Genomic DNA, 72,089 nt, shown 5'->3' on the forward strand with positions numbered 1-72,089 from the left:
AACCCGTTAAACACTATTAATGCAGTCATTGTACAATAGTCTAAATACAATTTTATAGTAAGAGATTATACATATCAATTGTTTGAAAAAAAATAGGAAATAAATATTAAATTAACAAATTTTGAAGCATAAGTTATAAGAATGGTAACTATTATTTTACTATTATAAATTTGTTAAAAAAAGTGAGGTTTGATGTGAGAGTGACAAGTGACAAAACTTGTAGCTTTTTATTAGAGAGTATAGATATAGATTCAACTTGACGTAAATATGTCTTAATTCTTTTTTTCAGTTCGGTTCAATTAATGTTCGATTATGAGACACCCTTAAGGCCTTAACCATAATCTTATATGATTTCAAATTAACAATTGAGTGGACTCAAAATCAAGTAAACGATGGTCGAGTCCGATTAACTATTTAGAGAATTAAGAAGAAGAACAGATTCTTGAGATGTAAATAGGGTTGAATTGAGAGAATGAACAAGAGGGAAACTATGATTATTTCTTCACTAACTATTACAATTGATTCGCTATTGCTTTTATACACAATTAACAACTCTTAACAACTATGATGTTACTTCTAACGTGTTGTTAACTCTTTATTTGACTTTTGTTATCTTTGACTTTGACTTGCTTATTAGTACATATCATAAGTTCATAACCATAGGCGATAAATCGGTTAATCAAATAACCTTAACTATAACTGTCGGTTAATCTTGGTTATCAGTTAATTTTGGTTAACGGTTAAAGTATACTCACCCCTATAAGGTTGTTAAAAACACTTGAAACGAACCAAATTGTCTAAACCAAAACTGTTAACATTTTGATCCTGTTTGAGACTTGGAACTAACTGTTGCATGCCACTCGTGGGACCGGAGGGCTAGCAGTTTCTTAAAATTACTCAGATTAATTCAAACTCAAGTGTTGTTAATGGGTTGATAACTAATTGGGTGATTAAATTGTTGATGATGTTGGAATTGGAATTGGAATTGGAAGTAAACGTTGGATGTTAAAGCTTGTGGGCTACTTCAGAGTGGGCTTATACAGTCAATGTAGCCAATATACCACCGATATATCAGTGATATCTCGGTTATCGGTCCCTTGGCGATATATAAATCAGAATATCGGTTCAAAATATCGACACAGATAGTATCGATGATATTGACTGATATTGGACTAATATTTGACCGATATATCACTGATATTCCCGATATCAGTGTTTTAAGTCTTAATTATCAACTTTTAGTGTTCAATGTTAGTGTTCTAAGTCTTAATTAATTCTTACTTGCTAGATAATGGTAGCATACTGAATTATTAGTGTTAAATTGCTATATATATATATATATGAATTTTACATGATATTAAAATAACCGATATCTCAAATATCAGTCCTTGACCGATATCCGATATTTTTCCGCATCAACTGCATAGCTTCTGCTATTAAAAAGAAAACTATAAAAGTTTAGATAGAAAAATTGTTTAAATTACAAGGACATTTTCGATTTAAATAACGCAGTGAAGATACACACCCGACTTATTATTTTATTTAATTGTTTTTAGTTTTGGCATACAATACCCCACTCAATTTTCGTTAGCACGTATAAAAAACGAGTCAACTTTTTGTAGCTAAATATGTTCTCTACTTGTTTAACTAAGCGTGTTTATGGATTCACCCTTAAACTAACCCAAATTTTTGTAGACTACACTCTAAGCACGGTATCGTACCGGTACCGAAAATACCGATCCCGAAAAACACTAATTCTTGGTACCGGTTCGAAATATTCGGTTCGGTATCGGTACGGTACCGGGATTACTGGTACAGAATGTAAAAAATCGGGAAATACCGGTATCGATACCGTACCATAAACTTAAACCTTTGGTACCGATTTCGGTACCGACGGTACCAAATCGGTACCGATTACGGTACTGGTACCGATTTTGCTCACCCCCACACTCAAACGACAAGTTTCTTCTTAGACTTTAGTAATATTATCATGGTAAAACTTAGTTCGAGTAATACTTCCATTTCGTATAAAGCCCTAGTTATTATTCTTTACGCGGAGTCAATTATACACATTTGTTAAATCTAAAGATAGATTTCCATTCGGGAGTTAGTCCATCCATAGGTAACTGTCCCTAGATAGAATATCGGTTACACTTTTATATCTTTTACTTCCTTTAAAAAAAATTCATGTAAGACTATGTGGTAATTAGCTCACGCCCACTCATCACATAATTACCCTAGGGAGTGGAGCACTACCCTTCTAGGTCATGGTGGGTACGGCCGGTCATGAGCCTGAGGCAAGTTTTTTTGTATGAAAAGTGAATCCCTTTCTAATTACTTGACGTACCGGTAACCATCACCATTTACACGCCCGATGAATTTAAGTCTCAATATAATTAAACATTTTCCTCACCTTTTACTAACACCATTACACACCCGATGAATTCAATCAATACAAATGTGCATGAAATTGAACATCTTTTTTTATCCCCACCTTTTAGTAACACCATTACACACCCGATGAATTCAGTTCTCAACAAAATTTGGTCCTATCGGTTTGTGAAAATCCAAAAATAAAAATTAAACATGTAGGGATCATATATACGCAAGCTAAAATATTAAGGGTACATTTTAAAATAATAATAATAATAATAATAATAATAATAATAATAATAATGGGAATGTTCATGTACATTTTAATGTTAACACGAGAACGTAGAATATAATACTAATTTATAAAAAAAGAATAAGAACGTAAGAAACAATACCAATCTACGGAATCAATGATTTGAAATAACAAAGAAAAAAACCTAAATATTACAACAAAAAAGTCAAAATCAAGAGCAAGATAATAACAACAAATACCAGTAAATACTTATAACAGTAAAATAAAAAAATATAATAATTACAACAAAATATAAATCAACAAATACTTATAACGTCTCATAATTAAAAATTAGCAATTACGAAAAAAAATACCAGCAAACACATATAAAAATAAAATATATTTGATTTTGTTTAATAATAATAATAATCCGTAGCGAACTACCTTTGTCAACGCTATAATAATAATAACACATTGCTCTGTTCTCAATTGTCATCGTTTCTTCCGCATACAAATAAATCCCTAATTCTCATTACAGATCTAATAATAATAATAATAATGGATGCTTTAGATTCAGTGTTCGAGCCACTGAGAGAGTTCTCAAAGGACAGTTATCGTCTAGTCAAGCGATGCCACAAGCCTGATCGCAAAGGTAAACCCTAATTTTCAACTTTTAATTGATTCATCTGACTCAATTCTGATTCACAATTTCTTTCTACAGAATTCTCCAAGGTAGCTGTTCGTACGGCCATTGGATTCGTTGTCATGGGATTCGTAGGCTTCTTCGTTAAGCTTATCTTCATTCCGATTAATAACATCATCGTCGGATCTGTTTAGAGGTGAATTCAGTATCTTATATGTGCTCGGTCCCTTGGTAAAATATCAGTCAGAGTATCGGTACCAATAATATCAGCGATATTGACTAATATTTGACTGATATTCGCGATATCAGTGTTTTAACTTTTAAGTCATAATAATTAACTTTTAGTTTTTAGTGTAAGTGTTAAATAGTAAGTGTTTCATGTCTTAATCAGTTCCTACTTGCTATGATTGTTAGTGTTTTGCGAGTTGCAAAAGTTTAGTTTGTTAATGGTAGGAGAATATACTGAATTATTAGTGTTAAAATTACCTATATCCGACCGAGATATCTTGAATGTCGGTTCTTGACTGATATCCGATATTTTGCCGCATTAATTGCTTAGCTTTTTGCATTTAGTAATGATTGATTGTCACCTAATTGCTGTTGAGTGTGGATTTTGATGTACGCGTTTGAAGTGGTTTGTGTTAATTACTTTGCTTGTTTTTTTAGCATTGAATATTGCATACTTTAAATTTGATATAATGCTTAAGTAGTTGACTAGTTTCTACCATGAGATTAATAGCACAATTCATCTGTGTCAAGAACTCAAGACAGAGATCTACATGGTATAGTAGAATTTGAGCTTAATAACTCAAGGTTAGAATAATTGAGAATGTGAATTATGTTTTTGAAAAAATTAAATCCTTGGTTTTAAAAAGCGTGAGCAACACATCTCAAACAACACTGCGCAGCACAAAAGCGCATGTTTTCCGTACGTGAGACCATGGTTGTAATCCCCGAGTAATACCCGCCTAGGCCGAGTTCTCGGTGAGCCATCCCCGAGTACTCTCCGACTAAGGCCGAGTACTCACCGACTAAGGCCGAGTACTCCCAACTCCCCAGTCGACCGCCTAGGGTCCGCCTAGCGACTTTAGCAACCATGCGTGAGACACAAGGTTTTTATATATATTTCATAGGTTTTAGCATAATTTAGCTATAACTAAGCATTATATATGATTTAATGTATAAATTATCTACATGTACCCGTCATCCGTGTACGAAAGGCAAATAGCACAATTCATCTGTGTCAAGAGAGAGAGGTACATGGTATTGTAGAATTTGAGCTTAATAACTCGAGCTAGAATAATTGAGAATGTGAGTTATGTTTTTGGGAAGATTAAATCTTTGGTTTTAAAAAAGCGAGAGCACAGGTCTCAAACTAACTCGCGTGCATTTTGTACCTGAAGCGCAAGGTTTTTATTTGTATCATAGGTTTTTAGTATTCTCTACCCAAATTTTAGCTATAACTAAGCATTCTATATGATTTAATGTATAAATTGTACAACTTAAAAGGCATGTTGTACGGCATTTTGATGCATAAAAAGTACCCGTACGAAAGGCGCTCTCCTCACCTGTGGGTTTTGAACTTTCACATCAATTGGCCAAAAGCGATGAGGGTTGGCTTTAGGTTGCACTTTTTAAACCAAGAATTTAAATCATGTTTTTTGTCTTTTACCATGTATGTCTTCATTGTTCATTATATGAATAGACCATATAGAATTAGTATGTAGAATCTCATGATGAGAATGATAGCGTGGAGCCGTGGACAACTGTGTTTACCTGATTGGTTAGCATGATGTCATTGATTAGAAGGGTATTAATGGGTCCTGTGAGTTTTTCAGTTCACTGGTTCTCATGGTTATACATAGAATGTGATAGATCGTGCTCGATAACGTGATTTGAAGTTTTATGTTGAGGATATTTGGAGTTTATTTATGTTAAGACCAACTGTGTATCTTTTCGTAGTTTGGTCGATGACTGTTCATTTGTTTGCGGCTAAAGAAGTCTACATGCTGAACTTGTCTTACAATTCTGATTAACATTTCCTTTATTTGCTTCTTTGTCAGATCATACAATCGGCGAGGAATGGATGAGGGACACTAACTAGCTGCGTGCAAAATGGAATGGTTTAGAAACATAAGTATGATGTATTAAGGGAACTTATTTTGGTTTTCTGTTTATGTAGAATGGGATTTTTTTTATTTGATGCTTAAATGTTGAACTTATGTTAGTTTTTACTTCCTCTGTTTTTTTTTACTGAATTGTTTAAAATTTGGTTCGTTTGCTGAGTGCTTTACATGCTTCTTTTCAATCACAGTTTGATTGCATTATTTCTCTCTTTTAAGTCGCTAGTTGTAAAAAGCGCATGTGATGCAGGTGTCCGAATGCAACATTTCTTGCATATGTATGCCAAAATTTTGACTGTTCTACAATTTTGGAAAATATTCGACTTCTGGGATGTTGGTATGTAAAACCAACCACAAAGATGAGTAGAATATGATAGTTTGGGGAATATTTCGTTTTATGTATGCGTAGTTTGGGATGTAAAGGAACTTGGTTTGTCAAGTTATTCAAACTTACTTCTTTACTAGAAGCTGTTAAATAGATTGGATCCAGTTCTCGAATTGAGTTTAAATTGAACAACAATCTTAAAAACATTATCAAGTCCCTGAGTCATTCTCAAACTTCATGATTTACAAACGAGAACGGTATAAAGAAACAAACTTAAAACTAGTTAAGCATGAATTTGTTTTGACTAAAAGTGTAAACAAGTTGAGCTCAAGCTCGTTTAAGGTCTGTAGATTGAGCTTTTTGCAAGCTGATCTAAAAACTAAAAAGAGCTCATGAGCAACTTGTCTTGTTACATGGTTACAACTTACAACTCTGACCTTTACTACTGACTAGTCTTCAATGCAATTTTATAGAACCTTAAATAAAATGGTAATAATGAATGGTAAAATAAAAACAATTGGACAAGACAATTAAGTTAAAAAAAAAGTAATTGTCGAGAGTGGGATTTGAACCCACGCCCTTTCGGACCAGAACCTTAATCTGGCGCCTTAGACCAACTCGGCCATCTCGACTTTATACTATACCAGTTCAAAGAATCTTATTAAATAAAAGAAACAAATTTATAAAATGACCATCTAATCTGAATTCTAACGTGACGCTGAAACTACATAACAGCCACTCATCTCACCATTCATTTTATTAATAAAAAAAAGTTATGTGGTCCAATGAGTATAGTGAGTTACACAATAATGAATAACCTGTCGTCGTAACACGTAAAAGATACTTCACCCAGTTTGTTTGTTTTTTTGTGTTCATCATCACTTCATTGCCATCTTCACCATCCTGATCTTATCAGTTATCACACACACACAGAATAATAATAATAATAATAATCCAATCGAGTGAAGCAAAGCTTCAAAAATGCCAGGAATAAGAGCACCGTCTAATTATTCAGAAGAACCTTCTCGTCATCCTTCTCTCAAAATCAACTCCAAGGCAAGAAGCTGCTATTTCATTTACAAAATATCATAATCAGTTGCTTTGATTGCTCATAGTTATGTAATTGATCACCCTACTAGTTATCAGTATCGAAATCTGTTAAAGAATCTTATCACGAACTGTTAAAAACATTCCTCATAGTTATCGTATGGCTTCCCAAGCCTTAGTGGGTGCTCTGGGTAAGGTGGCGGCTATGCCAGAGTCTGTTGAGGCGTGGGTGAAACTGTTGTTGTTACCACGTTGCACCTTACGAGTTTTCAGACCTTCTGATCGTCAGCAACGCAGGTCTGGCAATAGAAAGTCTGAGCAATGCCGAATTTTTCAACGGTCGCTATCCGCTTGGGGTGACCGTGACGGTTTCTTTGAGCTCCTTATATCGCTTTTTAACCAACCCCTAGGAGATGCCCCAGGTGGTGATGCGTTTGTACCCGAGTCTGACAACGCCGGGTTGGGCTCCAATGTTAAACAATGTTTGCGAAAAGTTGCGGATGGGCATTCTGCGGTCAAGGTATTATGCTCTTCAGGGGTTGCACCTTTCGGTAAGGATACTTTGAACGCTTTGTTGTCTAAGCATCCCATCATGGCACCTCCGATTATGCCTGCTTCCTTGCTTTCTGAGTCTCCCCTTGTCGTGGACGTTGATAGTGTGCTTGGGTGCATTAAGTCTTTCCCTAAAGGGACTTCGTGTGGGCGGGACGGTTTGCGAGCCCAACACATTTTAGATGCGTTGTGCGGAGAGGGGTCTCTGATTGCGGATGGTTTGCTCAAGGCTATCTCAGCGGTGGTTAATTTATTTTTGGGGGGAAGGTGTCCTGAGGTGTTGGCAGAGTTTGTTGCGTCTGCCCCACTTACGTCGTTGCTTAAACCGGACAATGGGATTAGACCTATTGCCGTTGGGGCCATTTGGAGGCGGTTGGTCTCTAAGGTGGCTATGAGGGGTGTCGAGAAGGAGATGGCTAAATACCTCGGTGACTTTCAATTTGGGGTGGGAGTCCCCAGTGGGGCAGAGGCCGTGCTTCATAGCGCGAACAGGTTTCTAAATCAGTTTCATTCGGATGGGTCATTGGCTATGCTTACTGTTGATTTCTCCAATGCCTTCAACTTAGTAGATAGGACGACCCTTCTACATGAGGTCCGGAGTCGATGTCCTTCCATTTCTCTTTGGGTGGATTTTTTATATGGGCAGTCGGCTAGGTTATATGTGGGTGATACTTTCATTAAATCCACCACTGGGGTTCAACAGGGGGACCTTCTTGGGCCTCTCCTTTTTGCCTTAGCTTTGCACCCACTTGTTCACCAAATCAGAGATCGATGCAAGCTTCTCTTTCATGCTTGGTACTTGGATGATGGCACGATTATCGGGGATACTAGAGAGGTAGCCAAAGCATTAGATATTATCAGGTCTGAGGGGCCTCGTTTGGGTCTTGAATTAAACGTTAAGAAAACAGAGTTATTTTGGCCAACATGCAATGTGGTGAAGGCACAGGAGGGGTTGTTCCCTTGCAGGATTGGAAGGCCGGTGCTTGGCGTGAAACTCCTTGGTGGTGCTGTAAGCCAGGATGCGGGGTTTATCAGCAGTTTGGCTATGAAAAGGGCATCTAGCGCTGTGGAACTGATGAGCTGTCTCCCAAGACTTCGGGATCCTCAATGCGAGCTTCTTTTGCTTCGCTCATGTATGGGAGTCGCCAAGCTTTTGTTCGGTTTGAGAACGTGCCAACCTATGTATGTGGGGGAAGCTGTTTCTATATTTGACAATGGTCTTCGAAGGGCGATTGAGGACATCATGGTTTGTGGAGGTCCGTTCTTTGGGGATCTCCAATGGAGGTTGGCATCACTTCCGACCCGTTATGGGGGGTTGGGTCTCTGTTCGGCCGAGGATGTATCTACATATGCTTCTGTGGTTTCGAGAGCACAGTCGTGGTGTTTGCAAGACCATATTCTTCGGGGTTGTGATATTTATGGGTTGGACTTTGATTATGGGTGTGCGATGGATCGTTTACGTTCTTCACTTCCAGATTTTGATCTTAGCGGGTTCTCTAATAAGGACACCGCCCCCCCTAAAGCCCAACATGTTGTGGCGAGTGCCTTATTTAATGGAATCGTCAAGAGTTTAGAAGTGAAGTTTGATCTATCCCTTCGCCAAAAGGCGGTGTTTGAATGCCTTCGGGCTCCTCGGGCTCAGGATTTTCTAACGGCCATACCCATTGAAGGATTAGGCCAACGTATGTCGGGTTTGGAGTATCGGGCTATCCTTAAGTACCGGTTAATGATCCCTATGTTCCCGACGGATGAACCTTGCCCAATTTGTCGCAATGTCTGTTTGGATTCTTTTGGTGACCATGCGGTGCATTGCAAAGAATTGCCTGGCTTTAATACAGACATGATTTGGTTAGGGATGTTCTGTGTGATGTTCTTAAACGGGCAGGGATTTCTGCTAAAAAGGAGGCGCCTGTCAACTTTCTCACGGATCCTCTTGAAGGGAGGTCTACTTTACGACCGGCTGATATTCTTGTGTTTGGGTGGGCAGGGGGGAAACACGCCGGTGTGGATCTTACAGGAGTGTCTCCTCTTGTTGGGCTCAGGGACCGTGGGTTTGTTATGGGTCAGGCTGCGTTGAAGGCTGAATCGGGCAAAGTTGTTAAACACGAGAAAGCTTGTTTAGATAATCAACATGTCTTTCTACCATTTGCCTTTGATACATTTGGTTTTCTGGCTCCAGAGGCTGTGAAATTTTTTAGTAGGGTTCAGCGCGTCGTACACGGAACCTCTTCAGCTTCTAGGTCCCAAAGCTTCGTTTTTAGCAGGATTGGCTTTGCTATTCAAAAGGGGGTTGCGGCGCAGCTTGTTGCCCGTTTGCCTGCCACTTTATTGTAATCGTTTTATAGTAAATTATATAAAATAGTCGGTTTTGGGTTTTTTTTTAAAAAAAAATCTGTTGCTTATATATGCCCTAACTGTATCTATACTAAATAACTAACTGTCTAACTGTCTAGTGATAAAACATAAATAATATATTATTAATTTAAACATAACATATGCAGTGTTGTAGAACTCGCTAGGTGCGGCGGTGTGGTACAAACTAGTGATTAATCGGATTGTATTTTTATACGTAATTTTTCAAACTTATTAGTCGGATTGGATTAATGAGTATATCTATTTTGACCTAAGTTTGACTGAAATGAGCCAATTTTTTACTGGATTTGACTGATGACCGATTTTTAGCTTCGATTACCTAATATCGTGTCGGTTGATCACTAATTTCCGATTAATTGGCGCCTAATACTGATTTTGTTAGCATTTATGTTAGATGTTTGACTTCAAATATATTAAATTATTAGTATAGTCAATTATGGTTTTATAATTCAAAAATCTTCATTACTAGCTTTTTAATTTTTTTATACAACCGTGTAAATGTAATAAACGGATTTCTAACTTAGTATTAATATATATAAGTTTTAAAAAGCTCAAATTTTGATATATATATATAAATTATGAATTCTGTAGTTGATAAATATTATTTGGCACAGGAGCCCTTCAACGCCGAGCCACCACGTCAAGCGTTGGTTTCTTCGTATGTGACACCTACGCATTTCTTCTACAAAAGAAGCCATGGACCCTGTTGTTGATGATATAGAAAGGTCCTGAGTCCTGACTCCTAAAACATGTTTCTTGATCTTTATATGTAAATTGTTTATATTAACCGACTGCTATTATATGGTTTTAATAAACAGATATTGTGTGTCTGTTAAGGGACTAATCGAGAAACCCAAAGAGCTTTTCATGAAAGACATTCTGTGAGTAATAAATAGTTAAACACTCTCTGTTCTATTTGAAATTTTCATGACAAATTTTAATTTTTTAAATGTTCATTTTGTTTTTTTATTAATTGCAGGAGTCTGCCTAAATATAATGTAACTGCAACTTTACAGTGTGCTGGTAATAGGCGAACCGCAATGAGCAATGAGTAAAACCCGAACTGTAAGAGGAGTTGGTTGGGATGTTGCTGCTTTAGGAAATGGTTTGTTTTCTTTAATCATTATCCACTAATTCATTAACCTATTTGGCAATGAAATAATAATACCCTTTTTGCCCTTTGTTGTGCACATGTCAGCAATTTGGGGTGGAGCAAAACTTGCTGATGTTCTTGAACTTGTCGGTATACCTAATTATACCAACACGACACCGACAGGTGGAAAATTTGTTGAGTTTGTGAGCGTTGACAGGTGTAAGGTTTGTACTTTGTTATCTATTAAGGATTTTTGTTAACAATTTATACTTTTTTTTAATGTTTCTTGCTTGATTACAGGAGGAGAAAGGAGGTCCTTATAAGGCTTCAATCCCACTAATTCAGGCAACAAATCCGGAAGCTGATGTGTTGCTTGCTTATGAGATGAATGGAGAGGTATAATTGAGAGATTTTACGTAAATTTAAAGTAGCAAAATTGTTATTAATACAAACTTTATGTATATGTACTTGATCATGTTCCTGTTAGGGGTGTGCATGAGTCAGTTTTGGGATCAAGCTAACCAAAAAACCTGAAAATTCAGTTTTCGGGTTCTGAAACCCGTTCAGTTTCATCGTTTTATGGCTTTCGGTTTTTTACAATGGGTTTGATTTGTTTTTTCGGTTGTGCCATTTGGGATTGAAATTTTTGGGCCGAAACAAAAATGTCTGAAAACAATGAAATTGGACTAGTCCTAAATTTTTTTGTAAATTAAGGAGTAGTTAATTATTCACATTTGGACGTTTTGAGTTAGACCAATTATTAATTACTTAACATTAAAAAAAAGTTATAATCCATATTCAATAACAAAAAGGCGGGTTTTTCGTTTTTTACGGGTTCGGTGCAGTTAAAAAGTCGGTTTGGTTTTATGGGTCCATTCTTGTTTTATGTTACATGCGAAACCTAAACCAAAACGTAAATTTGATTTTTGAAAAAACCTTAAAGCCAAACCATCGTTTTTGGGTTGGGTCAGGTTATTTTGATAGCTTACTGCTGGGAGTGACATTACAATGGGTACTTTTGTTTGTGCTAGTTATTTCGGTTTTATGCAAACCCCTATCATTCCATTTCCTTCAATTCTCTCTTCAGTATTAACATGTAATCACAACTTTACAATCTTTCTTCCTGCTTAGCAGTTGATTTCACTTTTGCTTATTGGTTTGTGAAACTGTTAAAAGATTCTCAACAGGGATCACAGGTATCCACTGAGAGTAGTTGTCCCGGGAGTTATTGGTGCCCGTTCTGTGAAGTGGCTTGATAGCATCAACATAGACTCCCAAGACTGCAAGGTGAGATCTTCAATATTATTATTAATCTGTAAAATTTACATGTTCGAGTTCCTGTTTCTAAGGCTGCAGTGTATTGATACTTATCAGGGATTCTTTGTGCAAAAAGACTACAAAATGTTTCCACCGACAGTAAATTGGGATAATATTGACTGGTCTACAAGAAGGCCACAAATGGATTTCCCTGTTCAGGTACTTGTTTCTCATTTTCTAGGTTAACAGGAATTTATTTGACTGGGCTTGAATATAATTATTATGTTAAATTGTTAGTTAATATCGACTTCATTTGCGGGTTGGTTATTGGCAGAGTGCAATATGCTCCTTGGAGGATGTGAATGTGGGGCGAAATGGAAAGGTTAGTAGGTTTTGTCTATTTAAAGTACCCGCGTGTTTTGGATTCTGTGAATCTAGTTACATTTCATAATACATTTATTTATAACTCTTCTAGGCAAAAATTTGCAATGATTTTTGTAATTTTATGATTTTAGTGATGAGATGTTCGGATTTGAATTGATTTGGTTTTCTTCTTAACTGAAATTTGACCCTTCATATCAAGTATGTTGTCACGAATACGTCCATGTAAATGAGTATGTGTGAGTATATGTTGTGATCAGGGGCGGACCCACATAGTGTGGATCGGGGTCCCGGGACACCAATGTTTTTTAAAAATTTATTAGAAGCGGTATATTAAATTTTTTGAGGACCCCATAAGATTTAATACTTGGAACCCATACTATTAATGTTGATGTGGTCTGGTGGAAAGTCCCTTGTTTTATCTTTAAAAGGTCATGGGTTCAAGTCTTACAAGGCTCAGTTTTTGGTTTTTTGTGTTAATTTTTAGTGTTAATCAATCATTTGATTGCTAATGTTGCAATAATAACTTTGGAAACATTCAAACACCTCTAAAATACATATCATTGTTTTCAACTTTATGCATGGTTTTCTTTAGAAACATTCAAACACTTTAAAATATCAGTTTTATTTTTCACTAGTTTAAGTTAATGGTTTTCAACACATGCTTATGAAAGGGTGGATCTAGGTTCTATCTCAAAAATGTTTAAGAAAGGGAAAACAAAGTGTTTATGTGTCAACCCGACCCATTTTGACCCGTTCAGGTAGTGATGATTGAAAAGAAAGTTTTATTATGATATTGTTTTTTATTATGTTCTTCGCCTCGACCCGACCTGAACAACGATCGACCCGAAAAATTTGAACACCGAAAATATGGGACCCCATTGGCAAAAAATCCTGGGTCCGCCACTGGTTGTGATATTAATCCATGTTCTTACAAGCTGGTCAGTTCAAGGTTTTTGTTTTTTTTTTAAATCTTTAACGAGTGAAGTCAACAAAAACTTGGCTAAAAGGAAACCGGTGAACGTGTTTGAAGTTGTCAATTTTTGAAGCACATTTTAACTAGAATATTATTGTAATAATGTCCTTTGTTACGGGAGTGCATGGGTCAGTTTATGCTTAGATTGGTCGGTGTTCACGATGGGTTTTGTTTTAATTTATTGGGTTTTGCCAGTTGGGCTTGAATTTTTTGAGCAGAAAAAATGGCCCAAAATAATGAATTGGGCCTGAAACTTTGGGCCTAAATTTTATATTCTTAATTAATGATTAATTGATTATTATACATTTGGGTCTAAAACTTTTTGGACTACCCATTTACTATGGGTTCGAGTCGGTTTTTTCGGGAACAGGTACATGCAAAACCGGAAATTTGTATTTTTGAGAAAGCATATAACAAAACAGATAGGTTTGAGTTCAGTTGGGATCGGTTCGGTAATGTTGGTAATTTCAGTTATGGGTCGGTTATTTTGGTTTCATGCGGCCCCTAGCTTTTTGATCATGTTTACAACACATATTATTAATGATTCTTTAAAACATTTTGTGCAGATAACTGTAAAAGGATACGCTGTTTCAGGAGGTGGACGTGGAATCGAGCGAGTTGATATATCCACTGATGGGGGCAAAACCTGGAAGGAGGCATTTAGATACCTAAAACCGGGCATTCAATACATTGCAGATGATGAAAAAAGTGATAAATGGGCATGGGTACTATTTGAAGCTGAGGTGGATGTACACACAAATACAGAGATAATTGCCAAAGCTGTATGTCATCCATGTTTATAACTCTATAATTATGGTTGACTTATTAACTCATTTATTTGCATGTCGACCTACAGGTGGACATAGCTGCAAATGTACAACCCGAAAAGGTTGAAGACATTTGGAACTTGAGAGGAATTTTGAACACATCGTGGCATCGTGTTCATGTGCAAGCTAGGCATTCGAATATGTAAGCTATACATATATGGGAGCATGCAATAATACGAGCAGGATGATAAATTGTATGATAATCCCTGCAACTTTTTCTGCATTTACGTACTTTTGGATTTAATTTTTTTTTTCTTTTGCTTATTGTTGAGTCTTGACGTCTTGTAACATAAATTATTTGAAAGGTTCCATGGTAATGTATCATTTCAGTTTTCCGTAAGTTGCATGCTCTTATTTCATTTTTAATGAGTAATAATATGTCGACCTAAAAATCAATCAGACGACACATGACATTGATGCATGAGGTTGTATATGGGTCAGTATCAGGCTGCCTTTTAATGTGCTACTTTACAAGTTATGATAATTTAATAAAATAATATAGTTTTGATGGTTACATTCAGCACATTAACCCATTATATAAAACAAGTATAAAGCATGTAAGAAAACATTTTGAGTCAACCCGACCCAAACCTATTACATATGTTACCTTACCAGTCATGTTCCATTACTTTGAAGTTTTCATATGAATTTTAAAAGGATAACATACAATACGATTCTGAGCCACAGGCTGTCAAAATCATGATTGTGGCTTTCAAGTACCAAATCAATCACTTAGGCTACATCGATAGGCTCCCAAATTGATTATTCCAAACTTCATACGTCCCAAGTTCGTTAACAGAAACAGAAGGTCTCACTTCTTGCAGTGCATTCTCAAAGTCCTACAAAATAACATGTCAGTTGACTTTTATAGGTCAAACTCGATAACATCTTTCAAATACTTTTAATTCAAAATAAAATGCAGTAATCTGCCATTAAATTATAAAATCCTATTATAATGAAAGTACCTTTAGAGTAACTGGTCTCATATCATCCTTTTTAAGTTCAGTAATATTTGCATCTCTCATAGCTTCTCTCAATGGACCCATGGAAGCATCTTTAACTAGATTCTTCATGTCAGATCCTGAATAGCCTAAAAACCCCCCAAAATACAAACTAACATAAGCCACGATATGTAACACGTCATAATTTGTAAAATATAAAATATAAGTTACCTTCAGTCCATTTGCATATGCTATCGATCTCCTCTGTCGAAAGATTGAAAAGCCCATCCTTCATCAAAAGATTACGTACTATCCAGGCTCTCGCTTCTTCACCCCCCGATACATTTAATACAAATTTGAATCCCATTATTAGTGTCATATAATTTTGGCATAAAGAATTGTAGAACTATTTTAGAAACAGGTGTATGTCAGGTCGATTTGATTAGCTACCTTTCATTTCCTTTATAAATTTTTCTTTATAGGTTCATAATAACCAAAAAACTATATGTAACATTATTTTCTGTTAATATTAAAAGTAAAAAAGTATAACATGCTAAACTACTGTTGCACCTGAAGAAGGAAGTGGAATATAGAGTCGTTTTGTAAGACGCCTTCTAGCAGCCTCGTCTAGTTCTTGTGGTCTATTTGTTGCTCCTGCCAGATATTTGACCGGGCGATGGTAAATTTAGTAAAAAGCAGATAAAACTTTAAAAGGGAGTTTTCACTAAAAGGATGAGTAATAATATTTTTTAACCTATGAGTAGAACTTGTTCATTCCCATTGTCAAATCCTTCCATTTCTATAAGAAACTGTGTCTTCATTCGCCTGCTTGATTCATGCTCACCATCTGACTTGCGCTGCAAGGTATTATACATTAGTAGATTGTCTTTCAAGCAATCAAAGAACAACAAAGTTGCAAAAGACATTGAAACTTTTATGTTATTCAGAGTGCTTGAAAGGAACATCACTTTCTTGTTCATGGATCGGAATCTAACATACCTGGGACAACAGTGAATCTATTTCATCCACAAATATTACAGCTGGCTGGCGACAGCTGGCAACTCCAAAAAGAGCCCTCACTAGCTTTTCACCTTCTCCAATCTACAGTAACCGTTTAACCTTTTTACTTGTATATAATAGAAAAAAATCAGCAGGATAGGCGGTTTGACTAAAGTTTCAGAAAAAATGATTCTGTTATGGGTAAGTTTGACCCGAGACACTCTTGTTCGGTTGTTCCTATTTTTATTTTTTTTTTTTTTGTAATTTTTTGTTCTAATTTATGTCAGACGTGAACACCAACATATTTTACTTCAATAATATCTCTAACTTCTAAATTAGTGACTTATGATGCTTTATGCCTAAACTACGCTTTGAGAGTTTGAGGTTTGAACGACTTTCACCTGTTCAAGCCATATACTTTAAAATTAATTTGTGTTCACCCGTTTGACCTATTAGAGATGAAACAATATCCAGATTGGCACATTCATAAGCAACTTGTTCAAAACTGCCACCTCTAGGTTTCAGTTATTAAAATACCCACCTTGCACAATGCCAAAAAAGTTGCATATAAGAGTTTTCTTTCCAAATCCTCAAAAATTTAAGTTTAACAACATTGAAGTTACAATTCCTAAATATATTAAGTCAAAATTTTCAGAAATATATAATTACAGTTTATCTATAGTGCTAAAAACTATCTGTATAAAGGAATCTATGCATACCCATTTACTGGTTAGTGAACTTGCGGATATGTAGAAAAATGTTGCCTTAGCCTCTCCAGCAATTGCTTTACCTATCATTGTTTTACCTGTTCCCTAAAACATAAAAAAGATGCAAACAAATAAAAAAATGGCGAAACAGCAAACAGGCTGCGTTGACCGTTGAAGCTACTTGTCAGTTTTTTCAAATTTCTATCATATATAATGTACTAAACATACTATAACTAGATTATTGGAATAAAATGCAACCTAAATCAACCCGTTTTCATATAAATAGATCATAATTCCCGCATCTACAATATATTAACATGTGTTGCACTTACTGGGGGACCAAATAAAAGAAGCCCTCGTCCTGGAGCACGAACACCTTTAAATAAATCAGGCCGCATCAAAGGCCATATGACCATCTCAGTTACACATTTTTTTGCATGATGTAATCCAGCTGTTAAGAAGCAACATATAAAAATCTTATTAGAGTTAACTACAGATTTATAAAAACATGAAAAATCTCTAAGATCACTAATGTCTAATACCAATATCATCCCAACGAACATTAGGATCTCGATCCATTATCTCATTACTAATGTGCTCAATAAGGCGAGGCTCTAAATTCCTTAACTTCTCTGGAAGTTCACCATCAGGACCACATAGCATATCCATGCTGCAATCATATAGTGAACTAAGTTAAGAATATCATTTTCCAAAAGTTAAAGTGAACTAGATGCTTGATGTTGATTTATGATGTTATAAACAAGTACTAAACTTACCATCTTTTTGTTGAATCATCTAATGCATCTTCGCCTTTCGATGCGCGTGACGTTACATTACCAGTATTACCACCGTTGGATCTAATCGGTGGTACAAAACCACGCAGTCCACGACGTGATCCATAGGATTTGATGCCATACCCTCTGTTAGATCCATCACTTTGTGGAGATACTGAGGGATTTGGTGATGCAGTCAACCCTCTCTTTTGTCTAACATCCATTTCCTGTGGTATAAATGAGAGAAATCATATTGAGTTATCCAAAAAATCCTGTAAATAAACTTATAAGAAGATATTTCAACATTAAAAATGGATACCAATTTTTTTTTGGCGGTAACAAAACCGTTGCCTGTAGCTTCACTGTTACTTGATGGAGACGTGACCTTTTCAATCTTTGGGCTACTGATTTCCACATGAGCTCGCTTTGATCTCAAGTTGTTTCCATTTGTTCTTTCTTCATCGGCATTAATATACGTAAACGAACCACGGCCCTCAACAGAATTATTATACATACCATTATTTTTCCCTAATATGCCCCCATACAAGCTTGCTGGTTTTACAGGTAAATGACCTTTTGAAGTCTTGCCAGTGATATCTTCCTGCTTTCCAGGTTCATCATCCTATCATAGATTGTTGTCATTAGCCAATGATATTTATAACATCTCATGTTATTGCAATCTAACAAGTATACTCATCCCTTTACTATATTATAACTGGTAATTAGAATCTTCACAGCGATGCATACATGAGTTCATGGAAAGGCTTAAGTATGTGAAGAAAAAAAACCACTAATACCAGATAACTAAGCATCCACAACCATAGGGTACCTCATTTAGAGTGTTTACTTTAGAATGCTGAAGAAGAGCTTTAAAATACTTTGATTGCTTGATTTTCTCAATGCTGATATCCCCTTGCTTATGGAAAACATACCCTGGATCTCTACCAGCTTGCTCAAAAGCTTGACTACAGTGAAGAGAGTGCAAAAACCATGGATAAACATCAACAACTAATAAACTTTGATAGCCATAAAACTAAATGAAACACAACTCAGCTAGTTAAGCTAGAATATTAACCTAGCTTATAACTTTTGAACAACATCTGTAATCTATTTATAGTCCATAGATTAAACCTTGCACTCCCTACTGCTATAAATCGAAGGCATAAAAATGAACAACATAACTATAGAAAAGCCAAAATGTAAAGAGCCTTCGGAATCTCATGATATACGTTTCAAATTGACTTAAAATTCTATGGCAATGCAACATTATAACAGGATGAACATAAACAAGTTAGAACATCAGTACAGATTACTAGCTATCTAGAAGCTGCAGCTTGGTGGTAACAACAAAGCTAGGGCACACAATTTGATTGCAAAAACAACTTCAGTAAATAAGTGTTGAAATAACTGTTGGGAATTTCGGTTTAAGAACGTTACTTGGCGTGCAAGGTTAAGTAACAAGATTTAAGGAGTGGATAATTATAAACAAATAAATGTGCTTAGATTTAATTGTTAGTATAATTATTATGTCATATTATTTAGCAATCCTAGTTGTAGTCTAAACGTGATAGGTTAGATTATAAATATGCTTTGGGGTATAGAGATTGTAATTGGGTAATTGAGTTTTGTGAAGTTTCTCAATAATAATATTCGTGTTTGGGTGTTTGCCAAATTAACGTTCGTGTTCAATACCTGGTATCAATTCCATTAATAACTACCAATCCGAGTCAGAAACGAGCTATTCAGCAACAAATTCGAGTTTTCATAAACAAATTAGAAGATCATTACAGATTATCAGCTATCAAGGAGTTATAATTTGGCAGTAACAAGTGTTAAAACAACTCACGGTCTGAGTCAGTGACGAATGACTGAGTCGCAGACTCAAGTTTCAAATTAACCTAAAACTTTACAACAATTGTAACAGCATTATCAACATAAACAAATAAGACGAACAATACATATTATCAGCTATCCAAAAGTTGCAATTTACCGGTAACAACAAAGCTGGGGCACACAATTTGAAAACAAAAACAACTTCATTAAACACGTGTTAAAACAACTACCGATCCGATTCAGTAACAGATTCGAGTTTTCATAAACAAAAATTAGAAGAACAGTACAAAATATCAGCTACCTAGAAGTTGAAATTTGACTGTAACAACAAAGCTAGGGCACACAATTAGATAACAAAAGCAACTCAATAATCAAGTATTAGAACAACTACCGGTCCGAGTCAGAAACAAGTGACTGAGTCGCAGATTCGAGTTTCAAATTAACCTAAACTTCTACGGCAATGCAACATTACGTAACAGATTATCAGCTATCTAGAAGTTGCAATTTGACAGTAAAGTAGTAAACAACAAAGAAAGGGCACACAATTTGAAAACAAAAACAACTTCATTAAACACGTGTTAAAACAACTACCGATCCGAGTCAGAAACGAGTGATTTAGTAGCAGATTCGAGCTTTCATAAACAAATTAGACAAACAGTGCATATTATCAACTATCTAGAACTTGCAATTTGACAGTACATATTATTAGCTATCTAGAACTTGCAATTTGACAGTAAACAACAATTTAACAAAGCTAGGGCACACAATTTGCTAACAAAAACAACTTCATTAAACACGAGTTAAAACAACTACCAGTCCGAGTCAGGAACGAGTGACTGAGTAGCATATTCGAGTTTCAAATTAACCTAAAATTCTACAACATTGCAACACTGCGTAACAGATTATCAGCTATCTAGAAGTTGCAATTTGACAGTAAACAGCAAAGCTAGGGCACATAATTTGATAACGAAAACAACTTCATTAAACAACTACCGGTCCGAGTCAGGAGCGAGTGACCGAGTCGCAGATTCGAGTTTCGAGACAGCTTCACGGTGAATCGGACGAATACACGCTCCGTCCACTTCGTTAAGAGACTGAGAGTCAAGGAAGCCGATGAGACGGAGTGAGAGTAGCTGAGCGTAACTGTAATCTCCGTTCTGGATTGCGATATCTGCTCCGAACAGAAGAGATTGAAGCCGCTTGAGGTTCGTATCCAGCTCTTTTCGCCAGCAAGCTGAAGCCTCTGACGACGATGATGACGGTGGTTTTGGTTCAGCCTCCATTGTTTGTTCTTGAATTTCGATGGACTGTGTGTAAACTATTTTCCCGCCATTTTCTTCCCATTGTATCGACAGTATAATATTTGGGATAAATGGATAATGACCAAAATAGCCCTATATTCCGTGACTAAAATATTAGATGCAACATACTAGAACTGACATCCGACGGATATATCTGGCACTCTTCTGTTTTTTGATCAAGCATACCTAGACACGTCTATACTTAAACGGCCATCATTGATCTATTTTGTCAGGCTTCATATGTATTATGTCGGGTCTCATATCTATTCTCTCGTGCTTCATGTCTATTCTGTCGGTCCCAACGAAATAATATTACGTACGAAAATGAAGCCGAAGGAACATATATGGAGGCCCGACGGAATAGATCCATGGCCGACTGTTTAAGTACATACGTGTCTAGATATGATTGTTTCTAAAACGGAATGATGTCAGATAGATCTGTCGGGTATCAGTTCTAATCGATAATTTAAAAAGTGGTCATTTTGAGTATTTTTTTGGTTTGCAGGTTAGTCTAAGAAATGTTGTTGATAAAGAGTCATGTTGATCATTACCTTAAATATATAGCCGGTGATTTCTAGATATATGTTTTAAACGAGTAATCGATTAAAATGGAACCGTAAATGATAGGGGTGAGCAATAACCGAATCGTTAACCGAAACCGAACCAAAAACCGACGAAACCGAACCGATATAACCGAATTAACTGAAATTAACCAAACCGAACTCTTCATTTTTTAATATTTTCAAGCTTTTTTCTCTCTATTTAATGCATTATATATATTAATAGTTTAATACTATCATTTTCATTTATTTATATCTCAATTTCATATATTTATACATTCTTTTCATGTAGTTATGCATTCATTTCATGTATTAAACATTTATTTTCATGTATTTTTAAGCAAAATTTTAGCCTAAGTTTAATACTAGCTATTAACCGAAATTAACCGAACCGATAACCGATCGGTTAGGTTGAGTTAATGCTAATAACCGAACCGAACCGTGCACACCCCTAGTAAATGAACTGTTTGGATTTCAAACCGACTATCTAGCTTCAGCATAAACTTTTTGTTTAGTTTCAAAGAGGTTATTATACAAATAGTAAAATGTCACGTCGGTGATTATTCATAATTCATAAAGCACTCTTCACTAGTTCAATAGCATTTCCAACATTTAAAAGAAAAAAAAAGGCCATGTTCACAAGATTCAGCAACCAAAGTAAAGAGAAAACGAACGATACAGAAATCGAAATGATTACTATCAATGGTAACATACAAGCCAAATGACTTTAATATATACAAATAAGCAACCAAACACCAGGGAATCACTAAAAACATCTAAAACGGTACAAAATAACATTTCTTCCATCACACAAGGCGCAGTGACCTTACGGTTGATTATACTTTAAAAGGTAAAAGAAAAACCATCTGCGACAGTTGGTTACCCCGTCACTGATCCCAATCATAAATCATATTATATTATTATCATTATCATCAGTCATCGGTGCCAAAGTAACGGTCACCAAATTCACCGAGACCAGGTATAACACGATACTCTTCATTCAAAGCAACATCGATCTCTGACGTTACTATCTTCACTGAAGGAAACCGTTTTGAAACACAATGGATTCCTTCTGGGGCCTAACCAAATGAATCACATGAATATATATTTAGTTAATAATCAGATTAGTCTATTCGGGTTACGTTTTATCTCTAACAGGTTAATGCATAAAACCTTGTACATTATTTTTATTTGAAGGAAAAAGGCTATGATCATAGGTCTATGCTTAACAAATAACTTTCTGAAGAATACAAATAGAAAATTAAATATTCAGTTAGCCTGCGAAACCATCTCGGAGTAATTTTTTTGCCACCCACTACCCAAAAATAAGTAACATGTAATTATAGATAATCAACAAAAAAAAAATATTTTTAACCACTAATCACAAACCAACTGTCAATCTGTCATTAAAAACTGATTGCATTTTCTTATCAAAATAGCATTAAAAACTGGTTGTAATCGTATTTGCTACACAGATTATTTATAAAAGTAATTTTTCTTTTCCCCAAAAAGTGCTTCAGGTCAGCTCAACCTATCCTAGTCAGCACCAAAATTTCCCTCTTAGAACTGTTACCGACCCACCCATTTTCCACCTCTACATATGTATTAGATCATGTAACCGAGCCATATGTAAACGAGAACTCACCGAGATGAGGTTGAGGAATATTATGTATGATTCTGGCACTCCTTTCTGTATCAGTAGCTCAATTGCCTGATTAGCTGAATTACCTGCAATCAAAAGAATAATCATTCTGAGATGGCCATTTAAAGTGCAATATTTGTCTATTGTTTATCATTATAAAAGGTTAAACATTTGCGAAGTAGTCAAGCATATAGTTATTACTATCATTATAAAAGTAGAGAAATACATAACAAACCTGTAGCAAGAACAGGATCCAGAAGAAGCACATGTCGTTCTGAAATGTCTTTTGGGAGTTTTTCATAGATAAGCTGCACATATTACGTTAAAAATATTGTTTGTTATAAATTAAAGAACTAAAAATAAAAAGGTGAATCTATTAATCAACAAACTAGAGAGATACTTAGTTACTTACCTGCTGCCCATTGTCACCGTCACGGTGGATAAGGATTTTTCCAATTTTTATGCCTTTACAACATGCACGCAATGCATTTTCCATACTTTCACCACTATAATACAAGAATTAAAAATGCTACAGTTATTTATCTGAATTGACAATCAAGTTGATACCCAAGTAGCATTAAGCATTGTAATTTAAAAAATCAATATCAACATGTCATAATCTGTTCATTATAACAGTATTACACTATTCAACATATAAAAATCCAACCTTCGAACAATTGAGATACCACACAGTTTTTTGCAAAAGTCAACTCCCCTATATACTGACCCTGCAACAACAGTAACTTGTCATTTATATTCAGGTAACAGTTATCCAGATTTACCGATTTTACTGAATGTCTAACAGTTGCTCAAACAAAATAATATCAAAAGGCTATAATACATCCAGTAAATTACTAAATTTTCATGACAAAACAAACTGTAAATTCTACCTGTAGGAGTGACAACTTGCATCTCAGTGAATGGCAAATGACCAAGACCATGCTCCACAACCTAGAACCAATTTCATAAAATTATTGGCATTTAATACTAAAAAAATACAAACTTTGACTATCAGGGTATCAGTTTACAAAAAGATCATACACGATAGAGAGTGATATACCAGTCGAATTAGCCGGTCTGAATAAAATACAAAATCATGCTTTGATATTTCCTTATCTCGAATTAATGTGTGCATGCCTCGAATCTATCACACAATTTATATCATAAAAAAATTATCAGATGAACGTTGTATTCTCCATATGTGACATGCAATTTAATGTTAATAAGAGAACTGGCAGAGAGAATACCTGAAATGTGGACTGAATTACATATACGTTGGGATATAATTTGCAAAGGTCATGCTGACCTAACTTTGTGCGTATGTGTTGCACTATCAAGTCTATTGCCACATGATTATCGCCTCCTCGTGGTATGATGACATCAGCATACTTTTTCGAGGGAAGGACAAAATCATCAAACGCAGGTTTAACAAACTTTGCATACTGCACAGATGAATACAGCGCCATATTTTAATGACAGTAAGTATTAAATCGTCGATCAAAACTTATAATCAAACATCAATGGTTAATGAACCTTACGAAAACTCCAAACATATACTCTTCGAGACTTTTAGAAAGTAGAGGAATTTACCTGCTCAAGCACAGAATTTACATCCCTGCCCCTCTCAACTGTGTCTCGTCTTAGTCTACGAGCAAGCCTCACATCAGCATCTAGTACAGTTATTTGTCAACAAATAATAAGTGAGACATGGTTAAGGAAATGAATGTGTATAAGCAATGTTTTGATGGTTGAACAAGTCATTTATTGCTACTATGGTAATAAAATGTAACTTAGTTTTTAAAATCGGTAATACAGTGAAAGTTGGTTTCTGTTTTGCACGTCACTTAAAGTTGGTAGCTGGAATCAGTAAATAACTAATTGATTCTTAAAGAAGGCTCAAGACTCAAAAAAGGGGAAACAAAACAGCACTAAAGCAAAAGAAAAATGAGGTACTTATCACAGATTCACAGCCATTTTAGGAATATAGGACTTCATTAATACAAAAATACTAAATAAATATGTAAGCTCCACGAGAATATGGTAACAATAAAGGGTGATCAAATATTAGAAAGCGAGCTAAACTATAAACACCTGTGTCAACAAATATCTTCATATTCATCAAGTCACGAACCCTTTGATCATGAAACACCAGTATTCCCTCCAAGATAATTACATCAGATGCATTGACCTAACAAGCACACAATATACAATTTAAAAATAAAATCATTAACAAAACAGAGAGGTGGCACACTTAAGTTTTAGCTTCAATCAAGCAACCTTGTACATAAGATGTTAAACCAAACCCCAAAGGGCAACTTAGAAAAATATGCACTTTGTAAGTATACCGTTTAAAAGGAGAGGAGATACATGCTTCTAAGATTATGAAATTAACACATTTTATGAATTTAAAACCTTTTAATTCATCTCACAAAGAACAATAGAGAACATTAGACATAATCCTCCTTAACAACAGGTATATATAACCCTAACCTTGAGAAGTTCTACAAACTAAAAAGGGGTCAAGGGATAACAATATAACATATTTGTAGGATAATTCAAATGAAACAATTCAACATGATTCACAGTTGTATTCTATTCAAGACTGTAAGTTCAGAAGCGAGTACCTGGCGGAAGGATTCGGAACATCTCCTATGGTTTTTGAAGTCATATATTGGAAGTTGTACCGACTTTCCTTGTTTGAGTGTTTCAATACATTCTAGCATTTGCTCTGTGTCAAAAGCATCTACAACAACACAAATATTTTACAACATGAGGCAGCAGCATTACAGAGGGCAAAATGAAAACCGACACAACCCAAAACTAATAAGAACATTACCAGGGTGATCAAAATTATACTCGTGAGCACGTTCAGATTCTTCAGCAGTCAAACCACGGTAAAATGAATCCTACACACGAGGAAAAAAAGGCATGTTAGAAACTTCATGTATCACAATCACAATCACAATCACAATCACAATCACAATCACAATCACAATCACAATCACAATCACAATCACAATCACAATCATAATCATGATGTGAATATTATGCACGAGATACTACATGGTAGCTTGATCAAAATACCTAAACACTATAAGTTTTGTATCTATCAAGCTTAGAACAAGTCAGTTAAGAAAACACATTAATATTCAATCACTCTTATTATTAATGTTTTCTGGCGTCTATGATTACAAATTGTTTGGATCCTGATCTGCTTAACAGACTCGGCAATACTTTTGATGGAGCCAGGAGTTAGCAATCCTCTTCAAATTTTTGAATCTAGTAACTGTATTTCAAAACTATAACTACATGATATATTAAACAAATTTCACCTTCAAAAGAAATCATAACTATATAATACCCTAAACATCAACCCCATAGCCAATATGCTAAAGCATAACTTCTTTAAGCATCAAATAGAACATCAATCATATATTCATATTCACACACCTTTGACAATTGTCTAATGACCAGTATCATACCGAAAGCACCTAACCTAGCAATCAACCACAACATTCACATTCCAAAGCTTAACAACAACACAGAAACAAACCTGGTTAACAAATACAACACAGTAATCATGAAGCCATTGAATAATCATATCACAAACCGTCGTCCTACCAGAAGCAGAGCATTAACTATACTCACACACATTTAACAATGATCTAATTACCAGTATCATTTAAAACTCACTTACATACCTACCTATTACACCTAACCTAACAATCGACCACAACATTCACATTCCAAATCTTAACAACAACACACAAACAAACCTGATTAACATGTACAACACGACGATCATGAAGCTATTAAATAATCATATCAAAAACCGTCGTCTTACCAGGAGCAGAACATTAATTAGTTATTAGTATCACTTAAAAACTCACTTATAAACCTAACTATTGCACCGAAAACACAATCAACCACAACATTCACATTAACAACACATAGACAAACCTGATTAACAAGCCCAACACGGTGATCATGAAGCTATTAAATAATCATATCACAAACCGCATCGTCTTACCAGAAGCATAACAGTAATTATACTCACACGACTCGAAAGCTCACTTATAAACCTAACAAATTGTACCGAAATCACCTAACCTAACGATCAACAACAACATTCACACTCCAAAGCTTAATAACAGCTCAAAACAAACCTGATTAACAAGCACAACACGATGATCATGAAGCTGTTGAATAATCATGTCACAAACCGTCGTCTTACCGGACGCCGTACCACCAGAAACACCTAAAACACATTCAAATCATCTAAATCAAACCTAAAACCCTAGCAATTGAGTATCTGATTAATTAACTGATCAATTAAAACCTACCGATGACAAACGGCTGTTTGATTGAATCGGAGAGTAAAGAGGATGATGAAGAAGAAACGAATCGGTTGTTGTCGAGATGTAAGCCGGAGAAATGAGGACCGGAGGCTGCTTCCATGACGTAATCTATCGCCGTCGTTTGCTCCGGCATCGTTGACGGAGAGTGTGAGCACAAGTCAACAGTGAGTGGTTTGAGAAAGTAAGCAAAAGCATAAAGAAAGTGTGGGTTTGTTCGATAATAATAAACGGTATATTCCGGTATATTTTCTTGGAATTGCAAGTAATTCATCAATACGACATATTAGTGGGATTTGAACCCGAAATGTAGCACAAATCAGTTTGGGTTAAAACCGATTTTGTTTGGTCAACAAAATTCAAAACTGGTTTTTTAATTGAAACCGGTTTCTTGACTATGTTACGATCAATTTCGGTTCAGGTTTTGATCGTTTTGGATCTGGTTTTGGTTGGTTAACCTGTTTGGAACTGGTTTTGGTGGAGAAAATTACAACCGGTTTCGAACCTATGGTTTCAATCGATTCCAAACCGGTTTCTACATAATCGGTTTTAAACCGGTTCGGTTTCGGTTCGGTTTTTGGGTTGGTTCAGTTAATCGGTTTATTTGCCCACCTCTACTGGTGCTTTACACAACTTTAAACCTGGAAATATAACATATGAGTGGCGGTTATATTTTGATTGTTTCATCATCATCATCATCATACTCAGTAAATCCAACCAATAGCAAAAGTATGGTAGAGTCTGAGGAGGGTAAGATTTAGACAGCCTTACATCTACCCATAGGAAATTAGGAATAGAGAGACTACTTTCAGTGAGACCCCGACTCGATAGTAGTTTTGCATCAAGTCTTGGACATAAGGCACATAACACTCAACCATCCGGACACCGGCTGATTGGTGCATGTACCTTTGTCTTTCGGCCATCAACGCCACCACATGATGCCTGATTAACCTTCCGCCACTTTTAACGTTATTTTCACAACAATAGTAAAATAACGTCAAAATTAGTGTAATTTCACTTTTGCCAACCCAAGGGCCCACACATAAATACATTTATATGCACGCACCACAACCAGGGCGTTATATTTTGATTGTTTAAATATATTAAAATGATTTGATTGTATGATTATTAAAAATTAGAGGCCTAACTATAACCAAAAACCAAGCGGTCAACTAATCAAGTAATCATAGTAAGTTAGCCATTAGCACCCGTTTTGTTTGGTTATAGTTAATTTCGGTTAACATAATAGTTTTTAGTTAGCGATTCGGTTTTTCGGTTATAGTGGCTCTAACTTTTGATAATCATACAATCAAATCATTTTACTACATTAAACAATCAAAATATAACCAAAACTCATATGTTATATTTCCGGGTTTGAGCATGCGTTCATCAACCCACTTTAACCTAAACTGAATGTCTGTATGGAACCTTGTATGTTTGTATTTTTTAAAATTTTATACCTCTATTTTCATCCTTTGTAATTATGTTGCAACTATCTATCAAGAGTAAAGATATTGGTTTTTGATGTTTTGAATAGTTGTGGTTAAACTTATAAATAAGTGGATTTCAGTGTGTGCCATGTGGGATGTGTGTGACAGGTTGATTATTTTACTCATTACGATATTGTTGTTTGTGTACTTAGTTTGAAGATTTTTCTCTTACATTAAGACGTATGGTTAGTTATGATATCAATTTGCGTGTCTAAATTGATCATATTATTTTATTGTTACAACTTACAACCCAATGCAACATAAGCACATTCCAATAACATGGACCACTTTGCAAAGAAATCTTCTTTAAATAATTGAATATAATATAATCACTTTCAAAACACCTTGATCAGAAAAACTAAGTAGAACTAAGAACCAAACCTATATGGATTAGAAACCATCCACGTTCAGTTTATACTTATATGTGTATATATTTGAAAACAACTTTCGATTCGGTTCGGTGATTTCTAAGGACTCGATTCACGGTTTAATTCAAGGCTGCAACCAGGCAAAGCTTGGGCGAGTTCGTCAGGGGGGACTCAAAATATATTATAAAAATCATAAACTAGGGGGGCCGGCCTCAAATTTTTGGTATAAAACGGGTAAATTTACACTACGTATACAAATTTTCGGACGGAAAAAGGGTCGATTTACACTACCGCGAAAAAAAAAACAGGGGGGGGGGGCACCCCCGGCCCTAAGGAAGCTTCGCCCCTGCAGGCGACGGTTCAAACTTAGCTACAACACATAAACATATTTATACTTATAACCTCAAAAATAAGTACAGTATAATTGTCTTAACATAATCGTTAGACGTCGGATATACGACTTCTGATATATAAACATTCACAAATCACAAGTTCAAGAATCGGTTCATGACAGTTGATCAGTCAGTGCACCTTTTTTTACTTCTGTTTGTAGTTTTGTACCCTCGGTAAGCAGCCGTGCACCTGCACAATCTCCACCTATCTCTCCCTCTTCGACCTTACCACGCCACCATGAACCGTCGCCACCTCAAGGCTCCCCACCGCCACATTTTCTCCATCACAATGCTGCTCTCTTTGGCTTTCACTAAAAAGTTCAGAAAGTCTCTTTGTCTTCTTTACTGGGACTGCAGACGGTTGAGATAGGGTCATGGAAGGCGTGTGGCTATCAATGGCAGGCACACGCAGTCCAGAAGAGAAGTTATGATGCACTGGTGTATTGGCTATTGATGGTGTGAATTCTGCAATATGGTAATTTGGTTAAAAACACCAAATAAGAATAAAGCATACAGCAAAAAAATATATATATAAATAGACATTTATAAACTTTTTATCAAAATATATATATGTAATATCATTTCTTACCTCCATTAACACTCATGAAATCAGATTCACAGTCTGAGTCTAACCAAGCTTGGGAATCGAAAAACGTCTCCTCTGCAATGTGAAATAAGAAACATATATCAATCGGTCGAGCGAAAACTGGTCAGTAGGCTTGATCCAAAACACATTTTATATATATAATTACGTGTTAATTACTATTTCATCGAAATATGTTATTTCAATAATAACCTAAATTTATTAATTCATGTATGCATTGACAGTAGATTTTAAACAGCTTTCGACTCAGTCTCCTATTTAGCTAATTTGTTTAAATATTACACGTTTAGTCTGATTAACATAAGCTGTATAAAATTTCAAGTCTTACGAAAGTGATTAGTAAAAACTATTAACATTCAGCACAAAGTAGACCACCAACTAATAACACGTAAGTCAAGTCAAACCATGTTTAAATCATTGACATCCATCACCAACAACTCTTAAATCTTAATTTATATGGAACAGATGGGATGATAGCATCATTTACCTGGTATTCAACAAGCTGCATATATATTCTGAAGGACTTTAATATTTAATAACAGAGCTAACCTTTTTAGCACTCTTCCACAGTAAGCAAAGAATAAGACAACTTTATTCAAATTGCAAGCAAAAACCATGACAATGCACAAATGCGTAGTAACTACAAATTCCGGTTTGTCATATCGTAATAGTCATGTCAGTAACAAATTACTCACTTAGTCATGAGATACAGACGCACTAGCGTATCTACTTTTACTCGCGTATGGACGTTTACCATGAGTATTGACTTGAATTAATGTGATATACGGCACTATAACACATCTAGATTGTTCAGCGTGTATATTTTAAGTTATTCAAGTGTGGAATAAAAATATTTAGGTTGTAGGCGAGTAAATTTATATACGTTAGTAAACAACCAAGGCTTGTGTAGTTCATGTATGTATTGGAATATGTATTGTCACAAGACTGATTATATTCCATTTGATATGTGATTACAATGTATATATAGGTTCCAATAGTTTGATCTAGCATGATGATAAAGTTATAACACACAAACAGTACTTACATGATAATAACATACCAACAAAAAAGTCAGAAACCACCATAAAAGCTACAGTATGAATCAAGCAAAGAAGCCAACAAACAATTAGAAGACAAATTAAATAAACAAATAAACCCAAAAAGACCCACCAATGGTCCCCTATTGAGTCACAAATCCCCAAATGTACATAACATTTATACACCCAAAATCCAATATATAGATAGTACCGTACCGGTATCGAACCAATACAGTACCGAAAAATATAAATACTGAAAGCAAGTAAAACCATATACTGAATAGTGAATATCATACCCATTTTTTGGGTTTGGTACCAGTGCCATTAAAAATACCTGCTACCGAAAATATGTGAGATGAATACCGGTACTGATTTTTTGCTCGGTCCCGGTACCATTGAGTAACTAATACCCATACCGGTTTTGTTCAGTCGGTATCGGTACCAATACCATTAAAAATAATGAAACCGAAAGGTACCGGTACAGATACAGAAAATATGAAAAGGCAACTACGGGTACCCATTTTGTCAAGTCAGTACCGGTACGACTGAAAATATGAAAAAACAAATACGGATACCGATTTTGTCAGTCGGTACTAGTATCATTGAAAATACCTAAACTGAATATACAAATACTGGTACCGATTTTATTCGGTTGGTACTAGTATCATTGAAAATACCTAAACTGAATATACAAATACCAGTACTGATTTTGTTCGGTCGGTACTAGTATCATTGAAAATACCTGAACTGAATATACAAATACCAGTACCGATTTTATTCGGTCGGGTACCAATACCGAAAAAATGAAAAAAACTAATAACAATACGGTTTTGTCTGTATCGTACCAGTACCATTAAAAATACCGAAACCCCAAAAGGTACAAATACTCGGTACCGGTATCCAGTAAAAAATGTTCATCCCCTATGCAGCCAAAGCTATAAATGAAATTAAAAATAAAATAAATAAAAACCTAAAAGCCAAAACAAACACGTAATAATAATAATAATAATAATAATAATAAAGCGTATGGAAGAAAACCGATACCATGAACCAAGTGAGGTTTAGCAGCAGGACCGGCATTAACGACCGGAAGTTTTTGTTTAACCGGTGACGGAACAATCGCCACGTGGCAGTTGTCCGGTTTACGAGTAGACGTAGATGAAACGTGCACCTTCATTGTAGACGATGATGATTTGTGATCCGATGAAACACAGGCGCCCATTGCTTTTGTATGATTTTAAACTTTTTGTTTGTCACAATAATAATAATATTGTAACAAAATGTATCACCTTATGTGTGTGATTGATTATGGTATAAATTGTGGTTGGGGTGTAAAGACAGAATGGAGCAGAATGAATAATTGAAGGGTGTGAGGGAAAGCATGTTATTGTTATTGTTATTGTTATGTTATAGACTACAAACTATAGAGAGAGTATTAATTATTAAATATTAATTTGAAATTTTTATATTATTTCTTACTTTGTTTTTGAAAGCTAAGATCCAAAATTATATATTTAATTAATGGGAATCTATATTATATAATAAATAAAGATTCTTAATGTCATATGGCGTCACACAGTATAGTTTTCTACAAAATTTTTCCACTTATCTCTCTTATTAAACACATTTTTCTTTTTATTAATAGTTTTATATTTAACTTTTTTTATTCTTTCTTTATCATTTTTTTCTCTTTTTAATAATTATTTTCTTATTTAAAAGTTTAATACAAACATAGATATATTATTTAGTTTTATATAAATATGTTGTATTAGTTATTAATATTAAGCTTTTATAAGTAACAAATTTTCACGTTAATTTAGATAATAATTGATTTCAAATAAATAAATTTTAACTTTATGTTTGTTTTGCAATGAAAATTAATAAAAGCTAAAGTCAAACACTATAGATGGTTTGATTTGTTTTTGAGACAACATGTTTTAACGCATGGTAAACTATGTGTTTCATTATCTAAAGTTGAAATAAAAAACAAAACGAAACTACTAATTTTGAAATGTAGGTTAAAATTACAAATATAGAATACAAAAAAATATTTAGAGATTTATGAATTTTCAACAGCTTTGTATTTCCATATTGTGTAATATGTAATTTATTCTACTATATATTATATATTTATATCAGTTGAAAATATTTACATTTTGTTATTATCTAAACCAATTTATTTATTCTAACTCGTATTCTACACGGGTCTTATTACACATGAGTGATCCTTACAAAATTTTTCCATTTCTCTCATGTTAAATATATATTTCTTTTTCTTATTAATAGTTTTATATTGTATTCTTTTTTTCTTTTCAATATATTATTATTGAGTGAACTGCGGTTTTCGCCCTTATGGTTTGTCGAAATTTGCGGTTTAATCCAATACTTTTCCCTCATCTCTCTCATATTAACTATGTTGATCATTACAAAATTTCCCCTCATCTCTCTCATATTAACTACATTTCTCTTTTAATATTCCATTTTCAGTTTTTAATAATACCATTCAATTTAAAAAGAATTAATACTATCATAAATATGTTAATTTGTTTAATATAAAATGTATTGCATTAGTTATTAATATTAGATTATTTATAAGTAACCAATATGAAACGAAGGTGTTTCTTTAACCGATTAAAGTATCAAAGATTGTTCATGTCAAAACAGCTTAAGATTCGAATGAGTTTTGGTTCACAAGTTGGTTTAAGAAAGCTGTCATTTACAACTGAGTTTTGATATAAAAAAATAACAAAGGAATAATTTATGATTTATGAATTTTCTAACAACTTTTTATTTTCAAATTGCGTAATGTGTAATTCTTTTACTGTATAATATATCTTTATATATATGATACATTTTTTTTGTATTTCACATTATGTTATTATTAAAAAAATTACTTATTCTAACCCGTGTGCTACACGGGTAACTAACCTAGTGTTTAATAAAGATTTGTCCTTTTCATCTTCCTAGATCATGTATAAGGATAGAGAAAATATAATATATTTTTTTGAGGTTTTTTTTAGTATCAATACGCTATTGGTATTTTACCGACATGTTTGTCACTGGTACTGAACTGTACATTATTGAGCATTTTTGGTATCGGTCCGGTATCAAACTCATCACTAATTCATATCAGTTCGAAAATAATAATAAAAATAAGTGAAAAACGTTTTGTCACCGTCACGCATGTAAAAGGGATTTTTTTACGCATGAAAAACGTTTCTTCACCGCAACGCCCAGATTCAAGAAGTGGTACAATGGTATCCGTTTTTTGAGTGTTGTAATATCAGTACGGTACTAGTATTTTACCGACCTGTTTGTCATTGATACATGTATTGTACCGTACCGAGCGTTTTCGGTACCGGTCTGGTACCGAGCTCATTACTAATTTGCAGTAGTTCGAAAATAATAATAAAATAAAAAAAGTGAAAAACGTTTTGTCACCGGCACAAATGTAAAAGGATTTTTTTTTTGCATGAAAAACGTTTCGTCAACGTCACCGCGACGCCCAAATTCAAGAAGTGGTACAATGGTATAGGGATTTTTTTACTTTCGTCAACGTCACCGTGACGCCCAAATTCAAGAAGTGGTACAATGGTATAGGGATTTTTTTACTTTCGTCAACGTCACCGTGACGCCCAAATTCAAGAAGTGGTACAATGGTATAGGGATTTTTTTACGGTGATGTAACAGATGGATTCTTGTTAATAATTATTTTTAGTTAGATATCAACTATTTAAATGCTTACTTTTATTAAAAACTTAGTATTTTCATTATATGATCATTCTTCTAGCGCAAAGGATAACCACTATAATAACCATTGCGTACGCTTCATTCTCTTTGATCTTATCTTTGATTTCTTTTTATGAAGTCGCACGGGAGCCAGGGCGAGGGCGTGCTATCTAAGAATAGCTCCATGGATCTCATCGGAAATGTTTGATGCTTCTTGGGGCTTCTTTAACGAGTGTGAAGTCGCCCGATAAATTGACTAGTAGATCGAAGAAATTGTCAAAAGTACTGTTGGGCCATAAATTCCAGTATAAAGAAGACAAATTCTTAGTAGGTAAACCAAAAAACCGAATGAATGGAAAATTTCATCTAGTTTTGAGATATTATTCATCATAGATAAAAATAATAGAACTTGAAAGAAAATATAGTAGTATAAAACTATAAACACAAGAAAATAACAAGACATGTGTTGATGTGCGTTTTTCTTTTTCTTTTTTCTCTTTTTCTTTATTGAATTTTAATAATTTAAACTTTAATTTATTGATCGGGATTATTTACAACTGAAAATAAGGTTTCATACGGTCCAAACTTTCAACCTATTTTCCTTTAGCAATCTTATACGTATATTCCATGTCATCAACAAGCTAACGAAGTTAATTTTCAGTTAATATGAAATTGTTGGAGGAAAATATGTTTAAAGTGAAGGGTGCCATAAAACATTTATTTAGTTAGTATTAACCCCGACCAATATATCAAAATTGGCATTATTAAAATCCAGTAGCCTTTGTATTTCATTATGAGATCATACCATATAGTGATATAGACCATCTCAAACTCGCAACTTGAGAGCCGGTCATGACAATCCTTTTGAAGAGCAACTGACTATAGAGGAGAGCCCTTTAGAGGACATCTATAAGGCTAGGTGTAGTGGTTGATATTAAATGAGCATGTTAAAGTGTCATGTGGGTAATCGGGTTTTAACTAACTCACCATTTAACATAAATGTAGTGTTTTAACTAAAAATTAAATAAAAGCAAAAAATATAGAAAATATGTGATTGGTTGGTTTGCAAGTGGCCCCACCTCATTCACTCTCTTCCCCCTTGTCTTTAAGACTTTGGCGAGAGGCCCCATGGCGCTCTTGGCTGGCGAAGACGTAGCAGGGTTAGCACCTAAGCTGTCGAGTTGATAGCAGTGGAGCTGGAGATGGTGGTGGTGGTGATGGTGGTAGGGATGGAGGTGGAGTTGATGGAGAAGAAATGAGTGGTAAGAGATTCCCATTTGTACTTTTGAGTGAACATAGCGTTTGGTAAAGGTGGTGGTGTTCGGTAGCGGTGGAGATGGAGGTGGATGGACGCAAACCAAATCTCTCATAACCACATGGACTCATTATAACTTTATAAAAGGGCATAAATGTCCTTTCAACTTCTTTTTTTTGTGCAAAAAATGAACCACAAGGACTCAAACCGAGGTGCCCTGAAACCATCAGGGCGCAACTGCATTCTTGGGTCATTTTGACTTTTGGGGTCACAACATGCGCCCACATTACACTGCTTTTATTTCTTTTACACAATATTCTAATGCATACATGTTAAACAAACTAACAAAGTATGTTTACTATAATAAGTAAAAACTTTTATAAATAACTTGATTAGGTATAAAAACAATTCGATTATGCAAAATAAATGCATAAAGTAATGATAACGTGAAGATGTAAAGATATATTAGGGTGTGCGGATGAGTGAATACATCTACAGTTAAGTGTGTTTGGACAAAAGCAATTCAGTGAAAACTTCTTATATTCAGTAAAAACTTATGTCATAAGAAGTTTTCACTCGGCCAATGAAAACAAATCATTATTAAGCTTATTATGAACAAAGAGAATAATATTAATCGGTTTTAAAATATGAATGAATCTTAATTTCAACTTGCATCACTACAAATCGGACTTTCACCGATTCGCATCTACTTTTATTTTTCTGTATTTGATTTTTTTCGTCGGTAAAAGTCTGTTTTCTAGCAGTGTACTAATTAAGTTGTTTTTAAGCTCGTGTCATTACGCTGCACCATCTGGTTTCTGTTCGGATTCAGCTGTGGCCTGTACTTGAGCCGCATACTGCAAGTTCCAAAGTACATCTTCAAACGAAGGCCGGTGTGTGGGTTCTATAGATGTACATTTGTTGGTGATCGATATCACAATCGATAATGATTCTTGTGAGCAAGTTGTTAACACCACTGGATCAACAATTCTTTGCCTGCCATCTTGACTTCCAAATGATTTCTGATTCATAAACGAAAATAATATGAACAAAGATTTCCAAAATTCATATGTTGCATTAAATTGGTATTATTGCATAGAAATAAAATAAAAAATAAAATTGATCTTTATAGATATTTTCAAAAAAAGATTTGCAATGGGATATCATGTACCATTTCATTAAGCAGAAACGCCTCGCCTTTTCCTGTAACGATTGGACCGACGAGTGCTTCAAGCAAAACGAAACCAAAATCATAAACGTCGTCAGCCAACTTTTTCATACGCCTGCAACATATAAATCAGTGCATCACCATATAATCAAGGCTTGGGTTATACATACACAAGATAAGTTATTCATACATCAGGAGAGCCTATACAAGTCGTATAGGGTCTATACGACTCGTATAGATGCATAGTCAAGTCATTTTCGATCAGGAGTGTAAGGTTTTATTCCTTTGTATCGTATAGCCCCTATACGAGCCGTATAGGGCTATACGACTCGTGTAGGGTCTATTTGACTCGTATAACTTAAAAAAAAAACTTTCAAATTACAAAGTATTAAAAATAACATCCGAGTTGATTACAAACTAGAAACACGTAATTCACAAGTATATATATTAGGCTTATATCCTAATGTGACAATCAGTCGTACAACTTTTGGTATTATCTTACAAAGCAACACACAAATCTTACATGGTTGGAGATAGAAAAACTGATACCTGGTCTATACGGGTTGTATATCACCTATATGAGTCGTATAGACCAGACAATAATTATACATCTCCGGTCAAAGTACATGCTGTATATATGAGTCTTATAGACCCTATACGGCTCGTATAGGTCACAGACGAGTTATGTGGGCTATACGAGCTGGAAAATCTATACGGCTCGTATAGGGTCTATACAGCTCGTATAGACTGCAAAAAGTTGTCACACTGTCACCTTCGTACGCATGTCAATAAATTAGGGTTATACGACTCGTATAGGCCCTATACGAGCCATATAGACTAAAGACTTATTCACACACCAGGGGGCTCGTGTTTGTATATAACCACCCTATAATCAGTACACTACTATAAGAATGTAACCAACTTTGATCCGATTTCTATTTAAGATAACCAACTTTGTTCCTCTTTATTAAAAAACCTTCAAAATACTAACATATACATACAAACACAATAATATTTTTATTTTAAAATATCGGTAAAAATTAATTGAAAATGATAAAAATAATCAAGTAACAATATGTTGTGAGGCTGTGTTACATTATTTGTTGTAATTACAAAAGAAAGAGGTGTTTGTTACCATGATTTTGGACCATCTCCCTTCACCTACATCAACATATTATAACTCATGTCATGACAAATTTGATCCAAAAGTCATGTCAAAATAAAATAAAGAAATTAAAAAAAAAAACCTCAAGCTGTTCTAATCCTTCAGTAATTATGGACATTTCATAGTCACTTAGCTTTGGAATTCGATATTCATCAAGCAGAATATTATTCGTTCTTAATCGATTGCTTGAAGAAGCAGGGATTACACCTGTATGCAGAAAATGTACCGCTTTTGCAGTTCCAATAAGAACTGCTAACCGATCCGACCATTTAAGAATGTGATCAGGAGAACACTCTGCAATTATCATTGCAAACAATTTATTACTAATTATAGTAAGTTTAATAACTGAGTCACATTTTATTAGTGACTATAGCATATGATTTGTTAATCATTTTAGCATGTGACATCTTATTTGTCATATGGTGTGACCTTTAATAATTATATTTAGAAAGATAATTTTTTTTTGAACTTGTAAATAAAATTTATTTTTACATACTTGCGAGATGAGTGCGAAAACTTCCATTAGATATATACTCATACACAGGTAGACTCTGCTTGAAGTGAAATCTTCTAAACCCGAATCATTAATGCAATAACCCAAAAAACCAACAAGATGCGGGTGTCGAAGCTTTGATAGAAGATCTAATCTAACTTTCAAGTTTCGGGTTGAATATTTTTTAAATAATGAGAGAGATCGAATAGCGATGTAGCCTCCGTTTTCTAGTTTTCCCTTGTAAACCTACAAAAAAAGTAGGATTTTTTAGATTACTACAAGTTTTGACTTTTGAAGTCAATCTTAATAGTTTAAAGACTCAAAGTGAGACAAATAATACCTTTCCTATCGAGCCTTCGCCTAGAAACATCAATTCAGAGAAATTGTTAGTGGCTTCGATTAATTCTTCGATAGCAAACACACGACATGCTGGTGCAACTTGTGTCCCGAGTTTAGATGCTTCAGATATAATCCCTATAATGAAAAATTCTAAATAAAAAACATACATCCTCAGAATAACATTTGGCTATAATATGATAATAACTTAATATAATTAGGCAAAACTTACTAGCATTTGCAAGAACCTCAGAAGAGATCGCGGAAGGTAAACTATCTTGAATAACTTTTGGCACTGTGTTTTGTAGAGTAACGCTCTCGCTTTGATGTTGTCTATTATTATAAAATAATCTAACAAATGTCACTATGACCAAAAATATCACCATTAAACTACTAACACCAATTATAATCCAAACAACACTACCCAATGAGTGTTTCTTCTTTTTCTTCACAATATCTTCTTTGCAAATATCGAAACGTTGTTGTTCATTACCCGTATTCAAGCAGTTTCCATTGACGTTCACGACTCGTTTATTGCTAGCATTTGCATCCAAACAAGAAGGAAGACTACCCATAAACCTATTGCTTGAAATATCAACAAAGCCAAGATTTCTCCCACATTTGATGATGTCATGAAGGGACCCACTTAACATATTGTATCCAAGATTCAGATAACTTATGTTAGGCAAAGAAAACAGCTCGGATGGCGGCAGGCCCACCAAGAAATTGGAAGATAGATCAAGGTGTTGCAAGTGATTAAGTTCACTATATTCTTCAGGAATGGTACCTTTAAATGAGTTGTTACTTAAAAGAATTGTGGTAACTCCTTTAGGCAACAATGGAAGTTCGGAATCGAAAAGATTTTCCATCAAATCGAGTAAGTTTAAACTAGATAAGGTAGTTAAATCGGGTAACTCACCCGTGAGGTTATTGTGAGACAGTGACACGTCAGTGAGTTTTGTGAGTTTGGTAATTGTTGATGGAAACTGACCGTTTAATCGGTTGTTTTTCAAGCTAATAATGGTGAGATTTGACAATGGGTTGAACCAATTTGGAAATGACTCATTAAATAAGTTATCATCTAATGTTAAAGTATGAAGCTTTTTGAGTCTTGATAAATGATTTGGGATTGAACCAAACATGAAATTTGAACTCATGTCTAAAACTTCAAGGGAAGATAATCTATAGATTTTATCAGGAAGTGGACCCCATATACCTAAAGAAACTAAACTAAGAATCTTTAAATTATTAAATCTTGTTAATGTGACAACTAATGTATCAATGGAGAATGTTTGAGATAAAGTTTTGTTTAGAAATGCATACCCATGAAACTCACTAACCTTAGAAAGTTTATCTCCAAAGATTTTGAGCTCGGAGACCGAATCATTTTCGCATTTGATGCTCACTTGTGGGCTCGAACCCATGTTACAAAAATCACCATTAAAACTTCCCCAACTTCTTAATTGCATGGGATACTCCAAATGCTTTTGGACTAGAAGAAGAAGTTGAGTTTGAATTGGTTGTAATTGATTAGTATTTGAGATAAAGAAACCCCATGAAAGAAATAATATGAACAACAATAAATTGGAGCAGTAGCACCCCATTTGACAAATGATTTTGGCTCCAAATCTTTTTTTAATGAAACCTTAATGCATTGTTCTGGAAACCAACAAGACCCATTGCAAGATTCTCAAAACCAAAGTTAGTTAAAAAGATACTGGTTTAGAGTGGAAGTTAAAGACAAAAGTACATAAGAAACACTCAAAACAAAAGACAGAGAGACAATATGGTTTGGTTGTGGGACATTTAATGCATTGTGTCTTATGTTTGTATATAACAACAGATTCATGTGGCGATTATTTTATAGTAGGGTTTAGTTGTGGGACCATTAATGTATTGTTATGTCACATTATCAATTAATATGGTTGGTTCTCTTTAAGGGGTGTGACCGTGCGAGATACTTGATAGGGAATAAATAAGAGTCCGCTATGGTTTTTTATTTGTGATTTGTCTAAATATGCGGTTTTAGTTCAATAGTTTCAAATTTGTGATTTTCGCCCCCTGTGGTTTCATTTCACTTGCAATTAAACCCGAATTCATTAATCCCGTTAAGTTTGATTGTTAAACCCATCAGCGTGTCCCTCAGGTGAGGGGCATTTTTGTCCTTTTTCTCTCCAAATAAACCTAGTCGTAATCCCTCACGTGAGGGGTTGGGAGGTATTTGGGGGAAACAAATGACAAAACTGCCCCTCACGTGAAGGGTATGCTGATGGGTTTAACAACCAGACTTAACGGGGTTAATGAATTCGGGTTTAATTGCAGGTAAATGAAACCACATGGACGGAAATCCTAATTTAAAACTATTTGACTAAAACCGCATATTTGGACAAACTACATGTCGAAAACCATAGTTCACTCAATAAATAAAAAGCTTGAAACAAACTGAGTCTTATTGAGCTCGAGCTCAACCCGATCAGAGCCTAGAAAAAGTGATGGTTGTGATAATGTGTATTGTGAGAGAAGTGTTAAATCAAATAAAGATTAAGGTAACCATTTTTTTTTTTGGTTCTATTTATTTGTTTGTTTATTATTCTTAAGAAAACAATCATGTGCATTGATTATTGATGGGGGCATATGTAGGGTAATATTTGGAGAGTTTGCGAAAAGACAAATGTGAAATTGATGTAGAATGGTGTTAATTGACCAATTGACCAATTGACAAAAGCAAGCTGGCAAAAAATAGACCCTCCTCAACTATTAAAATGAGGAGAGTAGGTTTTTTAGAATATATATGTTAACTATTTTTTTTAATATTTTATAACTAAAAATATATAAAGTATTTAGTATACTTACTTTAATTGATATCATGGCCTATTAGTCTAGTCATATGGTGTTCATTCTCACAAATGTAAAGTTATGGGTTCAATAATATCTTTACTAGTGCAAGGTAAATGTGACCTTTAAGTGTTAAAAAATTGTTGTTAAAAGATACTGTATATATATACTTTAAATGATAATATTATCCGCATGTCTTATTATATACATTCATGACACACATTTTACTTTTTTTATTTATACGTAAAACCGAGTATCTATTTTTACGCTATTTTCAGAAAAGTATATTAGACTTACTATATACATTGTGGTGTCGGGGTGGGAGAGGACGATGATGCACTTATCTTACATTTTAAAAACTACAAAATGTCTTATAGAAAAATATGAAATTTTTTGATGAAAATTATAATTTTATATATAAAAATAAAAATAACGTAATACTAAAATTTACATGTGGGTCGACATTGTTCTTACGCTGAGTAAACCTCATTGTTCATTCGTCTTTTGGTGATTAAACATTATGGATGGTTCATGGTTGGATGGATGGAGGGATGTACCTATATATTAAACTTAATCCTTCGGTGCCCAATAATACATAATTTTAAAAGGGTGTGATCAAATTCGATTTGTGTAGACTATGTTGACTATCGACTATTGTTACGAATGGCCCTGAGCCCACAACATATACAACATGACAAAGGTTACTTGGCTCTGAATGATAATTCTGAATCATCCTATTATCACTTTCAGATTAAAGTATACTGATAGTTTACTTGAAATCTTAATGGAATGTCTTAATAAAAAGTATAGAATGAGTTTTGTGTTATTATTAAGTGACTGACAACAATTTACATGCGCTATGTTTCATTTAAAAGTATACAAGTTTTACTCTCCACCTTATACGCCCCAACCGCCTCATCGATACCACATACATTTCCCCAATTACGAAATTCAAACAGAAAAAACGGAAATAAAAGTTTGTGCATAGTTAAAACCCCTAAACAAAGCTTTACCAGTGTCAAAACTCAAAACTGTAAAATGCAAGGTCGAGAAAATATAACCTTTAAGCCCCGGTTATCTCCATTCCGATTACTGGAAACAATTGTTGTAAACGCATATTAAGTAACATAACACACATATATTAATTAAAAATGTGGATTAATCCAACAATGTAAACCTGGGCATCCTTAATTACCATCATGACATTTGAACCTAATAGATGCTTGTTCACTTGTGAAATTGTCAATTAAAAGAGTCAAACCTCACAAAAATATAAATAAAATATAAAAAAAGGGTGATGACAAGGTTCAAACCAGCATAGAGAGAACACTAATACAACGCGCGACCAACACACAAACATTCAACTCTTGTCATTATTGCAGCTCAATATGCATATATAACGAAGATAAAAAGTTGAAAAAATAATAGCTTGTATTTCATACTAACATGCTAATTTATAAGATACATTATTAGTTTATTACTTATTTTTTATTATAAGCATTTTTGAACTTAAGAATCAAATACTCTTTCTTTAATATTATTAATATATAGTCACCGCAACGCACGATTTTTTTCAAGTATGCTAATTTATTATATCTAGCTAGACATTGAATTTAATCTTTTACTGACTACACTATCAGCCCGACACAATGCAACGCACTATTTACTAGTTTATATAAATATTGCATTAAAAAAAAACTATTCCCCAGCCATTACATATGAGCATGTATTTTGCTAAAAGTCAACTATTGTCCCATTTAATAATCTTAAATATTGAAACAATGTTCATGAGAACCACTCACAAGTTGAAATATCCCCATTTAACATGATGCTTTGCACGTATAACATATCATATTTATTCTTATTCATTGTCTTATAAATCACCAACACTTGAAAGCAATCACAACCAACACATTACAAACAAGAACTAACTCAAAACCAAAAGCCATGAGTTGCCTTAATCCCTGTGGAAAAGTATCCGAAGCCGACCAAATTCGTCTAGACGCACAACGAAAAACAAGAAAAAGAATCGCGCTTATCGCACTATCATCTCTAATTCTCGTCATTGTTGTAGTCGCCGCAGTCGTGGGAACTACACATAATAAAGACCATAAACATAATGGTAACGAGTCGCAAACGTAATCCGCTTTGGCTTCCATCAAAGCGGTTTGCGACACCACATTGTACCCGGATACATGTTACACTTCTTTATCTTCTTTAGTAAACTCGACACATGTCCAACCCGACGAGTTACTCAAACTATCGGTTGTAGTCGCTATGAACGAGCTTTCAAAAGTGTCGACGCTTCCAGAGCTCAAGAACTGCAGTGAACTGTTGGATCTCGCACTTGATCATCTAAACGACACTTTGTCTTCAGCATCCGAGGCTAATTTGGTATCGATAGGTTCGGTTTTGGATGATCTCATGACATGGCTTAGTGCTGCTGGGACATATAAACATGCATTGATAGCTTACAAGAACATGGTTTGGACATCCTTAAAACATCAAGTGAGTTAACAAGCAATAGTTTAGCTATAATAAAGGGGCTTTCAAACGTTGCGAATGCTTACAACCAAAGACGACGGTTGATGAGTGTAGGAGGGAGTGGTGACATGCCCAAATGGTTGTCTAGGAAAGACCGGAAACTGCTGCAGAAGACGAAGCAAATCAAGGCGGATGTGGTGGTGGCTAAGGATGGCTCGGGAAAGTACAAGAAGATTTCGGATGCGCTTAAGGCGGTACCTGATAAGAGCAAGAAAAGATTTGTGATATATGTGAAGAAAGGGGTTTCCTTTGAGAATGTTCGGATCGAAAAGCCGATATGGAATGTGATGATGATCGGCGATGGCATGGATTCGACGATTGTGTCGGGTAGTAAAAATGTTGTTGATGGCACTCCAACGTTTCAATCCGCGACTTTTGGTGAGTACATAAGATTTAGGCTCGTATGAATGTTTTCGTCATATCATACAGGCCGTATATGGTCATACGACCTTTCACTAGGCCTGTAAACGAACTGAACGAACAGGACAAGGGCATGTTTGTGTTCGTTCATTTAACTTTAAACGAACACACACACTTAATCAAACACATATATTGTGTTCGTGTTCGTTTATTTAAAAAATGAACAAGTGTGTGCTCGTTTGATTAACTTCTAAACAAACAGTTCACGAACATAAATGAACATAACTGAACGAAGATAAACAAACAAAAATGAACATATATAAACAAATGCAAATGAACACACTTGAATGAACACAAATGAACAAATATAAAACCATGAAGTGGATGACACTTCAAGAGTTCAAGATAATATTTAAATATTTTTTTATTAATATGTAAATGAACATAAATAAATGGACATATATATACAAACATAAATGAACGAACGAAACATGCGTTCATGTTCGTTAGTTTAAGTAAACGAACACAAATTTTTTGTTCATGTCCGTTCATTTATTAAATAAACAAACTTCCCGTCAAACAGTTCAGCGAACGTTCAGTTCATTTACAGGCCTAGGTTTCACATTTACACATCCTTTCTAATTACCTATTCTTGCTGCAGCCGTGTTCGGAAAAGGGTTTATAGCCCGAGACATGGGCTTCCGCAACACAGCTGGTGCTATAAAGCACCAGGCCGTCGCTCTAATGTCAACCGCGGACCAGTCAACATTCTACCGTTGCCGAATAGACGCCTTCCAAGACTCTCTTTACGCTCACTCCAACCGTCAGTTTTACAAAGAATGCAACATTTATGGCACGGTAGACTTCATATTTGGGAACTCGGCCGTTGTCCTTCAAAACTGCAACATACTTCCAAGGAGACCAATGACCGGGCAACAAAACACGATCACCGCACAAGGAAAATTTGATCCTAACCAAAACACTGGCATTTCAATCCAGGACTGCAACATTTCACCATTTGGAAACTTGAGTGATATCCACACGTTTCTTGGACGCCCATGGAAGAACCATTCGACGACGGTTTACATTAATAATAAAATGAATGGCTTCATTGATCCTAAGGGATGGATGCCATGGGTTGGAACATCGGCTCCCAGCACGATATTCTACGCAGAGTTCGGTAACACTGGCGCGGGTGCAGTGACTAAGAATAGAGTTACATGGAAAGGATTGAAGTTTATAACAAGTAAGCAAGCTAGTAAGTTTACTGTTAAATCTTTTATTCATGGGGATAAGTGGATTAAAGATGCAGGTGTTCCATACAAGTCTGGACTATGATAAGTTGATAACTACTTTTTGGTTACCATTTTTTGGAGTATAACTTCTCCTACTTTTTCCTGTTTTATATGTTATTATTCACATTCATTTTGTAATGATCTATATTGTGTATTGTTAATGGTTTTTATTCAAGAAATAAGAGTTTAATGTCATACAAATGATTATAAGTTTATAACAGTTTGTGACAACCTTGTAATGATTGCAAAGATGGATATAATTTCCTGAGTCTGATTCGTTTTTACCAGTGAGTTCTAATACATTTTTTTTGTGCGAGTATGTGCGTCTATTCATGGTTAAATTGTCTTATGATTATGCAAGCATATGCGAATTGGGTCGGTTTCGGTTACGTTTGATAGGTACCGTAAATAAAAAAACATCGGCCGGTAAAACACGGCCGTATATGAGCTTTTTAATACAACCGATTTATGTTGTATTTTAATATTGTAAAATTAAATACTTTATTTATTCTAACAATAAATTATTTGTTGCCAGTAATTTTGTAATCATTGAATAATTAAAATAAATTAATAAAGTTATAGGGTATTTATAAGTGGGTGTTGATCATGGAAGATTTAAAATGAATTAATAAAGTGAGTACTTATGGGTACGTAGGTGGTACATGATTAGCTGGTACGTGGGTAATACCGTAATACCCATGAGTGTCCTTCCCCATTAAAAGGCAAGTGCCTCTACAAGTTGGCTAACCCACATTAACAAATTTTGATGTGTTTATGATTTTATGGACTTGTGGTACAATTTGATTGTAGACCGATTATACTTGAACATGCTAAATTTTACAAATTACTGACAACTTTTATAAAATATAAATATGTCATACCACTTTATTTTGTACATTTTGTATAAAAACCCAACATGTCCAAACCATGAAGGGAAGCCGTTACTAACGGTGTGGTTTGATTCGCTTAAAGAGTTATATGGTTTTTTTTTTAACAAAAATCGAGAATTGTTAATAACGATTTGATTTATGATTTGACAACAAACTGTGAAAACCGGGCCATGAACGCCCCTAACACCATCCAAAAGATGTGTAAAATCATTCCAAAACCGAAAATAAAAATGAAGTTCCTCAAAAAGCGTCTGCAAGAAACCGAATAATCCAAAATAGAAACCAACAGACTATTTATGTTTTTGTAAAACCCGCACCGAGTTTCTAGATTTTTTTTTTGTTTGAAGTAATTTATAAGAATTTTAAAAATATGTAACTCAAATATTTTTGATCAAATATATAATAATCACTTAGTTAATACAATAATTAACAAGATTATCCATACTTAAATTCATTAGTTTTCGACATAATACAAGACCAGATTACAAAAAACGGAAACCAAGCGAAAACTAGATCTTTTCAAAAATCAAAAAACCAATTGAAGGTTGGGTTTTAGGGCAAAAAACCATTTTCAAAAAACGGTGATACAAACGACTAAAGGATGTTTCAATTTCAGTATGTAAACTTTCAATTAACAAAAATTAAACTGCTTGGAGCACATTTTCAATGCAAGTTTTACATCAATTGATTCGTATCCTCATTCCGATTGAAAGCCCTAAAATATCAATTTGAAATTTAGAAAAACTTAACGTTATTAATTTGTTTTTAATAGAGGTCCAATGAAGGAGGTGTTTGTGATTACTTATTTTCACCAACTTATGGCTTATAAATTTTTTGAGAAGTAATAAAGTGTTTGGGATTACTTATATTGTGAGAGGAAATGTTTCATAAGTTACACTTTTATAACTTATTAACTTAATGAAAAGTTGTAAGGAGATAAAATAAGGAATCCCAAACACCACGACAACAAATCTATCTATAATATATATAAATGAAAACATAAAAATCATACGTGTTGCGATGTGGTCGCTCCCCCTTTTTTGGAGTCTTTAGATTTGCTTGATTTTTAAATGGAGTCTTCTCATGCATTTGACCCAAATTCACCGGTATGAGTCTTACCAAACCCAGATATTCGTTAAACGGGTTATAACATCTCATTAAATTAAAAATTATTCTCACCAAATTATTGATGTGAAAATCCTATAAAATAGGATATTCTAAAAATTATTATAATGATTTTTTTTAAAATATTATTTATAATTAAGAAACAATTTTATAATAAAAAAAATAAACGGGTTTTGGGTCTTAACAAACCAGAGAACTTTTAAACCAGATTATAACATCTTAGTTATTTGTGAAACCTTTTATCATCAAACTCTAAGTATATTATAAATGTCATTACAACAAATAAAATTAAACCCAAAAAAGTATATAAATATTAAAAACGATTAATGTAAAACAACCCGTATTACGGGGGATAAAACTAGTTGTATGATATAACTATTAGACAAAATGTCAAAAGACGTCATTTATGTTTGCACGGTTTTTCAATGGACGTTCTTTAGGAAACTTAATGTCAGAAAACATACTTTATATCTGAAAACTCTATAATGTTTTGTCCTTTACCCCCAACCCAGTTAACTTTTTTCGTTAAGTCAGGTCATGTGCAAGACACATGAGGGTAGTTTTGTAAATTACACTTATTGAATTATTAAAACTAAAAAATAAATATATTTATAGAAATATATAAACCCTCTTTCTCTCTCTTAAGATCAGACTCTCTTTCTCTCTCTCTCTAAACTATACCTCAAAACCTTCTCTCTCTCTATACCTTCAAGACATCCAATGGGTTCCACAACCACCGTCGACCATTGCCACCGCCATATCTCAGATATTGCTATCTATTAACTTCTACCAATCAACCCCGATCACCACCAAGCACCACCCCCACCCAACCCACCAAAACTCTCGTCGATGGCTCAAATCCGGCGGCCATCAATCACCACCGACCGCCGTCACAATCGACCGTTGTGACCACCACCGCTCTCTCCTTCCCCCTTATCTAACAAACCTTAAAACAACAAACCCCTAATTTCTGATTTACCCCAAATTGCATCTCACGATTTCATATAAATAGAAGATGAAGATATAGACTATTAAATTCACAAATCATCGATTTAATTCACGAATGCCTGTTACTGTTCTTCCCCTTTCCCGTCACGTCACCACCGATGGGTCTGTTACTAGTGGCCGGAAGAAATTCGGGTTTGTTACTGGTGGACGATGGTGGTGGCGGAACTCGGCATGTGGTGTTTATTTTAGGCAGTAGTGAAAGCGGGTGGTAGTGGCGACGACGGGTGGTAGGTCTGTTACTAGTCGCCGGAAGATTTTAGGGACTGTTACTGGTGGCCGATGGTGGTGGTAGAAATCTACAGGCCGGTGGTGTTTATTTTAGGCAGTAGTAAAGGTGGGCGGTGATGGCGAGGGCAGGCGGTGGTGGTGGTTGTTCGGTTGGTGATGGTGGTGGTGGTTGAGAGGAAATGGTTGAGAGTGAAGAATAGAGAGAGGGTTATAATATTATATATATATATTATTTCTTTTCGTTTTAATTAATAAACAAATATGTTAATTTACAACACTACCCTCACGTGCGTGCATGATCAAATTTAACGAAAATACTTAATTGAATTAGGGCCAAAAGACAAAACGTGATAGTGTTTTCAAATATAAAGGATATTTTCTGACATTAAGTTTGCTAAAAGACGTCAATTGAAAAACTATGCAAACAAGCACACATTTTAACTATTATTATCGGCCAAAAATCCACTCGCCTTAAATAAAACCATCTTGTGCAGCAAGCAGGACACTGATTGCTTTTGATTCATAATCCAAAATCGCAATCAATCGATAACAGCAATCAATCAAAACACTGAAACAGGATGATCTTAAATGCGAACTCAGTGGATTCACTGGTGACCGAAATCCAAGCCTTATCCAGCAGTTCTCACGATTTACTCGAACTTCACAAGCGTCTGAAGGATTATGAAGACGTAATACGATCACAAGCCGCATCGTTTGCATCATGTCTTACTCAATCGATCCTTCAATTCATTCTCTCGGTTATCTCTACATTCTGTAAGCCCTATTACCAGATTTAGGGTTTTGAATGAGTATTCTTTTTTCAGACTGTTAGTATGCATACGGTTCGGTTATTAGCCTTAACTGAAGTCATAGATATTAATCTATTTTATTAACTAATAGGTTTACGGTTTAGTCAGTTCTGTTACTAACCAAAACCAAACCTGAGCTAAAGTTTTTGCTTAGTAGTACATGAAATGCATGAATACATGAAATTTAGGTATAAAATCTACAAATATTAATAGATATGAACGGTTCGGTTAATTTCGGTTAACCAGTGAACAAAAAAACAAATAACTGATATAGGTTAATTCGGATTCTGGTGTGGTTTTGTTTGTTTTGTTGGTTATTACTCACTCATAAATTGTAAGTGTAATGAGTTACTACTAGATTTACTGACTTTACCTGTTAGTATGCATACGCTTCGGTTTGGTTCGGTTATTAGCCTTAATTGAAGTCATAGATTAATCTATTTTTTTAACCAATCGGTTTTGGTTAACGGTTTGGTTTGTTCGCTTGTTGGCTTTCGGCTCAGTTCCGTTATTAACCAAAACCAAACCTAGGCAAAAATTTTTGCTTAGTAGTACATGAAATTCATAAATACATGAAACGGAGGTATAAAAGCTACAAATATATGAGAATATGAACGGCTTGGTTAGTTTCGGTGCGGTTTCGTTGGTTTTGTCGGTTATTACTCACTCCTAAATTCTACTGAGTGCTGATTTTGTTGGTTGTCAGTTCATTTCAGTCAATTAACGAAAACCAAACTTGGGCTAAAAAATTTTCTTACCGGTACATGAAATGCATAAATACATGAATGGTGGTATAATACACGAAATGCATGAAATTGAGGTATAAAAGCTACATATATATATATATATATATATGAAAATATGAACGGTTCGGTTCAGTTGTTTTCGGTTAACTCTGGTTCGGTTTTGTTGGTTTTTTGTTAATGGTTCGGTTAATACTCACTCCTAAATTCTACTGAGTGCTGATTTTGGGATGTTTATTATATTGATCTTTGTATGAAATTAATAGTTGTTGTTTAGATTGATTTGTTTAGTTCTTTTCAGTTGTGTTGTTATGCTAAGCTGTCAAATTGTAATTTACTATTTTCTTGATTGTTTTAATATGTGTTCCATGTTAAGCCTTGTAATATGTTAGAGTTAGGAAGTTGATATCCATGGAGTATAACTGATGCTGGAACTGTAATAACTGAATGCTATTAGCAAGCCTTGTAGGTTTTAACCACATAATTTGCACACATGATCAACTCTTATAGTTAAATAATACTTTTGACTGTAAGTACTTCTTAAAACAATGAGTTGGAATTTGGAAAGAAGGAGAGTGATAAACAGCGTTTCTGTGGATGCAGTTTATCAGATGTTAAATTAATTTTATCATGTGAAAAAATGGTTAGATGACTCGATGTTTATATGTTTTAACAGGGAAGCATGCAGAAGCACAAGCAAATGAGTTTATTATATCTGTTGTCAGATTTATTGATGTGTGCAGTGTAGAGCAGATTCGTTTGGTGCCTGACAAATGTACGATTATAGATGTTCAAATATGGTTATTTTTTTACTTTTATATCATATTAATATTTTTACCATATTGGTACAGTCATATCTGTTTGTAAAAGACTACACGAGGAAGTTATAAATCTTAATGCTCCACGCAAGATACAGGCCTCATCTGAGCATTTAACTCCTTTACACCCAGATTTTCTTCAAGTTTGTTTGTTAGCTAAGTGCTATAAAATTGGTTACGGCATTTTGGAGGATGATATATATGAAGTTGATCAACCAAGGGACTTTTTTCTTTACTGCTATTACGGGTGTGTTATATATTGTTTTTATTTAGGAATATGAATTAATGGTGTACCCGTTACATCGTCATGTATTAACTGAAGTAATACATTATCCATATTCAATATTGGTAACTTTTTTGTTCTATTTGGCTATCTGCTAGGGGGATGGTTTGCATAGGACATAAACGTTTTGCCAAAGCATTGGAGCTCTTCCACAACGTGCGTCACTTTCCTTTTAATTAGCTTATTTTTTACATCTTTTTTCCTATTATATATGCATAATATAAGTGTAAACTTATGTGACTTTTTCATGATTCTTGGTCTCAATTCTATTTTCAGGTAGTAACTGCTCCCATGTCTACTATGAATGCTATTGCTGTTGAAGCGTACAAGAAATACATATTGGTTTCACTCATTCACCTTCGCCAGGTGTGTGTTTTTCATACTTACAAATATGAACTTCAACTATATAGATATTGGTTCATGGCATAGGCCATGTATGCATATGAATATGCAACTTCATTTCTTAGTTGGTATTCAAAACATGAATTGTCTTTTGGGAGCAGCATAGGAATATTACGTGTTTTATATTATTTAAACTCTATGCATATAAATGAACTTTGTAATCCTAATGAATATATTTGCATCTGCTGGGATTTATTTTTATTTTAACTGAAACACAATATATATATATATAAACTAACCTAAAGATATCCTCTGTGATTAATTAGAGTTTTGTTACTGTCCAGTTTTCTGCCAGTTTCCCCAAGTATACGTCTTCAGTTGCTCAAAGGAATCTAAAGAATTTCTCTCAGGTAATTTCTAGCGTAACTGTGTGAGCTGTATATATTTCGTTTGTTTAATGTCAATACAACATGCATGTATCTTCTAGTTCAAACCTTATGTTATTAGTGTATTTGCAGCTCATGTATGCTTTAATAACTCTACTTACATACTGTTCTGATCACCTTTAAACGCTGTTTCTTTTTTGTTCCAAGTAGCCCTACGTTGAGTTGGCAAATAGTTACAACACTGGAAATATTTCAGAACTCAAGGCATTTGTCCAAGCGAACCGGGAGAAGTTTGAGAATGTAAGTTCTTTAATTTACTTAACAATTGTAGCGTGTAGAGGTGGCAGTTTTGATCCATTTATGAATGGGTCAATTTGGGTTTCTGTTTCATCTAAAATGTTTCAAAATAGAAAACAGATAAAAGGGTAAACGACATAATATTATTTTGCAGGGAAACAATCTTGGATTGGTAAATCAGGTTGTGTCATCCATGTACAAAAGAAACATCCAGAGGTTGACCCAAACATATTTGACTTTATCCCTTGAAGACATTGCCAACACTGCACAGATTGATACCCCTAAGGAAGCTGAAATGCATGTACTTCAAATGGTAACTAGAATACGAACACATGTTTTCGTAAAGTTCATTTACTTTTTCTATTTGAAGTTTTTAAGATTCCTTCTTTTCATGTTATTGAAAGATTGAGGATGGCGAGATATATGCAACTATTAACCAGAAGGACGGAATGGTTAGGTTCCTTGAAGATCCCGAGCAATACAACACGTGTGAGATGATTAAGCATATTGATTCATCAATCCAAAGGTATAATATTCCGACTTTGATATTTAATCATCCTGTATTAGTATTGCTGTTTTAAAATAACATGTCTTTGCTTTTTTCGGTGGTAAATCAGAATCATGAAAATGTCAAAGAAGCTGAAAACAATGGATGAATCCATGTCTTGTGATCCGCTATATCTGTCCAAGGTATGATATTTTGATTCTCACTAGGAAAAAAAACAAGTTGAAGAAAATGGTTTTTTTTTTTTTTTTGTTTTGTTTGATTGTGAACGTCAAGTACCTTAATGATTGTAAAATTTTCAGGTTGGGAGAGAACGACAACGATAACGATTCGACTTCGATGATTTTGATAATGTTCCTTCGAAAGTTAAACTTATGAGAGGCCTGAACGCAGTTTATAAGAGGATATATACCAATGGCTTGATTCCAATCCGATAGCACGTTTTGTTTCATTGATTTAGAAGGTTTTTAACAGTTGATACTTTTTTTTTAATGTTTCAAAACCTTTTGACCGTTTATTTTCTGTCAAGTTTGTAATATCTACCAACTGTTTTGAGCGGTAAACTTACAACCAAAATTGTACTTAATTTGGGTAATTGTTGCTACAAATAATCTCCGGCTCAGGTCTGGATGCACATGTAATAATGGTGGTTAACTGGTGTAATGACGGGTGGTGTCTTCAATATGCGTTGCACAATGAATCAACTGTTCTTGTCATAAGACGAATGAGATTTGTATGTGTTACCGGACTCTGGTGTGAGAATAAGTACTTTGGCTGAGAGAGAAATAGGAGCGCATATAATGCTTATAGTAAATGTGTCGTAATCAAAATGAGCATACATGTGTGGTACGGAAGTGAGGGTCTTCTATGTAAGGTCATATGTTGACACAACCGCTACGTTGTACCTCAACCCATGTCTCATGCCGACAACTCTTTTACCTACAAGAACTTGTCAGATGATAGATCATAATTAACATCGCAAAGAGTCGCATCATGCTATATGGTACGAATTTTGTATTGTTGTCTCATTGATCCAGAAGTGTGCATGTCTGGTTTACGATACAAACTTTTTTAAGAACGGCTAACTCGCACACCCTTTAAATCTACTACCAAATCTACACCAATGCCTATCATGGGATTAGAAATCCCAATCAATTGAGGAAGAACATCTTTATTATACATCTTGATACCGTTAGACTACTTAATTTGATGCAAGGATAATTTCTTCTCTTTAAGTAAATATGGTCAAAATCGTCTTTTCAATAATGTTTTTTACAACAAATTGTACAGAAGCAACACATAATATGATTACAAAGACAAGAAGAATATCACACGACAACAGAAAAATAGTAAAAAATTTTGCAAGGCGATTCGTTCCATGAATATCCTTACCACTCAGCTGTAGCCACCTTCACTTCATCTTCCGGCATGTACTCCACACCGCCTTCAGTTAGCTCATATACTCGACGTTTCTGCTTACTTCACTTGCCCCGAATATCATCATTCTCAAGAAACCTCAATGCCATGTTTTTGCAGCGTAGCATAGGTGTTAAAAACTTATAATGTCAATAATACAAAGTTGGTTTTCAAACTATTTTGACTCGTTACTTTTTAGCAAATACTTTATGACCCTTGATGTGCACAACCCGAATATAACTTTTCACATAAAGTAGTTAAAATTACAAATTATTTGATTTTGGGGATGCAGATGGTCAAGTGGATATATGTACTGTTACTGGCCTCGCTTCAAGCTGCTTACTACAGGCGTTTGAGGTGGTCGGTTTTGAAGTCGCGTAAGCTTGTTCATGATACCGTCAACTAGCGCACACGCTGTTTATTGAAAAAAAAAATCCTGAAAAAGAACTTAAAATTGAAAAATAATTATTTCTGTATAAGAATTGGATATGATTTTTTTGTACTTAAAACTGGTACAAGCATTTTAAATGAAGTATAAAATTTGAGTATTTTAAATGAAGAAATCTTATATATTTTAGTTGGATAATATGATATTATGAATGGTAGCATATATAGTATTCATTTTGAATATTTTACTGAAAGTTTTTTGTAAATGAAAAACTTTATACTTTTAACACTTGAGTTGATTTATGCATTTTCAAATCATTTAACTTGTTTGTTACAAAATATCTTGTAGTGTTTGCTAGCTATAGACCAATTTTTTATATAATATAACACGGATTTACCAATTAAAGCTAGATGAAGATCGTATTATGTCATGATATATTTAATATATTATATAATATGATCACCACTTTAAATATTATAGCTATTATCCTCATGATGCGTGGATTGATCATTATTTATTTATTTTATGCTCACAAACTCACACACTTGTAAACCTATATCTAAACTACTATCATATCTTGAAACCCCTCACTCAAAAGGAACACAATTTAAACACATTGGTATTATTAGGCTACATGTCCTTTTATATGTATGGCTCACCGTTAGTCCGTTACAAGTGAGTGTTTTTAAGTCTTTTTTTGTCTGCGCGTTTACTCTGTGATGGTATCTGGGGCAAAAGATTTGATCAGCTGACTAGTATATCTCTCCATTTAATTTATTTATTTTGTTTAATTATTAATACATTATTTAATTATTAGAAAGAGCTTTAATACTACGTATAAACCTGAAAAAAAAAACAAAAAACATGTCTACTTGTCATTAACGTTACAGGAAAAAAAATGAGCATTTTTAACACCTTCAATTATGCATGCCATAGTAGCGACGGCCTCGGTGGCATATGAGACGAATTTTACAAGAATTTGAAGGAATTTATTTATATTCCAATTGTATCTATTTTCCATTTAAATTTGTTATATCTTAAATTCAGATGTGATTATGGCGAATTCTGTAAAAAAATTTTTTTTTTAAAATATAACTAGTTCTGGTTCTTTAGCAAAATAAACATACTTTTATTTTTTTATATAAACAATATTTAGTTAATATATGAAAAGTAGATTAATTGTTTGTCCTAACAACATGACACTATGCTCCTACTCCCTACAGCGAATCCAGCGATTATATTCTCGTTTATTATTAATTAGTTGTATACTTTTATTCTATTATTATTTTACATTTTACAAATAAAATATAAATTAAACAGAACTTACATGTTTGTAACATATATAATAGTACAAATTAAAAACCGTAGAGATTTTGAATTTATATAAAAGGGACAAAACTTAAAAGCATTGTCATTTCCATAAATTAAATATCTTTCAAGGTACACCTTATTTATCATTTCTTTTTAGGATTGGACAAGACATGTAGTCGATCACTTTTTTTATAAGACTTCGGAAAACGTTTATCTTTTTTATTTAACGACTGAATGCTACATTTTATGGAGATTGAACCGTTGACATCTTATTTTACATCTTAACCACCTAATCGTCTCACAAAGGGAAAATGCCATGAAAAAGTTTACCTAAATGACCGCGGTGTAGATACTAGACTCTAGTCATCTAAAATGGATATGGTTCATCTTTAACGTTGTTTGATAACTTCGTAAGTTTCCTTAAAAAAAATAAGGGGTTGAATCCAATTAATGATTTCGTTAATAGGCTATCTATGAATCGGTCAACATCAAAGTGTGTTTTGTTCACAAATTGTAAACGTTTGAATCAGTTATGGGTCTATAAATCAGTTAATTGTCTTAATAACCATGGTGGTCGGTTCCAAACAACCCCTTAATAATATCTAGAATATTATGTGAAAGTTATATGGTGCTATCAAAGTTGAGGGTTTAAACTTTGGTACCGTCGCAACATCTTTTACTCATAAGATAAAGTTAGTCGAAGAATGTCATAACACAAAAGTCGAAAAACAACTTTAATCCCAGTGTGGATGGACGTAGGCCTTTCATGGGGAGAACTGAGAAGACTCTAACTCAAAGCTAACCCGTTAGTGTAAAAAAATATTAAATATGGTTCACATAGATTAGGTTCGTCTCAAAATTCCTAACCATCTTTTATAATCCACAACTTTGTATCGAATGTTGCTAAGTTATCCACACTCGCTAGGTGTTTGTTCACCGGGAAACGCTATTCTGCTAATCTCTTTGAAGAAGCAACTGAAAATGTTTCTCTTCTAATTTTTAGTCTATCAAAAATTTTGTTTACAATTTATGATATGTGTGTATATTGAATGGTGCTTTATCGAGTTCTTCACTTGTTTGCATGTTGTTTGGTTCTAATTTAGTGAAATAATGTATAAGAGACTGTGAATTTGAATAATCATATAGCCTGTGATAAGGGTTCGATTGTGTGGTGGGATTAGGAGAAAGTAGGGGTGTGCAAGAAATCAAAAAAAACAATCCGAAACCAAAAAACAGAAAAATCCAATCTGACAAAACCAAACTTAAACAAAAACCGACGGTTTAATTTTATATTTTTATAAAAACCGCACTAATAGTTCAGTTTTGGTATTGCATGTAAGAAAAACCAAAAAAACCGAACCAAACAGAATTCCTAAATTTTTGTTTTTTTATATTTTATATCAAGTAATTTAAGAATTTAATAAATACGTAACTCCAATATATTAGATCAAATATTATTTTACAATTAATAAAATTATTTATACTTAATTTCATTATTTTTTTCAAAATTTTTTTCGTTCTAAAATTTTCAAGCTCAAATGGCAAAAACCGAAAAAACCAAAACCGAACGGATTCAAAAACTCCAAAAATCGAAGCTTTGGTTTTCGGTTTGGTTTTAGCCAAAAACTAAACCGCACTCAACTATACCACGCACACCCCTGGGAGAAAGATACATTAGAATCCCAAATTAATTTATCAAAAACTTGGAACTAGCATAACATGATGAGAGAACCAGCATAATGGGAAACTTTAAAATGGTGGGAAGAATATTCTTGAGAAGAATCCATTCCCACATTTTTTTTCCTTGAACATGTACATAACTTCTTTGTGCTACATTTGGCCATGGAGTTAAACTTAGTTGTCTAAAGGATCTAAAGTGTTTAAAATTTTCTCATTAAAGAAGGCCAAAACGATGGTTGCCTAGCTATCTTATAAGAGCATTCTCAGTTCATTCGTTAAATTTTTGTAAGAGAGTTTTATAAATTATAGGATAGGGTTTGAGTGGTTGTGAGTAGATAAGAGAGAAAAGTTAATAGCTTTTGGTAAATTTGTGGAAACTTTGTTTGCTCCAATTTATTTTTTGATATTTATTGAACTGGTTGTAAGTAGAGGTTAGCAAAAATTGTAATAATAAAGATATAAAAATGTATTATTTAATTGAACAGAAAGTAAAATGTAGTGACTTTTAGTGTAATTATATAGAGATAAAGATATGGGACGGGCTGAGAATGCTCTAATTAAGTTAATGTAGAGGTAGGGTACCAAAAAGACCCAAATACCCTTAAGTACCACCCGCGGGTCACAGAGAATCCTCTTATAAGCCACCCGCGGGACACATGGACCACCCGCATATCACGAATGAGGAGGAACGTCCTCACAACACGCGCGGAAGCTTCCTGGCATCCTCAAAAGTCATCCGCAGGACGAGATATCTGTCCGCCTAAACATCCGGAAGACAATGCCAGTAGGACAATTGTCATCACTCAAATACTCTCTAGAAGAAGATTCATGACTCTTACTTGGGAAATACGTGACTGGACAGCCAATAAATAAAGGACACTTGGCCAGTTTGTTATAACCGTGCACATGGCCAGGGTGCAATCCATCCTATCATTAGGCGACGTGTGTCCAGGTTGTTATACCCATGCACATGGGACGTATAGCTCAACCTATCACAAGAGGACACGCGTCCAGGTAGTTATCAAAGATCTTCTTCCAGAAGACAGCTGGCCCAATCACCCTCCTACATCCTTCGGCTATAAATACCTTGTCAAACAGTATGAGGTATTCATTCACTCACTTGCATTCTGACTACACTTAGTCTGTTTACTTCAGTACTTTCTCCATTTACGAACGTTACTGATTCTCACGCCGGAGGGTGGTTACAGGAAGACCCCCCCCCCCCTTTTGTCTTTCCTGTAACGAGACTCACGGTGACTGTTTTGCAGGTTCCGGTCATTGGACTTTGGGAAGTCACACTCATATCATTGGTAGTAATTATCGTATCTTACCCTGTGGACTCATTGGATCCAGGACCCATACTTGGGGATCGGATCCATGTTTCTTCATTTAATATTACTGAAAACTTGTAAAATCAAATGCTTAACCTGTGTAAATAAAAAAAAAACTCTAAATGTTAAATATATATTGCATTTTAAGGGTAAATTGACCAATTGTTGACTTTCTGCCCATTTTTGGTTCGTGTTTTTTTCTTTTCCTACAAATTCAAGTTTTATGTAGTGGTCTTTCATTCATAAATCCTATTTATTTCATTTAAATTTGATTTATGCATTCATAAACCCTATTTGTTTCATTTGAAAATGATATAGGTTAAACAACAAAAGTGTTTTTTGTGAGAAGAGTAATGGTGATATTTTCCAACTTAGTAACAAGGAGGAAACATGTGGGATATGATCTACTTCACTAAAGAGAAGTTCTGGTGATCTCTATCATTTTAGAGAGACTATTTGTGCAAGATGATCTCTATTGATTAAAAAAATAACTTCATACAGTTATTTTGGAGGCACTTGGTGGATATGGAGAACAAAAATCGAGACGGTTTTTTAACAATAGTCAACAACGCTCGAAGAAGATTGTGGGAGAGAAAAATGTTCGTTTATGGCAATTAAATAATATGATGGTACGTTGTATTACAACGGTTAATTGTCATATGTGGTGTTACACAAAAAATTACAAGACTTTACTTTTGTTATTGAAAGATTATATTCTTATAACTAATCAAAGGTAGTATGCAATTACCACTTACCAGGCAACAATGTTATTGAAATTAATCAACGGTAGTATGCAATTACCAGGCAACAATGATCATAGGGCTTGTAGTCACCAACATCCATTTTAACTTGACTATTATCCACATTGATGGATTCAACCTTTTTTAAGGTATAACCAACAAAGTGCATATTCCATATTTATTACTTTATTTTTTTAACGACCGACTAAGTAACGCATGGTACTCCGTATGCGACCCCCATTGGCTAAAGGTAGCCCGAGCCAGCCACTAGTCCGGACGGACGGAGCCCTGATTTGTCATTCTAATAGTTTTGTGAGACTTTAATTGTTTGTGCGCCATTGGAAGATACTGTCTTCTTCCCTGTGCTGGCAGACCTGCATCAAGGGTTCGGATTGAGTTTGTTTCATTCTGCAGTAGTCTTGGATGGGCTATTAACACAATTCTGGAGGCAGTTGTGTGATTCATTATTTTTGTTAACGATATTGTGTTAGTTGTAACAAAGCCTGAATGTGAGGCTATAGGAGGAGTGACGAACAATTTTAGAAAGAAAGGTCTAAGAATTAGTTGTTCTAAGACTAAATATCTTCATGGTGACTTTAACAGTGCAAACGACGATGAGGACATCGAGGGCAAGTAGTTTTATGGCCAACCAAGTTCAAGTATTTATAATCGTTTGTACAAAGCGACGTGCACATTGATAATGGCATAGTCCATTGCGTCTAAGCAAGCTGGTGACAAGGAGAGCATGTGAACAACCGGATAAGCACATATATCATAAAAAGACAAAAATAGCACAAATGTATGTTATGGTTGTATATAGTATCACATCGTGTGTACTATGTTAACTAGTGAAGTTGAGTGCAATTAAGTGATAATTCGCGTATAAAAAATAATAAATTCTATAAAATAGTACACTACAAACAAATAAGTATAATCGAAAAAAAAAGAAACATGTTTGTAAATGCTAGACAATCTCTGGATCTCTCAAATTTTAAAATAAAATAGTAATGATAAAAGTTTAATTAATTCAGAGCAAACGAAAAAGTATTAAGAAACTCCTAGAAAAGAAAACTCCTAAACTAAAAAAAAAAAAAAAAGGTAATAAATAAAATTAAAAAACATAGTATTGAAATTGAAGAATAATAGAAAAACATATTAAGAAAAACAATATAATTATTAAAGCAAGATATATTTAAATATAATTTACTTGGCAACAATATCTGTAGCACTGATATATGTCTTAATGATATGAGAAATAAATACACTGATTTACATTTTACAACTTTTTAATTATGTTGGAAGCTAACATACAAAATTCGCTTCTAAGATTTTATCACATGAAAAAAAAAAGTAATAGTCTTGTCAATATTTATTAAAGTAAAAAAAGCAACATCAGGGTCATTTTCATTGCTATAACTATAACAAATTTAAGTAAATATTTGTAATAAACGAATATAACAAATATACCATTTGTTTTAATTATGATAATTAATAAGATGATTATGTAAACTTTTGTCTCATTCTATTTTTTATTTCATTATATTTGTCAATATTACACGTAAATTTTATCTTTTATTAAAAAAAACTTAATTTATACATTCTTTAAATCTACTTTAAATTTACATCAATATGCGTCATCTAAATAGAATTACCGAATATCAACCACTTGGGAAGCAAGTGAGCAAGAGCAGAAACAAAGCTTCTTCATTCCATATTCTCCACCACAGTCTGGTTAATTTGCAAAACCCGAAACTAACTCATAACAACGTAAGACTGTAAGGCTAGCTGGTTAACCGGTCAATAGAGATCGAATTTATTCTCTTGGGTCAAGCTAGTTTTGGTCAAAGCACACGGACGTGGCCGAGCTAGACCCTTAGTCCTTATTCCCGTGTGCATGCTTTTGAGGTTATGGAAAAATTTTGTTAAGAAACCAGGTTTTTTGAGGTTATGAGTGCATGATACACACTTCTATTATCGTATGTGTGTTTTGTATTATGTAGATGTAACTGGCCAAGCCATTGCTGGCTTTGTTTTCTTATGCTTAAATTCCTAACAAAATTGAGAAGTATCACAAATAAATAAACAAATAAATTGTATAGCTGTGATTTATTAAAAAAATGGATATATTTTTTGAACGAGCATTTAGATCATTGATAGACCATTAGCCCTAGATTATTGATGGGACACTGGCCCATCTAATTATCTCTATCCCCAAGTAACCTGAAGATCACCTTTAGGAAGAAACTCATTATAGGTAAGAAGACTCTGTTTTATTTTTTGAACGACCAACGAATTCTTTAAATGAGATACTGGCTAAATTCAGACATCGGTATACACTCGTCTTTCGATCCAGGAAAAACCCTCACTTAAGACCAACGCTCGTGAACACTCGCCCGAAGGCAAGACAGTGTGGTGAGATAAAATTCGTTTAATTCAATGATCCACCTAGTAAACATCACATACTCGCCTAATCTTTCATCATCATCTGGTGCCACTAAAACTTAATGTTAGGACAAAAATCAACATGAATTATACGAAAGATCAAATTTTTTTCTTACCATTCCACCACAATCCCATTAACAATTAACAAGACTCTAGAAAAAAAAAAGAAATTAGATGTATATTGAATGCTTCCTCTAATATTATAAAAAAAAAATAAAACTTATAAAAACATTGTTTAGTACAGATTGGGCGCGTGGACCAATAAAAGATTTGAAAATCCAAACAATGGACACGAGTCTCATATCTGACAAATAAGCACTTACCTACTACAGAAAATAAAAGCACTTACGTGTTCTTTAATTATCATCACAAATGCTTTCCGGGCACGTGTCACTCCACTTTCCATCAACCAATCACCTCCCTATCCTCCACTAGTATTACAAAGCCCAACGTTCTCCGTTAGACACTCAAGTTCGATCTTACTTGTATCATTTTATATAGATACTGAGCTAGATTTTGTATTTTTGTCAATTCGAATCCCGAGCTCATCTGATTTTACGTCTCATCGTGTGTTACGTCTAAGAGAGTTATGTTTTTGTGGCGGCACGAAGATTGTCAAGTGACAACCGACGGTTTAATTTCTCGGGGAAACGCCTAAGTAAAACTTTGAATTTAACGTGGACCCGGTTAAGAGTTAAGACAACATATTCTGCCAGCGGCAAAGCATAGTGAGGGCCAGGGGTGGGCCTGGTCCCCTGTTTTTTTCGCGGAGTAGTGTATCTTTAACCGTTTTTCGTTTAAAATTTTCTATACATAGTGTAATTTACCTATTTTCGACCAAAAGTTTGAGGTGCCCGCTCACCCTCGTTTATGAATTTTTTGATGCATTTGAGTCCGTCCTTCCGGCGTTCTTGTCCAGGCTTCGCCACTGAGTCTGGCCAGAATGGGCAATGAAACGCTGAAAATTGGAGAGTGCAATGACTTAAAAAAATACGGTTCTAACAAATGAAAACCAATAAGCTCTCGATCTTATCATGTCATTTTGGGTGGATATTGAGCTAGGTCTTGCGAGGTCATCAGTTCAAATCATGAATCCATCCGAGATTTCGTCTCATCGTGTGTTATGTCAAAGAGTTATGCTTATGTGGCGACACAAAAACTGTCAAGTTATAGCCAGCAGTAAAATTTTTAGGAAGAACGGCAAAGCCAGACTAAGACAACGTAAGGCCAGTTAAAATAAAATAGTCTGCTCACTTTAAATAGAAGAGTGCGGTAACCAAAATAAAAAAAAATGTTTTCTTAAAAAAGAAAACCAATCACTCACCGACACGCTTCTCAATTATGGACCCCACAGAAAACCATCCAACCAATCACAGCCCTCAAATGCAATATGTTGCCCTAGACACGTGTTACCATGCACCGGCGATGGATTATCATTTTTATCCATCATGACTAACATCCTCCGGTTAATATTATCATATTTCCGGTTTAGTTTTGTCAAGTCCTTACATTTATACAAAACTTCATGGACTGCGGAAACCACAACAATAATAATAATAATAATAATAATAACAATTTGATCATTGATCAAATTATGTTGAGATTCCGTCCCATCGCTCCGCGGCCGTTGACCGTGGAACGATCCGGTAACGAGTTACCGGTTATGAGGAAGAGAGTGAAACGAAAGTACGTGAGAGTGAAGAAGACGAAGAAGATGAAGAAGATAAATGATGTTAATAATTGGTTCGATCTGGATCGAACGGTTGCTATGACTGTAACGGATGTAACGGATCCAGATCCGTTACATTCGTTACAGAAAGTAACGAACTGGATCAGTTTCGATACAAAAGGTGTTACGAATAATAATTATCATGATAATAATTTATTTATCTGTAAACCACCGCAGTCTTCAGATCTGCATGCAGATCTGACGACTGCGGCGGTGAGTGTTACTGAGTCATGGATTACGCTAGAGACGGTGACTGGCATGTGTGAGGATCGAAGGATGTTCGGTTACACGGATGAAGAGATAATGAAGAATCTAAAAGCTGACACTTGTCCAGGATTTATATCCAGTGGATTTGGATATGATGAGGTACGCTGGGTAAACCCAGCGTACCAGAGTATGGTTAATGTTAACTCTAACTTAGCTACCTCTACTGAGGTAGTTGTGTGGTTAGTGGTAAAGGTGGATAACTTGATTGTGGAAAAGTTTATGCCAGCTTTCTCATGCAGAGTGAGAATCGAGTACCGGTCATCGGACAAGAAGTCGCCCTTGACCGTGCCGTGTGATGTTTGTAAGATGAACTCGGGCGAGTTTGCGTGGCGGCTTGATGTCAAATTCGCTTTGAGCTTGGGGCCTTTGAGTTAACTAATTAATTCGATTAAAATCAAGTTTCCTAAACAGGTAATTTGATGAATTGGATTAAGAAGTTTCGTACGATACTTATAATGAGGTATATTATAGACCGTATAGACGCATATATAAGCTGGGAACATATTGTATTCAATATGTTCTTTATATGTGCATATGATAATAACTTGAACCAAAGAATATTATCAGCTAAAATAAAATCTGTAAGAAAGATATATAAGAACAGATTGATATGGCTGATTTGGATTAATATGTTATTTGTGATTTGCAAAAGTGAAGGTTTCATATATTTCTAAATATGAAGATGAGTTTAAAATTTTAATATATGGTTTTATTCAATCTAGAAACTAGATTGAAGGTTTGATATACAGTAACGATATGATTTTGTTTTGATGTGTGACATGTAATGAAACTAATTTGTGTAAAGTTTTTCATACACCTTTCACTGTAATGACATTTATTTGCAATATAAGCATTAAGACACGAATTAATGACCGTTTTTGTAGTAGTGAAAGTTACAGTTAAACCGTTAAAACAGTAAAATCGGGTAGCTAAAATAAAGTATAAACGTACCTGAGAAAATAGAAGAGAAGAGACGGGTACGATAGCGTTGGTCCCATGTTTTCGGTATGTTATTGGTAGAAATAGTAACTATATGGATATATATATATAAATGAAATATTTTGGTACATATATAGGAGGTTTGAACTAAATAAAAGTAGTGTTTGGCTACACATGCATAGGTATCATTTAGGAGATGAGTCTCTTTGTCTAGCTTCATGTGTCTCAACTTTGTCTCATATATATTGCATAACATTGTGCACATGTTATGTTGTATAATACAACTTCACAAAGCATGTGAGACACAAAGTGTGAGATAGTAAATCCAAGCAAGTAAATAATAAGTGGAATTTTAGAATTTTGTGAAAATTGAAAGTATAGTACAACTTTTTGATAATTGCAAGGTGTCATTAGTTTTGACCAAATATATATTCAACTATAGTCTTTATATAGACCAAGTATGCATCATGCAAACATATAGTTTATAGAATATGTATTAGGTGAGTAATGAGTTTGCGTATAGAGAGTTGCGTCATACAGGATTCGTTTTATAGACACTCTAGTCATGGATGCTCTGAATAAACTAGTTTACATATCGAAAATAGCAATTGTTTTGCGACTGATTTTATTATTTAAACGGGATAGGTTTATCAACTAAAATTAATTTAATACGTGTGTGTGTTTATTATAAAGTAGGATGAGCATGCAATTGGTCTTCTAATTATTCCACTGTTATGAGTGTGATGGTTTATGGCTTGAAATCTTTAAGGTTTTAGGTTCAAAACTTATTCAACTGGACTTTTATATAGTAGTGAGTTTTCTGTTTGAACGTGTTGCAAGTAAGTCGAGTATGAAACGCTAAAGCTAGTATAGATGATTGACATCGCGTCTCAAAAGTTTTTACTCGAATATCGGGAGTAATTCCAAACATTAATTATAATATAACAATAATAAAGTAAGGTAAGTAGTTGGGTTGTCAGCATCTATGCAAACATTGTTTTTGGATGAATAGAAGATGAAAAAAATCTACAAAAGCAAATGAGACGAGGAATATGATTCCATAAGGATTGGGCCAGATGTCACCATAGTCGAACTACTAAACACACACGTAACCCCATGGTCACTATCACTAGATGTGAGGATGGGTCCCACCTCCACCCAAAAAAGAATGAGCTATGAAGTATGCATTAACTTTACTTTCTTATCTATAATATCATAACTCAAAAGAAGGTAAGTGTTGTTCTGATCCGATCTTACGATTTATAAGATAAGTAATTGTAAGTTAAGTTGTTAATAATGAATTTGAGATCTTTATTTAAGATATGGGATTTTTATAGTATCGGATTCGGAACCTGACTCCTTGATGGTGTTCAAACGATGTTAAAAAGAACGAATTTGAAGTTTTTAAAACTAAATCAAATTAATCGTTCATGACTGGATTCAACTAAGCTGTAAAAATTTTAGGTCATAAATTTCTTAATCTTTTATAATAAGAGTTCATAAAACGTATACATATGTTACATGCAATGTTTTCATAATCAGACTGGGCATCGAATCGGACGGCTAACCAGTTCACTGGTTCAACCGGTTGAACTGGTCGGACCGGCCGAACAACTTTTGTTAAAAATATGACGGGTTGGGACCAATGTTTTAAAAACCGGTTCAAACCGGCCGGTTGAACCGGTTAAACCGGATTTCATACCGCATGCCGGTATTTTGAGACCGGTATATTTGGCCGGTTTACTAGAACATCGTACCGGCGGTTTTTGTCTAAAATACCGGTTTTTACCGGCAAACCGGTTTTAAGTACGAAAAAATTTTGATATTTGCGGCTTATATTTTTCCAAAATTACTTTTAACCCAACAATTAACATTCAAACGTGTCAACTTTAGGATTATTTTTTTAAAATAAAGTGCTTTTGTATTATTTTTTAAATATAGATTAACTTTTAGATTATTTTTTGTTATGGAAGCATTTACTTGTAGTAGGTTATTTTAAGAGATAAGTTGCATTTATAGGAAATTATAAGGTAAACTATTCAACCGGTTGAGCCTTTCGGTATAACCCGGTTCAACCGGTTGAACCATTTTTCAGTCCAATCCGGTACAAGTAAAATACCGGTTTTAAAACATTGTTTAGGAGTTAGGACGGGAAAAATGATTTCTCAAAAAAAAAAGAAGTTTCCATAGAAAACCGGTTCAACCGGTCCGGTATTCCAGTCCGACCGGCAACCCGGTTCAAACCGGCTAGTTCCCTAGGAGCCGAGCGAACTATGTAGAACCGGACCGTTCAGTGGGCCGAATCCCGATCGAACCGGTTCGACCGGCCGGTCCGGTCCGGTCTCAAAAACACTGGTTACATGTACGTGGATATGTAGGTAAGGATATATAAGCATAAGTGCTAAATACTTTTTAAAACATCTTAAAAATATCTGATTGTTGACCACTTTAAAAGATTTAAAGGAGCTTGTGAACAACTCTTATCTATAGTTACATGTTAGAGATCTTGATCGTACGCTTAGTACTCTTTCCTTGTTGATACCGATTTAAAAGCATATGATACACTTATGTTTTGTCATCAGACGCTTGTTAATTTGGTGGTAGTTTGGTAGATAAAAATATTAATGTGTTCAAGTTAAAGTAAGTCGTGTAAAATCAGCTTTGCGTATCATACACATTTTTAAAATAAAATTATGTTATATAAAATGTTTTATTGTTTTCGTGGGAGGAAGCAAGAGAGTGAGGCAGACGGTTACAAACTCTCTTATGTATTACACACTAGCAATAAGCCCGCATGATGGTGCGGCGACTACATAGTTTTAATCTTATCACATAAATACATAATTAAATCTAGTAACACGAGTTAGAATGATCTTTTAAGATATCAACTTAAAAAAACAGATATTATGATCATATGGTCAAAGAAGGGTGGTTTGAGAAAAAACAAATTGATGAAGCTAACCGCTAGATTGAATGAGACATGTTTATTTATAGCATATGCATTAAGTGTCTTACATAATCATCAACAACTTGTACATGGATGCATAGTAGACTTGTATATTGTAACTGATAAGTCGGTATTGAGCAAAAATATTAAAACGTCAACAAAAATATGTGTCGCAACAGTAGATCGTTTTTTATATATCATAATATATTAGAAAATATGGATATAACAGGAATTTTAAATAAAGTTGTCAAATTACGGGTTAAAGATGATGACCCAATCAAGTAAAAATTTTATAAATTTCTAAAAGGTAATAAAAGTTTAAGGGTAAAAAATTATAACTAATTTAAATAAAAAAGAAAAACACATGATATTTAATGTCACAGTGATCATTTTACTCATCTTTAATCTTATACTATGTGATTATAAATAGTAAAACTATTAAAATCAACACTCTTACTTCTTTCTGTCACTCCTGCATTATATATACTAACCGGGCGCCCCTATGATGTCGTGGGTATGCATGTAAACACAAGTACACAACATCAAATGTGTAACCGGTATTAGTACGCACCTAACCTCGCATAGACATGCGTGTAACCCAACAATAGTGTGCGTTTAACGCAACATCGGGCGTGCATCCGGTGTCGGTACACGCTTCACACAACGATTGTACATGCGCAATCCAGTGTCAGTACACTCGTAACCGGTCTCAACCAGACCTGAACCAAATTAAATTTTTATGTATCACGTGTTTTGTTCACAACCATTTCTAACCTGTGACCTGAACCCACTCGATGGGGTTTGTTTCCCGGTCCTAACTGGTAATCACATAACATGTTAAGTTTTTAAAATTAAAAAAAATATAGCAATATCATACTCAAATTGAAGAGCATAAAATTCTCGTTTTTATGGTGTATTTTTGTTTGAAAAAATATTAACGGGGAAAAAGTTATGGCCGTTTAAAAATTGTAGGGGTAGTTAATTTAAAATAAGGGGGTAAATATGTAATTATTATATATATTTACAAAATGTGATTGAAATTAAAGGACTTTACTTGTAAATATTGTTGAATCATATATTGTTTGTTAACCATATAATAGATTGAAAAGTCCATATTACCCCTAAAATCTCATAAATTTATACATTATGTGTTGTAACTTGTGTATGGTTTTATGTACCTCTTAAAATTTAATAGGTTTTTAACTCATGCTTTATATATAATATAGATAATTCAATATTTTGAATTCGTCATAGTTCTCATCTTATTGATCATATAAATTAATTTGTAAAACAACTTTCTCATGAAAAAAAATAAAAAAACTCATTTATCATGACATCTATTTTTACGTAATTTAATTTGTGGCAAAGAAATTTTGCCATGCTCTTTGCTCTCTCAATAAATTAATAAAGATACTAATATAATAACTTTATTATGTTTTTTAATACATTTAGGAACATTATTTTGTAAAGTAGTTCACAATAAACAATGGGGCTCCGTCCGTCTGGACTAGTGGCCGGCTCGGGCTACCTTTTAACCAATGGGAGCCACGTACGGGATACCCGGCGTTACTTAGTTGGTCGTTCAAAAAAAAAGTTCACGATAAACAAATTTATTGTGATTATAACTACAAACATTGTTTTCTTCTATATATAGTACCAAATGCTTTGTATTAACAGCCAGTATTTATTACTAATTTAATGTAAATCGATTAAAAATATCGATTATATTGTTAATAAGATACTCATAAAGTTACCTTATTAAAATGAACCATTATAAACGTATAATACGAACGATAGTTCATGTAACTTATGCAATTGTTCATAATATGATAAATTTTTAAATATTGTGATCACTTACATAATCTTGTTAACAATCACATTCACAGATATGCTCATCATACATATAAATAACACTAGACGGGTGCCCAATGCGTGAAACCAAACCATTTGTAACGATTCAGTTTAAATTATTAAATGTTTAGTTTCGGTTTACAATGACAAAAAGTTGAACCAACGGTTTCGTTCACGGTTTAACTTAAAAACCGTTAAAACTGAATTGTGAACACTTATACGTAAGTACGCAACATGTTAATTTTTATTAATTGAAAAACTATAGCAATATCATACCCAAATTAAAGACAATAAAATGCTCATTTTTTTGTGCAATTAAAAAAATAAAATATTAACGTATGAAAAAATTACGGCCCATTGCTGGAAAGTTAGTTTACAATTATGATTAAAAGTAATATATGAGTAAAGATGAACGCTAAAGTTTTAACTATTTCTTAAATTTACAAAAGATGAGTAAAGTTGATGAAACATTGTTGTAATTATTTATAGACGTATTTCTAATGGACAAGTTTGTATTTATCTTACATGCAATATAATGCGTACCTTATGCATTACAAATTATAATTTTTTTAAAAAAATTATGTGTTTTAATTTGCCTATTAATAGTGTATTATTATATATAGCATATATAAGTTTAAATACTTTGTTTTAATATAACAAGACTATGTTATAACTAAAGAGAAAAAATCTTTATTTAATTGTGTATGTTTTTATATTAAAGTTAGGAATATTGGTTTTTAATACTCCCAACTTTTACTCATTGGACAATAACACTCCCAACTAACGATTTGTCTCGCACCACTCTCAACTTGTAACTTGTTTTCTTCTATCACTTCCGAACTTAACGAACCCTAACTCCGTTAATTCTTTTGCTGAGTTGGCATATTTCGCCGCCATCACGTTTTTCCAGTGAGTTCCGCCGTTAACGATAGAGCATCGATTCAAGGTAATAAACATTGCATTATACTCGTTTCTTTATTCTAATCAAAAGCCATATGATAATGTATTTGTAAATAAGAGAATTGAATTTAGCAAAGTAATTTGGGTTAGTCTAGGGTTTGGTGGTGATGGTGAAGGCAGCAGAGGCTGGCGGCAGTGGCAGAAACCGGCGGTGTTGGAGGTCGATGTGGTGGTGATGGAATGATGATGATGATATTTGTGTATGTATGTATGTGTGTGTGTGTATTTGTTGTTTTTATGTTTTTGATTTTAAAGAAGGTATTTCCACGT

The 72,089-nt window shown here is 34.2% G+C and overlaps 5 protein-coding genes, 1 non-coding gene and 3 pseudogenes across 8 annotated transcripts; 5 read left to right on the top strand and 4 right to left on the bottom strand.

The window, feature by feature from the left end:
- Nucleotides 1-3,077: 3,077 nt before the first annotated feature.
- On the top strand, nucleotides 3,078-5,470 carry LOC143560814 (protein transport protein Sec61 subunit gamma-like). The gene is made up of 3 exons (XM_077049032.1): nucleotides 3,078-3,257; nucleotides 3,327-3,444; nucleotides 5,312-5,470. The coding sequence occupies exons 1-2, from the start codon at nucleotides 3,164-3,166 to the stop codon at nucleotides 3,440-3,442; spliced, it is 210 nt and encodes a 69-aa protein (XP_076905147.1). The 5' UTR covers nucleotides 3,078-3,163; the 3' UTR covers nucleotides 3,443-3,444; nucleotides 5,312-5,470.
- Nucleotides 5,471-6,247: 777 nt separating this feature from the next.
- Nucleotides 6,248-6,328, bottom strand: TRNAL-AAG (transfer RNA leucine (anticodon AAG)). The gene has a single exon. It is a non-coding gene; the product is annotated as a tRNA-Leu (tRNA).
- Nucleotides 6,329-6,626: 298 nt separating this feature from the next.
- On the top strand, nucleotides 6,627-14,542 carry LOC143560815 (sulfite oxidase-like; annotated as a pseudogene). Its single transcript, XR_013140189.1, has 11 exons — nucleotides 6,627-6,752; nucleotides 10,283-10,393; nucleotides 10,487-10,549; nucleotides 10,648-10,773; nucleotides 10,867-10,985; nucleotides 11,062-11,157; nucleotides 11,938-12,048; nucleotides 12,136-12,237; nucleotides 12,353-12,400; nucleotides 13,942-14,157; nucleotides 14,232-14,542. The product of XR_013140189.1 is annotated as a sulfite oxidase-like (transcript).
- Nucleotides 14,543-14,713: 171 nt separating this feature from the next.
- On the bottom strand, nucleotides 14,714-20,785 carry LOC143560816 (ATPase family AAA domain-containing protein FIGL1-like). Its single transcript, XM_077049033.1, has 13 exons — nucleotides 20,449-20,785; nucleotides 18,452-18,587; nucleotides 17,942-18,244; nucleotides 17,626-17,849; nucleotides 17,392-17,519; nucleotides 17,182-17,300; nucleotides 16,862-16,954; nucleotides 16,143-16,244; nucleotides 15,898-16,000; nucleotides 15,714-15,797; nucleotides 15,375-15,470; nucleotides 15,168-15,292; nucleotides 14,714-15,041 (listed from the first exon to the last, which is right to left on the bottom strand). The coding sequence occupies exons 1-13, from the start codon at nucleotides 20,736-20,738 to the stop codon at nucleotides 14,940-14,942; spliced, it is 1,905 nt and encodes a 634-aa protein (XP_076905148.1). The 5' UTR covers nucleotides 20,739-20,785; the 3' UTR covers nucleotides 14,714-14,939.
- A 1,171-nt stretch (nucleotides 20,786-21,956) lies between these two features.
- On the bottom strand, nucleotides 21,957-27,515 carry LOC143560841 (uridine/cytidine kinase UKL1, chloroplastic-like). The gene is made up of 14 exons (XM_077049049.1): nucleotides 27,302-27,515; nucleotides 27,125-27,216; nucleotides 25,795-25,864; nucleotides 25,583-25,701; nucleotides 25,050-25,146; nucleotides 24,549-24,628; nucleotides 24,206-24,400; nucleotides 24,019-24,102; nucleotides 23,849-23,909; nucleotides 23,626-23,686; nucleotides 23,371-23,464; nucleotides 23,194-23,266; nucleotides 22,962-23,044; nucleotides 21,957-22,395 (listed from the first exon to the last, which is right to left on the bottom strand). The coding sequence occupies exons 1-14, from the start codon at nucleotides 27,447-27,449 to the stop codon at nucleotides 22,249-22,251; spliced, it is 1,404 nt and encodes a 467-aa protein (XP_076905164.1). The 5' UTR covers nucleotides 27,450-27,515; the 3' UTR covers nucleotides 21,957-22,248.
- Nucleotides 27,516-36,834: 9,319 nt separating this feature from the next.
- LOC143560817 (putative inactive leucine-rich repeat receptor-like protein kinase At3g03770) lies at nucleotides 36,835-41,038 on the bottom strand (annotated as a pseudogene). Its single transcript, XR_013140190.1, has 7 exons — nucleotides 39,583-41,038; nucleotides 39,355-39,488; nucleotides 39,018-39,260; nucleotides 38,604-38,815; nucleotides 38,492-38,517; nucleotides 37,360-37,471; nucleotides 36,835-37,210 (listed from the first exon to the last, which is right to left on the bottom strand). The product of XR_013140190.1 is annotated as a putative inactive leucine-rich repeat receptor-like protein kinase At3g03770 (transcript).
- Nucleotides 41,039-43,928: 2,890 nt separating this feature from the next.
- LOC143560818 (putative pectinesterase/pectinesterase inhibitor 24) lies at nucleotides 43,929-46,554 on the top strand (annotated as a pseudogene).
- A 2,908-nt stretch (nucleotides 46,555-49,462) lies between these two features.
- Nucleotides 49,463-54,144, top strand: LOC143560829 (COP9 signalosome complex subunit 3-like). Its single transcript, XM_077049040.1, has 11 exons — nucleotides 49,463-49,550; nucleotides 51,864-51,962; nucleotides 52,039-52,252; nucleotides 52,387-52,444; nucleotides 52,565-52,654; nucleotides 52,975-53,040; nucleotides 53,227-53,316; nucleotides 53,468-53,626; nucleotides 53,718-53,839; nucleotides 53,931-54,003; nucleotides 54,121-54,144. The coding sequence occupies exons 1-11, from the start codon at nucleotides 49,463-49,465 to the stop codon at nucleotides 54,142-54,144; spliced, it is 1,083 nt and encodes a 360-aa protein (XP_076905155.1).
- A 10,507-nt stretch (nucleotides 54,145-64,651) lies between these two features.
- Nucleotides 64,652-65,497, top strand: LOC143560832 (uncharacterized). The gene has a single exon (XM_077049041.1). The coding sequence runs from the start codon at nucleotides 64,652-64,654 to the stop codon at nucleotides 65,495-65,497; it is 846 nt and encodes a 281-aa protein (XP_076905156.1).
- Nucleotides 65,498-72,089: the final 6,592 nt, after the last annotated feature.

This window comes from Bidens hawaiensis, unplaced genomic scaffold (genome assembly GCF_021521415.1).
Source record: "Bidens hawaiensis isolate Kalapana, Puna unplaced genomic scaffold, B.hawaiensis_p1.1 tig00020455_1, whole genome shotgun sequence".
Classification (NCBI taxonomy): Eukaryota; Viridiplantae; Streptophyta; class Magnoliopsida; order Asterales; family Asteraceae; genus Bidens; species Bidens hawaiensis.

Coding starts and splice junctions, on each gene's coding strand:
- LOC143560814 (XM_077049032.1), top strand. CDS start 3,164: ATGGATGCTTTAGATTCAGTGTTCGAGCCACTGAGAGAGTTCTCAAAG. Junction 3,258..3,326: donor CCACAAGCCTGATCGCAAAG/GTAAACCCTAAT, acceptor TTCTTTCTACAG/AATTCTCCAAGGTAGCTGTT.
- LOC143560816 (XM_077049033.1), bottom strand. CDS start 20,738: ATGGAGGCTGAACCAAAACCACCGTCATCATCGTCGTCAGAGGCTTCA. Junction 16,245..16,861: donor GTTCACTAACCAGTAAATGG/GTATGCATAGAT, acceptor CGGTTACTGTAG/ATTGGAGAAGGTGAAAAGCT. Junction 15,042..15,167: donor TGAGACCAGTTACTCTAAAG/GTACTTTCATTA, acceptor GTTATTTTGTAG/GACTTTGAGAATGCACTGCA.
- LOC143560841 (XM_077049049.1), bottom strand. CDS start 27,449: ATGCCGGAGCAAACGACGGCGATAGATTACGTCATGGAAGCAGCCTCC. Junction 25,702..25,794: donor GTATAATTTTGATCACCCTG/GTAATGTTCTTA, acceptor GTGTTGTTGTAG/ATGCTTTTGACACAGAGCAA. Junction 23,687..23,848: donor GCAAGTTGTCACTCCTACAG/GTAGAATTTACA, acceptor CTGTTGTTGCAG/GGTCAGTATATAGGGGAGTT.
- LOC143560829 (XM_077049040.1), top strand. CDS start 49,463: ATGCCTGTTACTGTTCTTCCCCTTTCCCGTCACGTCACCACCGATGGG. Junction 52,445..52,564: donor CATTGGAGCTCTTCCACAAC/GTGCGTCACTTT, acceptor TTCTATTTTCAG/GTAGTAACTGCTCCCATGTC. Junction 52,655..52,974: donor CACTCATTCACCTTCGCCAG/GTGTGTGTTTTT, acceptor GTTACTGTCCAG/TTTTCTGCCAGTTTCCCCAA.
- LOC143560832 (XM_077049041.1), top strand. CDS start 64,652: ATGGACTGCGGAAACCACAACAATAATAATAATAATAATAATAATAAC.